Source organism: Dermacentor variabilis, chromosome 3, assembly GCF_050947875.1.
Source record: "Dermacentor variabilis isolate Ectoservices chromosome 3, ASM5094787v1, whole genome shotgun sequence".
NCBI lineage: Eukaryota > Metazoa > Arthropoda > Arachnida > Ixodida > Ixodidae > Dermacentor > Dermacentor variabilis.
The window spans coordinates 20,884,900-20,945,847 of record NC_134570.1 but is presented as its reverse complement, the minus strand read 5'-3'; the positions used below and the strand labels follow the sequence as shown (position 1 = coordinate 20,945,847).

At 46.1% G+C, this 60,948-nt stretch overlaps 2 protein-coding genes across 5 annotated transcripts; one reads left to right on the top strand and one right to left on the bottom strand.

Annotated features, from left to right (window-relative positions):
- Window positions 1-1,144: 1,144 nt before the first annotated feature.
- LOC142575251 (sesquipedalian-1-like) lies at window positions 1,145-5,882 on the bottom strand. 2 transcript variants are annotated; one of them, XM_075684445.1, is made up of 3 exons: window positions 5,374-5,882; window positions 2,767-3,011; window positions 1,145-1,700 (listed from the first exon to the last, which is right to left on the bottom strand). In XM_075684445.1, exons 2-3 carry the CDS (start codon window positions 3,004-3,006, stop codon window positions 1,191-1,193), a joined length of 750 nt encoding a protein of 249 aa, XP_075540560.1. In that variant the 5' UTR covers window positions 3,007-3,011; window positions 5,374-5,882; the 3' UTR covers window positions 1,145-1,190. The 2 variants fall into 2 exon arrangements, with proteins under 2 accessions (XP_075540560.1, XP_075540558.1); XM_075684443.1 differs by having other exon boundaries at window positions 5,386-5,882.
- A 2,705-nt stretch (window positions 5,883-8,587) lies between these two features.
- Window positions 8,588-35,250, top strand: LOC142575247 (uncharacterized). 3 transcript variants are annotated; one of them, XM_075684433.1, is made up of 5 exons: window positions 8,588-8,811; window positions 9,160-9,302; window positions 12,286-12,432; window positions 19,941-20,078; window positions 31,967-35,250. In XM_075684433.1, exons 2-5 carry the CDS (start codon window positions 9,286-9,288, stop codon window positions 33,990-33,992), a joined length of 2,328 nt encoding a protein of 775 aa, XP_075540548.1. In that variant the 5' UTR covers window positions 8,588-8,811; window positions 9,160-9,285; the 3' UTR covers window positions 33,993-35,250. The 3 variants fall into 3 exon arrangements, with proteins under 3 accessions (XP_075540548.1, XP_075540549.1, XP_075540551.1); XM_075684434.1 differs by lacking the exon at window positions 9,160-9,302; XM_075684436.1 differs by lacking the exons at window positions 9,160-9,302; window positions 12,286-12,432.
- Window positions 35,251-60,948: the final 25,698 nt, after the last annotated feature.

Here is a 60,948-nt window from a genome sequence, read left to right as displayed (position 1 = left end):
CAAATTTCCATGCCTGATTGCACATACCTGCTGCCTACAGCACAATAACTTCTTCATGGGTGAGTTGGTGTTTGCAGAACGACATATTGTAGGGCACAAACCTGGAAAAGAAAGATTCCCAGTGACAGACAGAATCTTTCTTTCCCGGCTTTCTGCGCTACAATACGATATCGTTTTGCTACCTACAGGTTTAGAAGGATGCCCACAAAATTTTCCCACTAGTGAAATTCTCCATGCTTTTACTGGCACTGAAAAAAAAATATATATATATATATATATATAACCACTCATACAGCATTGAATGCTAGAAGTAAAGCCTAGCGCCTAAGATGACTAGCTCATGCATGCTAAGAAGGCATGATGACATACATTAACACAAGCAACATAACTGACTGCAAATATTCCAGACGCTTTTCACGACTTTAAGAGCAACTTTAAGTGCGAGGGCTCCTAGCTTTTAATGAACACAACTTTGGGGGGGGGGGGGGGAGAACAGCATGATCGCTACAGCACAGAAAAATCACTCGGGCATCAGCACAGCAGAAGATGCTGCTAGGTCATTGTGCTAGCCCTGCATCACCAACCTATATTATTAAGATATATCATCATCTTGGGGTCATTCTTATATGCCATCACCTTGCGTGAGCAAACCCACATGCGAAAATAGTTGTGTAAAACTCTCAAGTGCAAGAAGGCATGTACGGGCTGCTGCAAAATTTCACTGGAGTTGCTACCGTGACCGTCCCTAGCTTCAGCAATGAATAGTGCCACCATATTTCATTACACATGCAGCCAGGCCCATATGAACTGATAGCATAGAACCTTTCAGCAACACAGAACGCAAGAATTCATGTCAACATCGCAAACCAACTAGCCTAAGTTAAGCTAGTTGCACTCAATGTGAGCTAGGTCTCCTTACACTGTGCTACGTATAGAATGTACAGCCTCGCAGTGACATTAAAAAATTTTCTGCTTTCCAGATGACTTGCATACTCTCCAGAAACTGCAACTTCCTCCAGACAGTGGAACAAGCAGACCATACAAAAAACAATGGGCCTTTGGTCATACGAAGACTAATTAAATCATGCAATAAGCAGCACTAATATCTAGCCCAGATGGTTTGCAAATGTCTCCAGTTGATTAAAAAAAAAAAAAGAAAAATCAGGGTTCTTTATAGGACAAAACAGCTCTCAGAGATCGATGAGCAGATCTAAGCCACGCTCTTTCTCCTCTTTTCGCTTCCGCTCCTCTATGAGTTTCCGAAATCGCATTCCGTGCCGTCGATGAAGCTCGGCAAATGTGTACTTTGTTGATGACCGTGACGACACTGGGGTACTAGTTGGGACACCGCTGCCTCGCTTGGCCGCTTCACTGCTGTCATTGCCGCTACACCCGTCCTCCTTCCAGCGGTCAAAAGGGTTGAAACGTGCTGCACGGCCTGATGGAGTATCTCGCACACACAGGCAGCTGTCAGAGCGGTTTCCAGGCAGCTGTCCTCCGATGAGCAGGGGCACAGTGTTGCCACATTTAGCAAGGCGCTCAGCCTCCGCTACTTGGCTGAGTTGACGCTGCAGTTCAGCAACCATGAGCTTCATGTAATCGTAAGACGCACATGCCAACGCTTTCATCCAAGCCTCCATTGACTCCTGTGTGTCGGCTGACAGCATGTACATCCGGTTTCCGGAGCCATGAAACACAACCTGCCACCCAGGGAAGAAACAACAGCTTTTACTGCAATGAACATATCTGCCACTCTATCTTTCAAACCTGCAGAGAAGGCCACTACAGCTTTACTGTCAGTCCTGAACATAGTGCTGCAAATGAAGATGGAGCTCCAAAGTGGTACTTAAATCAATGAGAACCATTCAAGGATATTTTAAAAGTAATTACCCTCTTCCAAATATTTTATCAATGAAAGGGAAAATAGCACCTAAAGGTAGCATAGACCTACAAAGAGAATCCATTTGAGTTTCTCAAAAAGAATGCCTTAAAGTCGAAGAAAAATTCGCCCTGCTCCGGGAATCAAACCTGACACAACTAGGGCTGCCAACTCTCTAGCGAACAAAGTCAGAACAGGGGGGCTGGCCAGTGCCAGGGACCGCCAGTCTGTATGTGGAAGCAAGCATTTTAATGCGATTAGCATTCTTTGGGAACTTCAACCAGTTTGCAGTATGCCTGTATATTTGTCCTCAGCTAACCCCTTTATGCCAACTCAAATCACTCGGTATTAATGGTCTAATGAATAGAGAATCAGGCTGCTGTGCTGAGAGAACAGGATTTGAAACCAACTGTCAGACTAACTTGAATCAGTGGGGATGTGACAATGGGTGTGTGCCGCCTTTCACTGAACCTCTTTCCCGTCAACTTGTGTCACTGCGCATTTGCCACGGCGTATGTGCCAGTCTTCAATGAGAGAGAGAGAGAGAGAGAGAGAGAGAGAGAGAGAGAGAGAGAGAGAAGGAATCGTTTAAACTTTTTGGGTGTTAAAAAGAATCAAACCCACGACACATGTTTTCAGACAATGGTGTCTTAATAAAGAGGGTGTTTCATGTAACTTGAACCAAGGATTTTCGGGAAGTGGTTAACCACAGCTGAATGAAATCGACATATGGTTTTCTTTCTTCTTTTTTTTTTTCTCTCTTGAAGCGTTGTGTAGACATTATGTTTATACTAACAGCTGCCCGCACCTTTCTTCCCTTTTTGTGCTTTTTTTAGTCTATTCTTTCCGCAACAAGCAGGGTTCAAACAAGTGCAGGGAATGCCTACCTTGAAAGCAAACATCTCCTCATTCTCAGCCAGTTCTACAGTACAGCCTTCAAGAATGACCACACCCAATGGTTCCCGGTCAGTCTTCTTCTCAAAGTAGAACAGTAGGTTTCCCTTGAGAAGGAACCAGCGCCTCTGGTAAGCACGGTTGACTTCCCCACGCTTGAGCAGCCAGCCTTCCCGGTCAATTGGGCTTGAGCTTAGAGCAAAGCTCACCAGATTTTTGTCGTTTATCTTCATGGTCCCTGCACATCAGATACCAAAGAATGTGTTCCCGATCTTAAAAATTATGTTCTGCCCAATGCTGAAAAGATGGCTGGGGCCTCTTCTAGGTAAATATGTTTAAAATGTCAGCCACAGACAGGTCACCACGACAAGTGCAAGCAACATAACTATTAACAATAGAAACAATAATATATTAACAGATACAGATACCTCATTCTACTGATACTGCAGCTTTCGAATTGTAGCTGACTACTCCAACCTCAACTGTGCATACATAAAGCATTTGCATTGCAATGAATTTGACAAGAACTCCCTGGTCAAGAATGGCAATTTGCTGATATCACTAAAACTGAAAGTTCTGATAGTTCACGCCTGATGGGCAGGAATTTCATGGACGACAAAGAAAGTTGAAAGGAAGCTAAAGACTGCACATTGAGCAGTATAGCTTGGTCCACAACACAAATGCGGGCAGCCAGTGCAGGTCATGCAACAAACTGGTAGTCTTATCATAAGAAGCCAACAAACACTGACACCAAGGACAACATAGGGGAAATCACTTGTGCTTAATAAATTAATTAAAGAAACGATAAATTAATGGAAAAAGAAAGTGGATGAAAAGGCTACTTGCCACAAATGGGGTACAATCCCACAACCTTCGCATGCGAAGGTTGTGGGTAAAGTTGTAGTGGATTAGATGGACTCGTGAGATTACAAAATTTGCAAGCATAGTATGGAGTTAACTGAAGCAAGAACATATTTATTGGAGATCGCTTCATCCTGAAGTAGACATTGGTGATGATTATGGTGATATGACAGGGTTGTGGGCAGGTAGCAAGCAAGCTTCAGCTAGCACACAAGCACAATTCAGACTAGTACCTAGTCTGCAACAAAGAGGTGCAAGAGAGTGAACAGCTTGGAATTATAACAGAGATACGAGTGCATTTATAAATGACAAATTATGTTTTAAGTACAAAATGCAATAGACTTTTTCATAAGTGTAAATGGCATCTGCATGAGCAAACCTGCCAATACGTAATGCACATGCTCATGAAGAACCAGATTCACATGGCTGAAACAGTATGGTAACCTTTCCTACCATTTTCTGGCATCAGTGACCGGCAGTAAACATTACTGTTTGCAATATCAAAGAGAAATATGCCTCAATGAAAACTCCGAGCACAAAGGAGGCTCCTGTCCATGCAGCGCAGCTTCAATAAATGCGCATGCCATTGTTTTCCATCAACAATGTAGGGGTGAACACGTGAACTGCTCATTGTTTCGTAACCAAGGAACTCAACAGGACCATTAAAAGATGGTAAAAGAGTATACTAACAAACTTTTCTTTATTCAACTGCCGGCTGCTACCAATAAAATCACAAGTTGGCTCTCGCTTGCCATTACTACATCCATTAAACTACACCTGTTCCACGATGCATTCCTCAAAGGCAGTGCAATGGGATTCAGAAGTACATATTGCTGGGCTAGTCGGTGTCGAGTAGACCATATATATAAATATGATCGCTTGGCGCAAACAAGGACAGAAGGGAACAAGGGGAACGCCAAATTTCGACTGTTTATTCTCTATTATATTAATGTAATGTATTGTTATTAATGTATTGTAATGGGGGCAAGTTAATATGAGAGGGAACACCGAATCAGTGCTCAATGATTGCTAATTCTAGCCTCACTTTTTGATAGCTGGAACTTTCTGCTGAAAAGATTGGGCTATGGTACCTCTTGGTTTTTGCACAAGTATAAACAAAAAGGAAACAAATCTAAGCCATTGCCATGCACTGTGATTTTTTTTTTTTTTTGCCATGTGAATTGTAGCAGTTGGAAGTTTTGCCGCTCAAATGACATAGGAGGTAAAAGAATATAGCTGATTTTAATCAGAAAACGGCCCCACATTCAGACATTAAAAGAAAAGACCATCAAAATTGCAATGTCTCGCAAAATAAAACACTCAAGCAATTTTCCCATAATTTCTTCATTTAGCAGCTATAAGTTGCGCGACAGCTGGTCATTAGAAAAAGTTACGATCGCATATTCACTAAGAGGGATGTACTTTGAAAGCTTAATTTATTCACACCATAATTTGCCTTCCCGTTTGCTCTTACAATTTGTTGCGATGATGTTTCACATAATGCCCTTAGAGGACGTCGTGTTACGCGTTACCGAAGACTACATTTGATAACAGAATACCTACAGACATGCCTGTTTTGTATCAACTACACCTTACCAAATGTTACAGTCATCCCATGAGCAAGATCACTATGCACATGGCACCGCGACCGTTCAGCAGTGAACAGCATCCGGCCACAAGATGCGATTACTCGGCATACTGCAATTTTCCTGAGACAAACGTGTTGTAGAGCGACTAACATTTTCGCTCACCTCAGCAGCCGCCCAGTCCTCCAAAAAGGGCATCAGCAGGGCATGTGTAATGCAACGGTGGTACCGTGACAGTTCTCCCAAAACAACCTGCACGCCGCAGGGGTAATGCTAAATCCACGAATGTAGCACAAGCAGCATAAGTGACAAGGTGCTCCAACATAAGCAGACCACTGAAAATGCAGCCAGCACTAGTACACTCTCGCCAGCACGTAGCGGGTCACCAGGGTCACTACGGACGCTTTAGAGGCGAAACGAGTGATAACAATGGCTCTGAGGCGTTTTTCCCAGTCTGAAATATGTGACCTTGCGAAACACGAATTTGATGTGCAGAAGTGAATAAACAAGCGGTCGCGTGCTTTTGATTCAAGGCTATCCGTATTCTTTGTACTTTGGTTCTTACGACCCTACCACTACTTTCGCGATCAATGTGTCTTTCTCTTGATGGTGGGCGCAATGCCTCCCTTACTAGGAGGCATTGGTGGGCGCGTCAGGCGCGTGGGCGCGTTGGTGGCTGTGGATTCGTATGGATTTCTTTCTCCATGATTGTATTGGTCGTATATATTGGTAGTATGGGGAACATGGGGGAAGGAAAAAACTGAGAGGAGACGTTCATTTGAGGGATCGCCCGACGTTTGCGCGCAAACCACCTTGCGCAAACGAGAAAAAAAAAAAAACGAGGAAGGCCTTTGACGTCACTCTTTGCGAAACTAAAGTGAAACCGGAAGTTGGCGCTGCTCCGCCATCATGTCGGGCCAGTTATCCTCTCTTGTTTACGTTCCTCGCGAAACCACGCCGCCATACAATCTTAAGCAAAATTACACCCTTTTGCGGCACAACGATAATCGTCATCTGTCTTGTCCGCATTTCCTTTCTTTAACGCGGCGAGCCCAGTACTTTCCAGTAACGAACGGCATGTGCGTTATCAGCATGACAAGCATTCCCGACAGGAAAGTAGCGGGGGCGGCGTTTTCAAGAAAGGAAATGCAAGCAAGGCAGATTACACTCTAGGAACAGTTTACACCCTTTGGCTTGCCCCTTCTGCCACACAAAAATAATCGTCATCTGCCTTGATGCGTTTCCTTTCTTTATCGCTGCAAGCCCGGAACTTTCCAGTGACGAACGGCACGCGCGTTATCAGAAGGGGCACTCCAAAGGGTGTAAACTGTTCTATGCTGATAACGCGCCTGCCATTCGTTACTGGAAAGTTTTGGGCTCGCAGCGATAAAGAAAGGAAACGCATCAAGGCAGATGACGATTATTTTTGTGTGGCAGAAGGGGCAAGCCAAAGGGTGTAAACTGTTCTTAGAGTGTACGATTATCGCTGTGTGGCAGAGATACATCCAAAAAGGTGTAACTTTGCCTGCACTCTTACACTCTTAGAAATGTTTACACCCTTTGGGGCGTACCGTGTCCCACAACAATAATCGTCATCTGTTTTTCCCGCGTTTCCTTTCATTAACGCTGCGAGCCCGGTACTTCACAGTCACGAACGGCATGCGCGTTATCAGTGTGACACAGCATTCTCGACAGGAACTCTTGAAACGGTTGCACCCTTTGGGGTGTATATTTATCCCACAACGGTAATCATCATCTGCCTCGCTTGCGTTTCCTTTCTTGAAAACACGGCGCTCGCTACTTTCCTGTCGTGATATGCTGCGTCACACTGATAACGCGCATGCCGTTCGTGACTGGGAAGTACCGGGCTCGCATAGTTAAAGAAAGCAAACGCGGGCAAGATAGATGACTATTGTTGTTGTGGGACAAGCCCCAAAAGGTGTATATTTTTCTAAGAGTGAATGTAGCGAGCGCCGAGTTTTCAAGAAAGGAAACGCAAGCAAGTCAGATGGCGATTATTGTTGTGGTACAAATATACACCCCAAAGGGTGCAACCGTTTTAATAGTGTGAGAGTGTATATAACTCTTACACTCTAAAACAAAATTACACCCTTTGGGTTGTGTCTTGCCACACAACAATAAACGTCATCTGTCTGGTCCGCATTTCCTTTCTTTAACGCTGCGAGCCCGGTACTTCCCAGCAACGAACATGCGCGTTATCAGCATGACAAGCATTCCCGACAGGAAAGTAGCGGGCGCGGCGTTTTCAAGAAAGGAAACGCAAGCAATTGAGACAGATGACGATTATTGTTGTGTGGCAAATATAGACTCAAACGGGAGTAAACGTTTCTTACATTACACTCTTAGAAAAATTTACACTATTTGGGGCGTATCTTGTCCCACAACGATAATCGTCATCTGTCTTTCCCGCGTTTCCTTTCTTTAACGCTGCGAGCCCGGTACTTCCCAGTCACGAATGGTATGCGCGTTATCAGTGTGACGCAGCATTCTCGACAGGAAAGTAGCCAGAGCCGAGTTTTCAAGAAAGGAAACGCCAGCAAGGCAGATGGCGATTATTGTTGTGGGACAAATACGCACCCCAAAGGGTGCAACCGTTGTATGAGTGTATTAGAAGATTTACACCCTTTAGGGCGTATCTTGCCCCACGGCGATAATAGTCACCTCTCTTGTCCACATTTCCTTTCTTTAACGCGGCGAGCCCGGTAGTTTCCAGTAACGAACGGCATGCGCGTTATAAGCATGACAGCATTCCCAACAGGAAAGTAACGAGCGCAGCGTTTTCAAGAAAGGAAATGCGGGCACACTCTACACTCTAAGAACAGTTTACACACTTTGGAGTGCCCCTTCTGCCACACAATGGTAATCGTCATCTGCATTGATGCGATTCCTTTCTTTAACGCCGCGAGCCCGGTACTTTCCAGTAACGAACGGCATATGCGTCTTATCAGCATGATAGCATTTCCTGTCGGCAATGCTATCCTGTCGGCATTTCCTGTTTCCTGTCGGCAATACTATCATGCTGATAACGCGCGTGCCGTTCGTTACTGGAAAGTACCGGGCTCGCAGCGTTAAAGAAAGGAAACGCATCAAGGCAGATGATGATTATCGTTGTGTGGCAGAAGGGGCACTCCAAAGGGTGTAAACTGTTCTTAGAGTGTGTATGCTGCAAAAGCCGAAAATACGTCATGTTCGTGATGTAAAAAAAAGCGAACTGTTTTTTAATTTGCACAAAACAGACTTTCTAGTGCCATAAAACTTGTACAAGTATAGGCATACTTTTTTAATTATAGAGCTTTTTTTTTTAGTTTTGCCATTTCCTAGGGCGTCCTTGGGTACTTTTTCACCAGCCACATTGACAGCGACATTAGCTATGGCTTGTTTAAAAACATGCGTAAAAGAAAATGATGTTTCCTCCATGTATCTCGCCGTGTTTGTTGGTTCTTCATTCTATGCTGTGGCTCTCGTCTTGTTTTTGTGAAATGAACATGTGCTCGCGGGCAGTGCGTGTGACCCACAGCCCGTAGCCCCGGCATTTCGGCATTTGTGGAAACGCAGTGTCGCTGTCATGGGGTAATGATTTCACGCACTTGGTCTTTGCAACAGGCGCGGTACGAAATATGCCCAAAGGCAGCATAAAAATGGTTAACTTTTGGGGTTGGTACAGTGTTTTCGGGTTTTCTTTTTTTTCTCTTGTCAGTGCTGCCCTGACTGATGTATTCTCGGAGCTTGTCTACTAGTGCTGGCAAAATGTGCACTAGCACCCGAGTGATTTTTGAATCGTTCGCTAAAGCGCTGCTTTTCATGAATGGAACACATTTTTCGAGTTCTGTTTAATAGGAGCTTGTTGTGTAGTATTTTGTGTACCTGTAAAAATGAAAAACGCGACTGCACAAATATGCATAACTTTCTTTAAAGCAGTGGCACACATATGTCAAATATTGCGGCTCGTCTGCTACGGCTGTTTTCTGTACATCTGCACGTGCTTGCGAGAAGTGGATAAAGTCTTCAGAAAAGTCGGGATTTGTTGTAGAAGTGCGACGCCGCATGGAGGAAGATGAGGGGTAAGAAATAGTGCTACAAATAATGATAGTACGGTGATGGCAGCTGGTAGGGCTCAGGTATTTGGTGGTAGAAGCCTGAATGGCAGCTACTGAGCTTATCTTCTTACACTGCGGACTGCGCAGGGTGTAAATTGCAGTGACTGTAAGCTGTAGAACACGTAAGCTCTGCACAGGAACTGAATTTTGTGGCCACAGCTGCGCCAGTGGGGAGAAAAACTGTTGCGAAGAGACAGGAACACCTGGCTCATATCAACCGGAAGTGGACAAGTCATGTCTCCGTATGACATATCCAAGATGCGGCCATAGCCTTGGCTGCATGGAATAAATATTGACGGCTAATGCTATGGCTTGATAGGAGGGTATGCACACAGCAAATAACTCGCCTTGGAAAACTCGCATTGATTACATAATGCCAGTTGTACAGTGCCGTCCACTGCGTAGAGCGCGCGACCGACCGTCTTTGCTCTGCAAGACAACACCTGGCAGCAATTGCTGGATCCAAGATAGTGCATGCATGCCCAGGATGCATGCCCAGGAGCATGCATGGCCTAGCAGACATGCAGAACTGCTTTTGATGAGGGGCTACATTGAAAAGTGGCTTTGTTTACCCTAATCTACATTCGGTCAGAGGGCACTTGTGGCGAGGCAAATGCCATAGAATGAAGCGTATGGGTTAATAATGTGCACCAGTTCTTTCACAACAAATGAAGTGCGCTCACAAACTGTTTGAGATAACAGAGTCGCTTACGAACATTACCTCTGGGTAAATGCAACATGTGCATGTTTGCATGTTTATTAGGCTGCGCATGCTCCAGGGCATGTTATCTCGAACCCAACAGCCGTCACCACGTGTCATCCTGCAGAGCAAAGCCGGCCATTCGTGTGCTCTACACAGCAGTGGACAGCACTGTGCGTTAGGTTGCCTTTACAGAAATCTTTCTCAGGCTCATCTCTCAAGATGCATAAAGCATTGGTCTTAATTAAACTTAAATATGCAGCAGCTCATGGGATTCTGGTCTCTAATCACTCGTTGCAGATGTAAAAGTGGTACAACACCGTGCATCACGTTTAATTCATTCCAACTACCATTACACCGCAAGTGTATCTGCGCCACACAGGCAAAAAAAATGGCATTCATTCATTACTGCCTTAAGTTGACAAACTAAATTTTTTTTGTGAAGCTGCCACATGTCCAAATTTAATGACATTTGACACTATGATGTCAATGACACTATTAACGAGAAAGATTAAAGTACTAAATAAAAGATAAATAAGCGTTTACAAGTTCTTTCTGCCGCCATGAATAGTGAAAGGTAAAAACACACATGTTATCGTGCCATTAGCTCGAGTTTTTTTTTCCTGTCTTTTACAACGTTGCAATTCACCGTAGAAACTTCAGTCATTGCATGTCAAATATGAAGACCCAAAGCGAATTTGCACCTGTCCCATTGAAGCTGTTCCAATGCTGACCTGAGGAGTTTGGCGAGTACAACTCCTGACAGGGGTGTTGTAGTGGCTAGTTGTGTAGAAGTTATTTTTTACAAGATAGAAGCTGTTAATAATGCTTCAATTATACTCCAGTGCACTAGCTAAGGCGCTGAGAATACCCATTTCTTAGTCAAATGAGTTATGGCAAATGCATTAGATAACAAATGATATTAAGTTCATCCATATGTCATCACACAAGTGGCATTAAAATTTAAGGCATTAATTAGTTGATGTCATTTTCTGTGACTGTGTGCCACAGGTATTACCCTTTCTTTACCCAGCCTTTCTCATTGTACAATAGTTTTCTACCTTTGTTTATTTCATAAGATTTATTATAACAACTGATTCCTTAAGGATAGGCTACTAACAAAATTATCCTACGCTTGAACATGCATTAATCACGTATGATGATGATCATTGATCACCATCATAAATTAGGTATTCCACTTTCGAACAGTGAATGTTATCATAACTCGTCCATTCACAGTCAATATTTATATTGGAATCAGCCTTCCACACAGTATGAGAACAAAGAAAAACTGCACAAAAAAGGACAGGACAGAGAAAGAACCACACCACACGACTGTCGTGTGGTTCTTTCTCTGTCCTGTCCTTTTTTTGCGCAGTTTTTCTTTGTTCTCATAATGTCATACCAACTAGCCCCTCACCGTACGCTTCTAGACTTCCACACGGTGTTGTCACAATTAGGGACAGTAATGCTTTTAGAAGTGCACCGTAAACCTGGTTTGTAATTAACTACGCAACTGTTGCATCATTCTTGTTATGATTGCCAGTTTCATTGTATTGGTTTTGTTGTTGTGGCTGCTGTATTGTATTTATTAGCATTGTAAATACTCTCTTCTCTAATACCCTAAGGGCTGTGAGGGTGAATGAATAAATAAGAAAATATGTTTACTAATTGAAGCTCATTTTGATATAGTGTGCTGACAAACTTGTGTGAGAAAGCATTGTGTAGAATACAATATACTCTCTGTGCCTAGGTAGTACTCTTAGGTACAGCAAGAATTTCATTTCATTTATTTCTAAAAGTGCTCAAGAACAGCTCCTTGCGTTAGTATTTGAGCACTTGTGCTACATAAAGGACAGAAAACCTGAAAGAAAGTGGTACAAGATGCAACAAGAAATTGAATTAAATCAAAGACAGAAGTCAGATAAAGAGCAAATGCAAGAGCTGAAAATGTCAATATCATAACTCAAGGCATTTTGTGGGGTTACAAGACCTGTTATAATGAGAAGAAAGGCGGTTAACCAACGGGCCCAATTTTTATTGTTCATATCGTAAGAAGCCAACGAACAAGGACACCAAGAACAACATAGGGGAAGTTACTTGTACTTGCTAATTGAATTAATGAAATGATAAATTAATGGCAAGGAAAGTGGATGAGAAAGACTTGCTACAGGCGGGGAACAATCCCATGTCCTTGCATTATGCGTGCGGTGCATCACATGCGTAATGTTTGTCTGTGGTGTGCAGGCGCCTCCGAACTAACGTTCGTAGGCCAGTTCCAGCTGAGCCAAGCACCTGTACAGGTCCACAGCAGGATACAACGGCATCGCCTAAATCACATCTGGCAGCTGCTGCTACCATTTCTGCTGAAAGCACAGTGCCATTCATAACCAAGTATGTTTACTTGACAAAAACTTGTCACTTAATATGGCAATCATGAAATGTGCATTTTATTGGTGCACGGTGGCTATTGCAGCTGTACTACAGCACTCTGAATGTGTGTTCTTGTGCATTTGGACTTGGGTCCATGTTGTGGAACACCTGATTGCTAATATTAATACCAGGACCAATAATAATAATAATAATAATAATAATAATAATAATAATAATAATAATAATAATAATAATAATAATAATAATAATAATACCACAATATTGCTGCTTTTGGTCACATTTAGCTGAGCAGGTAATGTAGTAAGTAGCACATTTGACTGGTAGCTTATTAGTGTAACAATCGCTGCCTAGAGAAGTGACTCATTCATAAGTAGTAGATGCTTATGTGGGGTAACGAAATTAGGAGATTTGGAGGTGTGGGATGTACAAGGGCTGTCACATAAGTCCTCAGCCTTACACAAAAAATGCTTGCGCATAGTCCCTAATTTTTCTAGAGTAGACACGACTTTCAAAAGTCATGACACAATAACTATCACATGCGTGGCGCACAAATTTTTTTTTTGCAAGTGCTGGTAGGTGATGGTGCATGCAGCCCAATAAATATGAAGTTGAAATCATATTCAGTTGTTGAATTTTCATCCCTGTAAAGTGTTACTCCAGCCGGTGTCCATCAAGATATGGTGGAGACGTTAGTAGCGAACATGCTCTTTAGCACACTAAACTGGGCTGTTTAAGCGAGTGGACGAGCATTGAATAGTACCCATGCTTTAGCAGGCCAGCCAAAATCGACTTGCAAGATAAGGTCACCTGTGTGCAAGATCATATAATGGCAGATATGCGGCTCAACAGTGGACAATTGTGTAGCTGACACGAGTAAAGAATATTGCAGTACTGTGCATCCTCACCAATGCACTTGTGTGACCCAGGTTTCTCCTAACTGTCTTGCTCACTCACATGGGTGCACCACTTCTGTCCTGAAAGTGAATTGCAGTTGAAGCATTGAAACAGCCTTTGTTTTCAACACCCCGAAAAGCTTTCTCTTCCATCAGCAGGCAAAATTATGGCTATCGTCTTCTGGGATTTCGAAGGCCCGTTGCCTGTGGGTCTTTTGTAGAAAGTGCAGACCCATGCCAGAGAATACAATGCTGCCCTGATTTATTTTCCTTTGAGACACCATCGAGCCTAATGATTCATGCTTTGGAAAGGGGTCAATCTCTTCCAAGACGTATCTTCGTATCATGCCTCTGTGGCAATTGCTGCCATCCATTCCTGCGGCTTGCCTGTGCATCAACACCTGTCATACTCGCCGGATCTCTCCTTGTCAGGTTTCACATCCCAGAGTTGAAAGAATGCTGTGGGGGTAATTTTTCTCGTTATGTCATTCAAGCCGCTACCTTCTCTTTAGAGGGCCGACGTCCAAAACTTATTCTGCACATATCCAAGCACTGTAAAATTGCTGGTTGAACTGTGTGGACAATTGAAAGGGACTGCATTTGAAAGTAACACATGATTAGCTACATCAGCTGCTTCCCTCTGGCTGGTGTTGAGAACTTTTTTGACAAACTTTTTTGACAATCCTCATGCAAACCAGAAATAATGGGTGATCTGTGAGTGAGGCTTTCGTCCTTGTGATGAGGGCAGTGCATGGACACGAATGCAGTGGGTTGGTGAAAGGACAAAGATGACCAAGAGCCAAGCATAAGGGCCCATGGCTCAAGAAAACAAATAAAAAAGGAACCAATTGCTGGAAACCGTGAAGCTCAGAAGAGACCAATCGCTGTGAGCTACGAAGCTTCATGGAGACCAACCTGGAAGACACAATGCTCTGAAGAAACAAAGGCAAACCGTGTGGATGGAAGGCTGAGTTGCAAAAAGTCTCGTAGGAAGAAGGTTGGGCACTGGCTTGGGTGTTGTTTGGGTGTTGGGTGTCATTGTTTGTGAAGCAGGTTCTTTGTTTTGCAACGGGTCACTGAAGCCTAACTTCAGACTACCCAAATCAGGACAAAGCCATTTGCACAAAGGTCGCACAAAACGTTTAATATACACAACGTTAAAAAACTAGATAACTAAGACTTAATAAAACAGCTAAAGGCAAGACATGTTTGAATGCACATTCACAGGAGACAAACATATTTAACAGTATGCAAGAAAGTTCTAGCAGAACTCGGAACGAGTCAGACGTTCGGGTCTGGGTGTAATCCCCGTCGTTGTTTGCTACATCTTATTGTGGTGCTGGAACCCGGGAACGAACCAGAGCATTCGGCGATGAAGCGTCCATTGCAAAAAGTTTACTTTCTTGAATCCGGCAGCCTTTAGCAATTTTGTCAGCCGCGTGAGTGTGTTGTAAGTAAAGAAGCTGCGCCGAGCACGAGCAGTGGCCACTGATGCAGCTCACACAGTTGTGGCCATGATGACGAACGAGTCAGACGTCCGGGGTCGCGTGTTTCTATTTACGCCCAAGCCCAGCGCTCGATCGCTGCGCCGCCATGCGCCGCCCGCACGTACTACATCTCTAGGTACTTTTTCGCCGAAGCGCCATGGTACGCGCCCTAGATGTATTGGGTTTTGCGTCCCTGGCTGTGCCAGGGCGCGCAGTGTGTTCGGGCCAGCCCGCATGCGCAGAGTTTAGGCGGCGTAGGTAAATTTTAATTCTGAATGCTTAAGCAATTGTATGCTTACCCAAAGAGAAAACCGTCCCTTCGTCCGTCCCGTAATAAGACGACCGCTTTCGATATAGCGGCCGCAGTAGCGAACGAATTTGCCTTTGCGCTGCCTTCCGCTTCAACGGAAATGAAGCGGCGAAAACACAGGGCTGGCGTTGCTCTCAGTTAACGCCTCATTCTGCAACTTTCGCAGATCGCTTTGAAGTTAAGCGGACCCGCGGCTTTTCAAGACTATGTAAGCGGCAAGAACACAGCGCGCGAAGCTATGAGCTGTTGGCACTGTTTTGTGGGTATCGCAGATCGCTTTCAAGCTGCGTCCCACGCGGCATTGACATAAGCCGCCGCCTGAGTACGTTCATGGCTCAATAATAAAGAATTTTAGGGCGTCCAGTATTCCGTCAAGCGCGGGCGGTTTGCCAGGTGAACGGAGGCGTAAACGTCAGCAGGCCAGATTGGTGGCGCCAGCTGTTGGCGCAAAGCTCAACCACACAAACACGGAGCCAATTGCTATATTCTGCTTATCTGCTGGTGTAAATTTTGCACAGCAGCGTAATCGCGTGGACAATTATGCCACTGCCAAAAATTTGCACCGGCACCGAAGCAGAATATAGTAGCTTACTGCAATTTTAGCTCTGTGTTTGTCTGGTTGAGCTCTACGTCACCAAGGCGGCTGCATCGCGCCGGCCGCTCGCGTTGCTCCCGCCCATCCGGCAATCCGCCCAAACCACCCTGGTGTCACCAATCCAATGGTGTCACGCGGATGAATAATCCGCTGAAGAGCGATAACGGCTTATAAAATGATCGGAACGGTCATCAGCGCACCTCGGGCCTCCACCTGCAGTACTTTAATTGCTTGCGTCATCAATGCTCCTTGCGCCGCCGTCGGCACTAGTTCGTGTCGCCACTGAGCTGTCGTTAGTAATGGCCTAATCAAGTTGGTAATGACACCGGGCTGCGCGGTCTGCGAGATTTTTTGTTGTTGTTGTTGCTCCTGGTCGTTTAATATGCGTCATGTATGGCGCCAGCGCACTGCTATTGTTTCTGCTGGAAGAGAGATAGTGATGTCAATAAGGAAGCTTGAGCGCAGCGATGATGTGACTCGTGGTGCGAGAAACCCTCCATGCCCCACGATTATCCCAGCTTTTGTAGATCGAAGCGCCTCGCACACCACAACCAACTTCTTATCACATCCCTTTATCCCCTTATCCAAACTGAAAAATTTCGTCCAGTGTTGCGTCAGCGTCCGCACGCAACTCTTATTTCGAGGCAGCCTATAGGCAGCTTGTTTTGAAACACCTATTTTCTCTTAGCGACAGCTGGGTGAGCAGATTGTGCGCCCAGGCACAACATCTCCCTAGGCCCACCAAGTATCTACAAGGATATAGGGCGCTCACCGTGACGCTTTGGGGAAGAAGTACCTAGAGATGTAGTACGTGCGGGCGGCGCATGGCGGCGCAGCGATCGAGCGCTGGGCTTGGGCGTAAATAGAAACACGCGTCCGGGTCCAGGTCTAATCCTCGTTGTTGTTTGCTACACCCATCTCATGGTGAATGTCAAGGTTAATGCAATTAGCATTGAAGCAATGCAGGGACATGCTGTATTGCCACTGCAGAGATGCGCATGAGGCGTGTATGCAGCTGGGTTCCTCTCTTGCGCTTCCCACTCAGCATGCTGTGCCATCTAGTGGTGCTGTGGTGAAGTCCACGTGTGAGGTGTGTGTGATTATATATTCGGACAAGATTATCTGATTATATATAATGCGGGTTTGATTCTGCCTAATCCTCGATAAATTGATTATTATTTTTTTTTGTCTTGAAAAGTGGCACATACTTGGGAACCCAAGTTAGCGGGAAAGACGTTAATTGAAAAGCGGCGCATACCCAGTGACACACACCCAGTCACCCAAGTTTTTCTGACGGTTGGTTTCGAACCCTGTTCCTTCTGCACAGCAGTCCAATGTTATGCCCATTTGATCATGAACTACCCAATTACCCAAGTTGACGGGAAAAGGGTTAGATGGAAAGTTTGCTGAAAGTGCGTGAAGTTCCCAAATATTGCTAATTTCATTAAATGCCAATGGCAAAATGCAGTTTAGTCAAGACTTAACCGTGGAATGGCCTTGTGGTTAGGTGATAAACAAAGCAAAGCAATCATGGGCTTACCCTAGCAGTGGTGAGGTAGAGCACAGAGTCGGAGATGGCTGAAACACAGTTGTTCCAAGTTGGCCAAAAGAAAACAGGCCCTCGGAAACATCGGGAACCTCGAATCTGAAGTGTCAAGAGAAAGAGGCGTCCTGGCCTGGCAGCTGTTTACATGCTCAGGCCCGCACCCAGACGCCTTGCATTTTTTCCACGGGTGCAGGAGTCCACAGGCCTTGTGGTAGTATGCCGTGGCCTGGCAAAGTCGTGAAGCCTTCTTTCGTAGGAAGGCTTTGGTCAATCCTTCACTGGTTGCCCTAGTGAGGAGTAGTCCTAACGGCGCAGGTCTGAGTCCCGATAGCACATCTTCAGTGCGTGGTTTGATGGCTGACCTTCCTATGTGGCTTCCTGCAATTCCACCTTTAACCAACGTGAATTGCCTTTTTTCTTTTCTTGGCATGTCATGGTCCTCCAGGTTGGCCTTCTCCGAGTTTTGCGGTTTCCAGCGATTGGTTTCCTTTTCATTTGTTTTTTGTACCGTGTGATCTCACACTTAGCTTTTGGCCATCATCTTTATTTTGTACTTTTCACCAACCACTGCACTTGAGTTTGTACACTTCACTCATGTCAGTCCTGCAGTGGATATAAGTCGGCAGATATTAATTATACAGGTTGCACTGAAAGCTATTGTTGCATTGTCAGTGTGGTGAAGTGCAGTGAAATATCAACACAGTGAATATCTGTTCCAAGAGCAAGAACTGTGTGCTCTTCTGCTATTTGTCAGGTTATAACCACACATGCTTATAGCCATTATAACCACTATAGATGCAGCTAGTAGCAGTCAGATTTAATAGAAACAGAAAGGTGACAACGGTGTGTGAAACAACCTGTTAACTTATGGCCTTTCATCAAGTGTACCAGCTCTTTGTAGGATACACTGTTGAATTGTTGAAGCTGTGCATCACTGCACATGTCACAGAAGACATCCTGAGAGAAAATTAAAAAAAAAGATATGTGTATCCTGTGCATGTTTGGAATTGATGTAAGCTAAGCTGTTTGCTTTCATTGACAGTAATTAGCGGTGATATTGACGGTAAATGGTAAACTTCTTCAGTGTTTAGTGCAATGTGAGATTGAGGAGTTGATGTTAAACGTTACCTTGCATGCACCACTGCTGTTTTTCTGCCTAGTAAACAGAACACACAGGGGGACGTGTTTGCTTGAGGCATTGTTGTGCACAATATTTCATAACCTCTGATATGGTTGAGCATTGTCATTGGCTCACATGGCAATGACATTGTGGCACAGTTATTAAATTTGAATTGGATTATGGGGCTGGTACGTGCCAAAACCACAATCGGATTATGAGGCACGCTGCAGTGGCGGACTCCAGATTAATTTTGACACCGTGATGTTCTTTAACGTGTCCCAAAATCTAAGTACACTAGCGTTCTTGTATTTTGCCCCTGTCGAAATTGGCTGCTGCAGTTGGGCTCAAACCCGCAACCTGGAGCAACACCATAGCTGCAAAGCTACCACGGCGAGCACAAAAGTGTTCATTTGACGTGCGGCCGCTTTAGTAGTGTTGCTTATATGCTACGGTGCTTTAATGTAGGTGTGCGTCTGCATTCCGTGCATCAGTTTGTTTGACAAATTTGCACGATCTTTATTTTTCAGAAATACAGAAACGTACCATACCGTACCTTAAACTTAAGTTTATCCAGTTTGTCCACAACCGCTATCATGTAGTGATATTGCTTCCTTGCCTTCCTACATTGCTTTTTTTTGCTCTCCCCCATGTATGGGAGCTGCAAGCAAAGAGTGGCAAGGCTTTTATTCACTCGTTTTGTGAATGCGTCAGTTCTATCCATTCTTCGCCTCCCCTTCCTACCTTCTCATTCTATTTACCTTCCCTCTGGACTTTTGCACATTAGTACAAATGTAAGTGCTGCAGTTTCTGCAATGGTTTTGAGAGGTGTTACGAATAATTACAGCCATCAAGAAGGTATTGTATATGTCATCGCCCCGGGCACTCCAGAGGGCATTGTAGCGATATGATGGAAAGGTACAGAGTTTCACGTGTCACCTTTTCACTCCGCCATGTATATGCATGCTCTGATACACCCCTCGGTGCACCGTGAAAGACAGCAGCAGCAGTTAAAAAGTCGATGAGGCAAAGAAAGCTTCGCTTAAAAAAAAATTGCACTTTGGAGAACATGGTTGGGCACTGCGCACTAACAATATGGGCTTGTGCGAGATGTTGTCTGGTTTGTGGATATAGCTCACCTTTTCACTCGAAACACTTGCCACCTGTACCTCGACTAGGGGTGCTGTATGGGTACAATATGCCAACTAAGGGTACCATATGCTAACATATTGTTCCTAAGAAAGGGAATGGTAAAGAACTGCCAAATTTGCAGGTCATTAACTTGCTATCTGTGTTGATAGCTTTAACAAAAAATGACTTTAGCTAGAGTGCAGCAGCATCCAAATCAACACAGTGAATTGCAATTCTCGTTTTTGGATGCTCAACAGTAGATCGCTGCCAATTACCATTTCATACCTGGTTTACGATACCGATTGCAACAAAGCTTATTCAGCAACATAAATGCAGCTTGCTAGACACATTGCAAAAATGACTTCGAATTACTATAAACAACTATTCCGATAACACAGTGTTTAATACTATTTTGTCTCTACTGCACAGTGATCTCCAAACCAGGACCCGTAAATTGGATCGAGGCACTGCTTCAGGTCTACAATTGAATACACCAGCCTCTCCTGGCCCATTTCCTGCAGGCCTGGAGACCACAAGAACCACACACACAGCCCATTTGGCACTCTCGTATGTTTTCTCATTTAAAGATCTTTATTCATTACAGCGATCACAAGATGTGCATTTTGGCAGTGCATTTTTGTCGCTGGAATCATGTTCACAGCTTCTTCTAGCCCTTCACCTTGTATATGCTGTTAAAAGTGCTTAATTGAGAACATCAGGTATGATGCTTCTTATGTGGGACAGCTCGCTGGAGCACCAGACGTGACCGAAGAAAATTGTTGGCAGGCAGGTGTTGTTCCAGTCTGTTGACTCACTAGAGCAGAAACATTGGAGAATGCTTGTGGCACACTCGGGTACCATGATGGATGATGTGTTGTGGCAAAGTACTGCCAGAAGCGACTAATTGCTGATGTGTTTTCACGAGGTTGTATTTAAGCCTCCCAGTTATGGCAGCTTCACTTTGACAGATTGACTACAAAATTGCTTACCTGCAGAGATTTTAATCGGACTCTTCACTGCAGCTTTCTTTTTAGCCTACTGTGCAGCTTTGGCATATTTGAAAGGATACATAAGGGAAATAGTTGGCCTTGACTGATAAACTGCACTTCTCAGACAGACAAATGTTGGCAGGAGTTAATCTTTTATAAGCAAAAAAAGCAAAAAATTTCAGGCAGATGGCCACCTTCAAGTTCCTGTAGCAGTCACATGTGCCATCATGACTTTTGGCAGTGTCTGCGCAGGACTAGTTGGCTGCTTAACAAGATTTGATTACATTCTAAAGGAACAAAAGACAACCAAGTTGGTCAACTTGGTGACCCACAGCAACCGATAAACGCAGCAGGGAAAATGGGGCATGAGGAAAGGATACACAAACATGTTTCTGACTTCAAACAATGTCTATTGGCATAATACAGGCAGTGTAACATATACAAGCATTCACTAAAGAAAATAGAAGGCAACTCGAAGGCATTGTCATATATTTGGTGGGTAGTCAAGCCACTGTCTGAAGGACAGATGCTATGTGGTGTGGCACACAGAATTCAAAATGGATAAACATGCAGTCTTGAGTGATAAGAGCACAATTGAAAAAGCACTAATGCACAAACTACCTAGCTTTCAAAAATTATCTATTTCTTTCACCAACTGCATATTGTGTGTAGCTAACACTGCTATGGACCTTTTCCCAATTCAGCTATGTTCATGTGCGTACCCATGCTTTCAGCTGCAGCCAAGCTATGCTGCTATTACCACAGGGTGTGTGTGCAAAGTGAGTGTGTGATTCCTTGCACAATCTGTGACAAATTTTCTGAACTTGAGCGACTGAACAATATATTTGCATGTGTTTTGGGCAATAATATTGGTTAATGAACCACTTGAGCAGTTCGTGGGAAAGATTACATGCAGTTTTGTCAATGGAAACGACTCCGTGAGCTAATGCTCAAGCGATAGGGTCAGTGTTTGCGATAGGCCTCATGCGGGACATTTGCTGTGCTGTCGATTGCATAAACTGGCATGGAATGTTGGACGTGTTGTACTGGTGTGGCATGCACGGTCAAGTTCCAAAAAATATGCCATGTTACTAGTGAGCCATCAAGCGATTCTTGCTGAGCGAGGCAAACTTGTGTTCTGGTAGCAGCATGGCAACAGTGTTGTAAACATTCGAGTTGCAGTTGCTGCCCTACAACTGATTTGGCAGTCTCGGCACTGTTTGAATCTACCGGTATGTATACAACAGGGTTTTTACTATTGGCTGACGAAGGCTTTTCCACATGCGTTGCGAAAGTAGATGTGTGTGATTACAAGGGGACAAAAAAAAAGGAGGCATATCACCACACAGTCCATTTGAATGCATTGCACAAGACCAAAGCGACACACTTGCTGTGTCATATTATACACAACTTAAAGTCCCCTCCCCCCATTTTCTTTCTGCAGGCGAACGAAGCTTTACACGCCTGAGAAAATGTGTTTCGTCCCCTTCTCTTTTGCCACACCGTACACGTGCAGAACTTTTCACGTTGCTTGTTCATCTTGACTGAGGTGGGTTAACACGTGTATGTTAACTGCCTCCTTTGCGTTGAGCTACTCCAAACGACGAGCGAGTTTATTCTGAAGAAAGTTTCTTCTGTGACACATTTGATGGTCACTGTTAGATTTGGAGTCGGGCCTCTAGGACGAACGGATGAACTTGGGGTGACAGGACTTAGGCGAGCAGGATTTATTTACATTATTTGCGGTTGAACATGGGATACATTTACACAGTCTATGCGTGGCTCCCAAATGGACAATGCAAGACGAAGCATACAGCAAACGAGCTCACAGCTCACGAGTACATTGACAAGCACAGAGCACGACGACGAGCACACTCTAGCAGCTGACAATCGCTGCTTATAAGCACTCTATTCGACATCCTCATTCGACGTCATCGCAGACTACACGCCTTTTTGGAGGAGGAGGGCTCACACACACGTGCTGCACAGGTTTCAGTGCCGCACAGGTTTCAGTGCTCTCTCTGAGGGCCGACGACCTTTGCAGCGCAGTCGTCGTGGTATCCATTGTCCTGCGTCCCCGTAGTCAGGTGGTCACGCCCAAACCCAGCCAGCGCCTCTAAATTCCAGAGCTGCCGTAGTCCGCCATTCTCCAAAGGAAGTTCACGATTGGTTAGCGCTGTCCTCGCTGGTTCTCTGAAGGGCGCCCCCACCCGGGATCGATCGGCACACCTGCAGCGGGCAGAAATAATGTGCACTTTGCCAGCTTGGCAGGCCATTCCTAACAGCTCCTCCGTGGCTCGGAAAATCTCGACTGGCCAGTGCTGTCAACCGCTGGGCAGGAAGAGAATGGCTGGCGAGCAAGAAGATGGGTTTGCTCTCTGCAATCCCTGCGCACTTGGAATGCCTGCAACCATCTCACAACGACCGGCACAGAAGAGTTGATCCCGGCAACACAATGCCGCTCAGCGTGCAAATGCCCGGAATCAGCTGTTAACCCACCAGGCTCCCTATCAAAATTTCAGTGCAAGCCACTCAACTGGGAACTCCAAATTCCCCACCCCAACGCCCCCACCCCGGATCAATCGACGCACCGCAGCGGGCTGAAATAACTTGCACGTTGCCAGCTTGGCAGGCCATTCCTAACATCACGCACATCTTCAGTACTTGGATCAAAGTATTAGCCAGGCTGTCCAAGAATAAATGCCGATGCGTCTATATTGCTAGTTTGCGTAACAATATAATCTCTGTTTGTCATCTCATATAATCTCTGTAAATCCCATAGCTAAAGAAGGCAACATGTGCTGGTACAACTAAGAAACCTCCATCTTCCTTAACGTCACCACTGTCATTGTCTTACACGAACATTCGCAGCCTACTAAAGAAGCGTGCCTCATTGAGTGCCTATTTGGAATATGGCGATCCCGATATTGTAGCTTGAATTGAAACTTGGTTGCACACTGACATCACTAATGAAGAACTTCCTCACACTAAGAAATATAACATTTACAGGCATAACCATAGTGGGAAGAGGGGGGGAGGTGTTCTGATTGCTATAAAAAGCTGCATTTAATTGTTGCTTGTTGACACAAATTTCACTGCTGAAGTAGTCTGGGTCACATGCGCAACCGCTTCTGCCCGTGCTCTAGTGGGTACTTGTTATTGGCTGCCCAACGCTGACCACTCGCTTCTTAATGCACTGCGTGAAAGCATATCCTTTGCTACTCAACAATGTTCGGCGGCTATTGTTTATCTCTTGGGCAACCTTAATTTTACACTAATTGATTGGCCAAATGTGTCATCATCCTGCCGCTTCTCTGCTGAATTCATTAGCTTAACACTAGATTACAACCTAAACCAGATAGTTGATCGACACAGCCACGCTCCCGACATCTTAGATTTAGTATTCACTACCGAAACTGATACCGCCTGGCTTATTGCTTACGTTGATGACTTGAGTGATCAGAAATCTCTTCAATTAAACATCAATATTCCAGTAACTTCCTATGGGGCTAACACTAAAAGCATTAGAGATTACAATGGGGCTGACTACAACAAAACTAATGCTAAATTAGCAATTTTTTTCACTGAAGAATTTCGGCTATACCTTAACTGAAGATTGGTAAATGACAGCTGGGAACTTTTTAAGCAAAAATTAACAGCACTGGTAGAAAATTATGTGCCGAAAATCTAAATAGCAAGTGACAAGTCTAATCCTTGGTTTACAAAACACCTTCGAACATTAAGAAACAGGAAGAAGCGTCTGTTTAGGGCAGCCAGAAGGGACAATCAAGCCTCATCTTGGGTGGCATACAGTGATTTTCTAAAATCTTGCTGCACAGAGCTGTGCACAGCCAAAGACAAATATTTTTCATGTGGCCTGCTGCCTCTCCTAATCAACAACCCCAGAAAATTCTGGCAAGTTATATCAGCAGATACCACTGTCCGCAATGTTGTGCTACATGATGATAATCAGCGTCTGACGCTGATTGTCTAGTAGCGTTTAACAATTTATTCACATCAGTTTTTACACAGGAAGACTGTTCCACTGTTCCCATAGTCCCTGACTTTGAATATCCTTTTATAGAACCAATAGAAGTTACAGCAGCTGGCTTTTCGTGTTTAATAAATAATCTCAAATTATTCACATCTTCCAGTATTGATAATATTAACTCAAAAATACTTTAAAAAATACCGTTAAAATTTTAAGCCAGATTTTGTGCCATATCCTTAAGCAATCCTTGTCATCTGGCGAACTACCCTTGGACTGGAAAATCACTAAGGTTATCCTTGCATTCAAGCGGAATAACAAGTACTCTTCACAAAATTACCATCCCATCTCCTTAACATGCATCTGCTGTAAACTACTGGAACATATGATAGCATCGCATATCTGTTGCCATATAGAATCAAACGACTTCTTTTATTTTAACCAGCATGAATTCAGAAAAGGCATATCTTGTGACACTCAGTTGCTCGAATTTACAACAGAATTACACTCCAGCATGAATAACAAACAGCAAACTGACTATGTCATAATATTTTTTAAAAGAATTTGATCGTGTCGCTCATTGTCACCTCATCGCAAAATTACCCACCTTCCGACTGGATTCATTAACTTTATCTTGGCTCTGAAACTTTCTGTCATTCTGGTAGCAGTTCACAATCGTTAATAATCACGCATCACTTCCTTCTGACATTATCTCTGATATACCGAAGGGCAGTGTCCTTGATCCACTAATTTTCATTAATAACCTTCTACAAAACGTATCACCCCAGATAAGGCTTTTTGCAGATGATTGCATTCTATACCATACGATAACATCTGGCGACCATTTATTATCACAGAATGACCTTAACCTTGTCAGTTTCTGGTGCACTACATGGCAGATGACCCTTAACTCGGACAAATGTGAATTTATGTCTTTCTTGCAAAAGTGTTCTAACTCCCACTTTTCTTGCATCATAAATAACACCATTGCCCCTCTGACATCGTCCTGTATATACATTGGCGTTGAACTTACAAATCTTTCCTGGAATACACACATAACAGCTACCTGCGCAAAAGCTTCAAAAACTCTGGGTTATCTCCGACGGAACTTGTGTAAATCTCCTGCTACAGTTTGTAAATTGGCATACCAAACTTTTGCTCACCCACAATTAGAACTTGCTTCATCAGTACGGTCTCCACATCAAAATTATTTTGTTTTTATGCTAGAATTCGTTCAGAATAGAGCAGCACGCTTCATCAGAAATAACTATGACAGAACTTCAGGGGAAAACAGGGGAAAGGCGGGAGATGGAAATTCAAGACGATGAGCAAAACGAGAACAAGGTGAAAGCAAGAGCCAACGTTTCAACAAGTGGACTTGTCACCTTGTTCTTGTTTTACGACAGAGCTTGCAGCGTAACAAAGAGTGAAGCAGATATTTTGCTCCAGCTACTTGAAACTTGTCGCACGATAAGTCTTCTTTGCCTTTGCCATATATACGTTGGTGGAAATTGTTCTCATGTGTTGCCTCTAAAAGCACCAGCCTGCATGTCATGTCGCTTTATCAATAGCCACAGTTTCACGCACATCTTTGGCAATACAATGTCAATTAACGCATCAGCACTGCAACATGTCATAACAGTATGGCACAGTCTTCCTGATAACATTGAATGCTTAATAAATTGTGGCGCCTTTCATGAAAAATTGCAAAGCTTCTTGTAGTAACATTGTATAAGGATATTTTTTGACCTGCTTTCCTTCCCTGTTATTTGTACTTGTATTATCTTAATGTTAATGTGTCTTAATGTATTATTGTGATTACGCTGCCTCAAGCTTACCCTGGACAAACATATTTGAACTTTGTTTTTTTTTATCCTGTGACTACCTGTAATATTTATATTGATTACTCCTGTAGAAACACTTACATTGTATCCCCCATACTCATTGCCCTTAAATGGGCCTTTAAGGTATCTTAAATAAATAAATAAATAAATAAATAAATAAATAAATAAATAAATAAATAAATAAATGATGCTTTCCTGCATGTCAAATTCAGCACGTTACCTTCTTGTTCGTAAATGGAAAAGGTGTTATTGCTACACACGAGCAAACGTGCGCATGCTAAAACAGGGAGGAGGAGGAGGAGCTACTTCAACAAAACAAGCGAGAAAAAAAGTGCAGGATGTCACAAAAGACTTGGTCACTGCATAATGTTAGATACAGGACCTTTTCCTGAGCCTACTTCGCGTTCACCCGACCACATCGAATCGCAACACAGCTAATTAAGGAGCGCAGAAGCACGGATACCACATTCCCGAGGCGCGGCACGTGCAAACAAGTTGCCGTACCCAACCTCGTATGCCGCAGGTGGAGCTATTCACTGCTTGATTCTTCGCGAAAGTGAAGCGAGAGCCTGGCACTGTTGCAGGCAAAGTGGGTCCCAAAGCAAGACGGCTGTAATGCACCGTGAAAACCTGGCAGCGTCGCCCCCCATCCGCCTATTGTGACGGCGCATTGCAAGTCAGCAAGGCAAGACCACAGGGAGAAGTAAGCCCTCGGACAATTGGGGACCACGCAGCGACCCTCTCCGCCGAGTGTGACACCATCGCACGGGCGCCTGCCATTGGCCGAAAATGGCGTCACCTGAGCGGGCTCTCCCATTGGCCGAACGTGACGTGTCTTTGAGACACCGAAGGGCTTAAAAGACGCAGACCGGGAGCAGCAGAGAGCATTCCTAGAGCATTCCTTGATTCATCTCTTTCGAGCTTCATGCCATGGGCCGCAGCGTCCAAGTTGCTGCCGGCCCGTAATGACTTTAAGACTGTTAATTGACTCTCACTGTAAATAATGTAAATCAACCTTCCAAGTTTTCATTCTAAAGTCCTCCTCAACTCTTACAACTGGTTGCCAGCGGTGGGATCACCTCCAAATGCAACAACTGGTGGCAGCGCTACGGATCAACCTTCGTCGAGAGAAATCCTGAGGAAACCGGAACAGCGAAAAAGAGCCTTCGTCCAAAGGAGTCCCGAGGAACTTGGAACAGGGAAGAAGAGAGAGCCTTCGTACAAAGTAGTCCTGAGGAACTGGGAGTAGTGAAGAAGAGCGAGCCTTCGACCCAGGGAGTCCTGAGGAACCGGGAACAGCGGACCAATGAACCGGATGGCAGGGTGCTGCAACCGTAAGTGAGCGCGTGGTTTTTTTCCTTTTGATTCGCCAGACTTCAAATGTTGTGTGTTCATTTTAATAGTTCTAGGAATCGGGAATTTGTTGCAATGTGTGTTTGCACAAATTAATTAGGAAAACAGTTCTAACCACCAGTCGGGGCAGCTGCCATGGATCTCAGAAGGTTGACGAGGTTGGACTTGTTGTTGGTGTGCGACGATTTGGGAGTTGAGGCAGATGAACAGATGAAAACGCCATCTATCATAAAGGCGATTAAAGATAGTGGCAATGATGATAAAAGCATTGAGCTTGCTTGGGAGGTGATACAAGAACCACGGGAGCGTGAGCGTCGTGAACGTGAGCGTGAGTGTCGTGAACGTGAGCGTGAGCGTCGTGAACATAAGAATGAGCGTAAGCCTCAAGAACGCGAGAATGAACGTGAACGTGAGTATCAAGAATGTGAGCATGAGCAAAAGCATGAGAATTAGATAGCCGCATTGGAAAAACAGATACAATATTTTCAGCAGTTAAAGGAACAAAGACAACATTTGTCTGAAAATTCTGTAGGCGGTACAGGGCACAAGAATGAGCAAGTATCTAGCGGATTTTCGCCCAAAGCCGACGAAAGAGGTATTGCCTGTGAGCTTAGTGGCACCTTCATAGGTGAATGGAAAAGGCTAGCTGCTAACGATGCCTTAGTGGCAACAGAGGCCAATAAAGGCCAGAGTGAGAGCGACGAGGTGCTGTGCCAACAGAGGACTGTAGAGACAGCTAGGCCAACTGCGAACAAATTGGCACAGTTACCACGCGTGTGCGTCGCATCTCATGGTATCGAGGTCGTTAGCGAAGTACAGGGTACTGCTGACCCGAAAGACGCGAGCACCCATGTCAAGTCAGATCTGCGTGCCGAACTGAAGTGCCAGCTGGACGGTGCAGTTGAGGGTAGTTCTCAGGATTGCGAGCTACGTAGCTCAAGAGAAGACAACTGCATTGTTCAGGGACCGGTGCAGCTCTCCGCCAGTCTAGACAGCCTAGATAGGGATGATTCAGTTATTAATCATTCGGACTGTGCGCGTGAGACAGCGATCGATACTGACGGGCTGTGTGCCGATGCACAGCATGAGCTGGGCAATGCAGTAGAGGGCAGTTCGCAAGAGTGCGAGTTGCATAACTTGAGTAAAGCCTACTGCATTGTTCAAGAGTCGGTTGAGCTGTCCGCCAGTTGAGGCAGAGAGAGTGTTGATTTAAATGAAAATCAATCGGACTGTGCGGGTAAGAAACCGATCCGGGCCGATGAGAGGTGTAACGGCCAGCACGAGGCACGAGAAGCTGGCATGAAAGAGAATTCCAAGAGAAAGCGCCGCAGAAAGAAGCGCCGTAATGATCGGAATGTGGTGGCTAATGTAGCGAAGCCAAAAACGGCGACGGGCGCGAAGAAGGGTGCGGTCGTCGTTGATGATATTGACCCTTCCAAAATATTCGAGCCACCGGTCAAATAGAGACCGAGAAGCATGTTCTGCACGGACGCGGAAAAAGGGCACGGGGCAGTTAAATTCCTCGTCGTTCCGTCGTTCTTTTCGAAGCTCAGCGTGTAGTACAAAGAAGCACAAGGTGGCAAGACGAGACCAGGTGGGGAGTAGCGACGCGGTCAGTTGAGGTCGTGATGAAAGCGGAGCGCCAGGACACAAATTGGCAGGGGACTGTAATGTCTTGGGGGTGCTGATAGTGAGTCAGCCCTTTTGTTGTTCCTCGGTAGCCAGAGTAGCTTTCGGACCGCGACCACCTCGAGTACGGCTCAAAAGTATGAGTCAGACGTAAACGTTTGGAAAGGGAGGCCAAGAGCGCTTCCGTAGAAATGAAGTGTTTTGCTTTTTATTTTGAGCACTCTGATAACTTTCGCGATTTAAGTTTCTTTCAATATGTAAGGTATGAGTTCTGTTTATGTTTTGTTTGAGAAGCTCGAGATTTGAAAGACGCGTTTTTTTGTAAACATGTATCGCGAGGTGTTCATTAATAAGTAGATAGGCTTTCTTTTTTTTGTGTGTGATTAACCTGAGTGTCAAGGTTATCGGTGAGAAGCCTATCGTAGCGCGCGTGTTTTAGTTAACCTTCTTTCTTTTATAAGCGTTTTTTAAAAAAATTTTCTGAGGTTAACCGCGTAGGTTTTCAGTAAGTGCATCATTCGCACCGTGAAGTGTTCTCAGTTCCATTAGCGCGTGTCCTGTGTGGACGGAAGGAAGCAGATTTATGACTGGGTTGCTCGTTTGTGTTGAGGGCAGCCGTTTTCTGACTTATCTAATAAGCATGCGTGGAACGAGTTATTAGGAGACACATTTTTTTAAGGTTTCTGCGGAGTGCTTAAGCCCCGCAAGTTTAATTGCTCGCGTAAGTTACGTGCCCTGTAGGGACTAAAGGAAGAAACGTGAGTAAGCGTAATAAAAAGTTTGCCTACGACGCAGATAGGTTTTCTGATTAGTGACCACAAGGCTAGCGCGCTTGTGATTACGTACTTGTGAAGTTGACCAGACTGTTCAGTGGCACCAATACGTGCGATAAGTACGCCACTGCGTTAGGGTTGGAAACATGCTGTTCGTGTAGTTAGGCCACTTAAGTTATGTTCGACTGTTTTCATTGTTTGTTTGCAACGGCAACGACCCATTGTTTTGCTACAACAATGACACTCTGGTCTTGTCAGCATTCGGGGAGAAATGGATAGCGATTTGGAAAGGTGGTTGGAACTGCTTTGTCAAAATTGGGGAAATAAAAGATCAGGGTTCATTTTGACTGAGTAATAACCTGGCGAGTCAGGGGTGAAGAGCCTGCGCACACGTGTTGCAGCGCTGTGTTGTTTTGTTTGTTTGACGTACATTCTCCAGGGCCCAGAATCCCGAAGTTCGTCAAACGAGGCTCGACACCAGTACTCTGCAGGTTCTTTCAGCGTTCCTCATGGCCAGCGAATTGATTTCACCGGCCATTCCGAACTTCCGGGGCGAGGACGAGCTGTTAGATGCGGTACCTTTTCCTGAGCCTACTTCAAGTTCACCAGACCACATCGAATCGCAACACAGCTAATTAAGGAGCGCAGTTGCACGGATACCACATTCCCGAGGCGCGGCACGTGCAAACAAGTTGGCGTCCCCCACCTCGTATGCCGCAGGTGGAGCTTTTCACTGCTTGACTCTTCCCAAAAGTGAAGCGAGAGCCTGGCACTGTTGCAGGCAAAGTGGGTCCCAAAGCAAGACGGCTGTAATGCACCGTGAAAACCTGGCAGCGTCGCCCCCATCCGCCTATTGTGATGGCGCATTGCAAGTCAGCAAGGCAAGACCGCAGGGAGAAGTAAGCCCTCGGACAATTGGGGGACCAAGCAGCAACCCTCTCCGCCGGGTGTGACACCATTGCACGGGTGCCGACCATTGGCCGAAAATGACGACACACGAGCGGGCTCGCCGATTGGCCGAAAATAGCGTCACCTGAGCGGGCTCTCCCATTGGCCGAACGTGACGTGTATTCGAGACACCGAAGGGCTTAAAAGACACAGATCGGGAGCAGCAGAGAGCATTCCTAGAGCATTCCTTGATTCATTTCTTTTGAGCTTCTTGCCACGGCCCGCAGCATCCGAGTTGCTGCCGGCCTGTAATGACTTTAAGACTGTTAATTGACTCTCACTGTAAATAATGTAAATCAACCTTCCAAGTTTTTCATCCCGACATCCTCCTCAACTCTTACAAATGAGGTGAGAAGGGATGGGGGTGTTCGCTTCTTGCCTGCCAAATTTTGTTTAAGGGGAGACAGCCATTAGGGTTGTTTACTGGAAAAAGGTCCACTGTCAGGTCTGGCGGGGGCAGAATGCAAAAATGCTTGTGTAGTGCACTTTGTGTGCATGTTAAAGATCCTCTGGTGGTCACAATAAATTGGAGTCCCAGGGCCACTACGGCATTCCTCATGCCCACTGTGCAGTTTTGGGACATTAATACCCTCCCATTTTTATTTATTAAATTGTCATCCCTTGTTTCAGGCACCTGCCATGGTCAGACTGGCAGCTGCCAGACCGTGAAGCAATGAGAAAGTTTTAACTGCTTTTATTGACTCCAAAACCATGTGCAGTTGGGCATTTGTGGCATTAGCACTGCATGTTCCACTTTTTTCTAGTTACACGTAATTGTGAAGTACACAGAAGCGATTTTAAATACACATTCTGAAAATGCTTTGGCAGCAAGGTCATTCTTATATTTTGCTTACTTGTTCTAGATACTGAGTACCCATGTGATAAACCTCTGTTCTTTTTTACTTATGTTTTCTCTTGTGTGCCATTGTAGGGTGAACAAGCAGCATGGTACTCCCGACGTGGGCCCTGTTCCAATGTGCATCATGCAACAACGCAAGAGTATCACAAACGAACAGTTGGTTTCAAAGTTAAGAAGCAAGCACAGGCACCGTGGCTGTGATGCGGTTATGGCCATTAATGAAGCAGGTTCCCAGTTTCGTCTGCCAGGGTTTCCCAGAAGCGACGCACTCGATATCTTAAATCTTGGGCTTCCATTCCTTCTGGCGCCGCAGCAAGCCAATGAAAAATTGTCATTAAAGAAAGGAGATGAAGTCTTGTCCTTTGGAAAGACAAATGTAAAGCAACAGGACATCATTTCATCGGAGGTGCATGCATCGGCTGCTGAAAATAAAGGTTCCACCACTTCTGTGGACCCTCACCTCTACACAGGGCATAAAAAAAATGGAAAGCCACATAGTTACAGTCCTCAATTTTCAAGGGTTCAGGAAGCCTTAACAACAAAGGTTTGTGCAGCTTTGCCTTGTGACACTGTGATCGTTGCTCCTGTGTGCAATCTTGTTGTTGAACTGGACAAGCTAACCGCAGAGGAAATCTCTGCCTTCACTTCTCATCGGCGTCCATCACCTGTCCACAACAGAATGGCACAGAGATCCAAAGATGTTGGATGCTGCTCGCAAGTGACAGAACGGCCAGCGCCAGTGCACGCTGCCCGTACCTCTGGCCCTGGGCAATCCCAGAAACAGCCCTTGGTCCATTCACGTCGATTGCAAGATACTGCTGACTTCAAAAGCGATGCAACGGACATAGAAGAACCTGCACTTCACCAGCAGCCCCGGCAAAATGATTCCCAGCTGTCTGACCAAGATGAGCATTCGCCATCGCTGCTTGAATCGATGCTAAGTGGATGTCAGAAAACACTGCCAAGCACATTGCAAAAATCCTCTGATGTCACGTTTAAGAAGTGCATAAGTGTCAGATTTTCAAATATTGTGCAAAAGAAAACTGCTGACTTGCCTACAGACAAACATTTGCTACCAGCTCCTACCGAGTCTGAAAAGACTTCGCAAGTGCCATGCCGTGAGCCATCACTCCTAGGTGTCGGAAATTTGGTAGAGCCTCGATTGTCCGAGGCCAGAGGCTCGGGCTCGCAGGATTCACCGGGTGGTGCTGAAAGGCACATCATTCGGTCAGTCAGTCCCGACACTCTGCCGCCGCTGAAGAAGCGCAGGGTGCGGTTCACAGCTCTGCAAGAAGAGGCACTCGTATACGGTGTTATGAAGTATGGCCAAGGAAGCTGGAAGGAAATCAGGGACGATGGCTGGTTCGACGGGCGCCACACAACCGATCTCCACGACAAGTATAGGAATTTGGAAAAGTATGGCCATCTTCCAAATGTCAAGAGACGAGTGAAGGACATGCTGAATGCTGGAGTGAATCCCCTGAAGAAACTGCGTGCCCTGTACAAGCAGCAGCAAGCAACGTCACCAATAGCAGTGGAGCCGCTACATGGCGAGCGAAGCTCTGTGAGCCAGCGGCAGGAGCCACGAAGAGCTTTTCTGTCAGTCAGGGGTCCCGAAAGGGCCAGTGCAGCTCCATCTTCGGACGATAACTCTCTGGAGCCATTCCAGCATCAAACAGAGGCTCGAGAGGCTACCAGCTCGCTGAAGACAGCTTGCAGCAGCGCCGACAGACCATCTGCATCAGGAGCGCGTCGCTCTGCACTGGGAAGATGGAGTTCAGATACTGAGTCAGATGAAACACAAGAAAGTGTTCCAAACACGTTCAAGCAGAAGCGGCGGAGAGTGCCCTTCACGCCGCTTGAAGAGGAGGCGCTTGTGGCTGGCGTTCTGAAGTTCGGCAAAGGGAATTGGGTGCGTATACTGAACGAAGGTGGCTTCCTTGGGAGGACAGGCACACAGTTGAGCGACAAGTATCGGAACTTGAAGCTGTATCGCCAGCTGGAGGCAGTCGAGAAGGCTGTGAAGACTAGGTGCGCTAGGGGCGAGGACCCTTTGGAAGAACTTCGCAAACTATCTGCCACTCACTGGAAGCGCTGACAGTAGGTTTTGCAGGCAAATTTATATCTTTAAAATTTTATTTGTTTTTTTTTTTAAATTGAGCTTTCATTACCTGAATAAAGGTTTTGAGACCTCACTGACGTGCGACAAGCAGCAGCCCATTGGTGTTGATTGCAGTCCGGCTGTTTATTGATTTAAATTGTATGGCAGTAATATTTGTGAACAGGGTGGTTGTTTCCTTTGAGCAGCATCATGCAGGTTCACTTTAAAGAAGTTTTCTTTTGATAACAAGAAAATCTTGGCAAGTTTATGCATCCAACATTCGATAGCCACCACCAAGTGAACATGCTTAAAGACAGTTAATTTTATCATCTGTGACGTTTCACTAGCATAATGGCTGCGCAGCTTCCATTGTTGGTGATCTGCTAAGTCTGGCTGCATATGATTTGTTCCTTGGAAAAACTGTGCTAGCTAGCGGGAAAATTCATTGCTGGACGAGAGCACAGTGTGCTCCGAGACGACGAACGAATGCGGATTAACCTTGCAGCCTCTGGGCATGTGCACTGGTAAGTAAAAAAAAGCAGTGCTTCGCATTTTCAACTTTCAATTTCTTTGTGCGAGAGGTGGGTAAAACCAATTCCTGTAGTCATTTCTTATAAGTGGAAAATAATAATTATATACTTATTGCTCTTCAAGGGTATTTCAAACGTGACTCTTGTTATTCTGTCACGTTGCTAAATTTCCTAACACAATGCAGAGCATAAAGTAAATTGACTCACCATCCCGGCCCTGTGAAAGTGGATGTCCAGCGAAGCTGTTGCAAAACCACCATTACTGAGGGGGTATGCAATGCTTAATTTGTGGTTCAAATGCTTCTTTTGAGCTTGTTTATTGAAACGTATGCTGTTCTGTGTGTTGTATGAATGATTTCAATGAATGTATGCACTGTTTGCTTCAGTTTTCTGAGCGCTTGTAGCCTCTGCCTTATGGGGGCATGAGCCATTACATTTCTGCTTGCTTATGGGGTATGAGCCATTGCTGATGGTAATAGACGCTTGTTTTGAGCATGCTCTTTATTGAAACATATGCTGTTCTGTACATTGTATGCGCAATTCCTATCAATATGTGCACTGTCCACTTCACTTTGTGAGCCATTACATTTTTGCTTGCTTAGGGGGTGTATGAGCCATTGCTGATGATGATATATGCTTGTTTTGAGCATGCTCTCTATTGAAACGTATGCTGTTCTGTACGTTGTATGCGAGATTCCTATCAATATATGCACTATTTGCTTCACTTTGTTGAGTGCTTCTAGCCTCTGCAACATGAGGGTTATGAGCCATTGCATTTTTGCTTGCTTAGGGGGGTATAAGCCATGGCTCATGATGATAATTTCTGCTTGGGGACAGACACAAAAAATGCCTACCACCAAGATGCTAATATTTTGTTGTAACAATGATAAATAATTTTGGTGGTTTCTGCATAAATGATTAACTGCAACAAAACCACTGCACATTAGTGGTGAATGTACTTCCAATGATAAAATAATTTCATTTGAGACATGATAGAATGACTATGTTTATTACTAGTATCTGGCACAGACAACTGTGATTTAATCGAGGCTTGACTTGGTACAGCCCATGCAAGGATGCCATTGAAAGAAATGCACATGCAAAACAGTGTTGTGCGTGCGTGATTTTCTGTTATGGAGCATTTTGTGCACTGTTCTTAAACATGAATTACAAACTCACCCACATTTCCACCATAGGAATTGAGGCTCTTTTTTTCTTTTGATTCCAGTCTCTAAGATGCTGCTCATATTTATTCACCCCTTTGGACTCTATTGTCTCTGGACGTAAAATGCAATATGCTACTAAGCCCAAGGACTTGTTGTTGGGCGAGTTGGTAGATACTAGCGAGCATTGTTTAACTGCGCGAACAAACGAACCACAAAGACAGCGAGGGACAAGGACTGCGCCCGTCCTTGTCCCTCGCTGTCTTTGTGGTTCGTTTGTTCGCGCAGTTAAACAATGCTCGCTAAGCCCAAGGGTCTGATATAAGATCCTGGCTGCGGCGACTGCTTTTCGATGAGGGTGAAATGGAAATGCCCCTGTACCGTGCATTGGGTCTACGTTAGATAACTCCAGGCAGTCAATATTTATTTGGAGTCCTTCACTATTGCATGCCTCATAATAAAATGGTGGTTTTGGCTTGTACCCCCCTCCCCCCACCCCGCCCTTGATGTACAAGTCCACAGTGATTGTGTCACCACTAAAATCGGTGGAACCTAAGTAACCACTGGAAGGCAGTACCCTCACACAACTTTCCCACATGCGGCACCACAGTGAGAGAGCACAGTCCGGCCCATTCAACCTTATTCAAGTACACTCTAGGCTCCTCCCTTTTTGCGCCCAAATAACCCTGCTTTTAGGTTACATACAGTTCAGTGGTAGTATCAGCGTAACTCTTGTGTCGCGCAATGACACAGGCATTAGGCATAGGCAGAATAAAAGGTAACGTAAGAACAAAAGCTTGGTGGCGCAACCCATTACCCCGTTTCAAAGGGGACCTTCATTGCTTCCATCCATTCATTACGCCATCTTGTACCGACCAGTGTACGCAAGTACCGACCAGCAGCGGCACATAGCTGCGCATAGAAGCCGGATTATAGGAGATGCGAAAGCCATGCAGGGAGAACGACATGAGGGGCGCGTGAGTGTCGAGTGTCCCAACAACCTCTACATGACAAATACATTGGCAGCTCTTAAATATGAGGCTTAAATTCTTATTGTAATGCTTGTTGGGTTTATCATCCTAAGCAACAATGGGGATGATAAACCCAACAAGCATTATAAACAGAATCTGATCAGGATGCAACAACGGGAATGAATTGCAACAAATGATTAACGACTTTAACCAAGGAAATGGAAGAGTGCTGTTGTAGATTAATATGCAGAAGACAGAGGTAATGTTCAATAGCCTGGAAAGGGATTGAACAAGAATTCATGATCACCAGTCAGCCTCTATAATATGCACAGGAGTACGTTTAGGTCAGATACTCACAGGGGAGCCTGATCACGAGAAGGAAATTTGCAGAATAAAAATGGGTTGGAGTGCATTTGGCAGGCATTAGAAAATCCTGACTGGGAGCTTACCACTGTCATTGAAAAAAAAATACAATCATTGCATTCCACCGGTGCTAACATATGGGGCAGGAACTTGGAGGTTAACAAGGATGCTCAAGAACAAGTTAAAGACAGTACAAAGAGTGATGGAACGAAAAATGTTAGGTGTAAGGTTAAGAGAAAGGAAGAGAGCGGTATGTATCAGAAAGCAAATAGGGATAGCCAAGATTCTAGTTCACATTAAGAAGAAAAAAAGAATTGAGCTGGGCAGGCCATGTAATGCGCGTGGTAGATATCTGGGTGACCATCTAGAGTTTCAGAATGGGCGCCAAGGGACGTGCAGTCGAGGATGGCAGAAAATTAAGTGAGAGGATGAAATTAGTCACGTTGCGGCATGCTCCCTCCTATTATTTCCTTCCTCCATGTTTCCAAATGTCCTGCTTAGTGACCACGTTGTTTGGACAGGAAAGTAGCCTGCATCGTTATTGACTTCGATGCTGTTTTCGTGAAGCTGTCCACGTTGATGTGTTCGTGAGGATTGGAACGAAATTTAAGATGGCCGCTGTCCACTTAGCCGTCTACGGCAAGTATTGGAACACAACCCTATTAACAGCGAGAACTTGGAGTGGCACCCTCTCACGAGTGACTTCACGACCACGACGCCGCTCGCTCCAGCTTGCTGGGCTGCCACGCGGGCTCATTCCCTTTGTGTATGCTTGGGGTATGGGTGGCTCGAGCCATACTTATTGAAGGATATGTCGGATTCTTTCTGCTGCCATGCCTGAACGTCAGTTCCTTCTTCAAAAGCGCGTGAGTTGAGAAATTTTGCAGCTTGGATATTGCAAGCTCTATATGGGAGACACTCACTATGCACTAAACGTGTCCTGCAGGACCATAATAAAGTTTTCCAGTCCAGTATCATAAGCTATGTAGCGTTGAAAGGGTCTACTAGGTTTGCAATGCATATATGTGCCGTTTCTGTCCATAAATTTTGCATAAAAAGAATGTCTGCAAATTCAACTCGCGAAGTTGTGTATGATGCTTGCCTAAACACTTAACATTCCCCTAGTACTTAGCTATGAGAGACATTGCATTTTACATGGAAGAAAAATCTTGGTATTTGGTGCCAATAAGTTATCCATGTTCAAGTGATACTGCCCAGCGCAGCTGTCATCATGATTATTATTACTCTTGTGAGTTGTTCTAGTCAAATATGGCCACTTCATTAATGCATAAACAAAAGAGTGTGGTACACATTTCATATGAAAAAGTTTGCTGTTACTTTCACCACTCTCTGAAACAGGCCCCCGTAAAATGAATTGCTCATGGCTGCTAACACAATGGCGCATCATGTAGAGTATAGTAGCAGTCACCTGAAAAAAAAGTTTCGTGGTTAAGATCGAGAGCCAATCAATTGCAAGTGATGAAATGTTTCATGGTGGCCCTCAGTAGCCTTTTTCGACAATATGGCACACCCATCAGGCAACGGTAGCAACTGACTGTCGTTATGGCAAGGCACACATTGTTTGCGAAACCTATTAATTCACTACAACGTCAAGAAACCATGAAGCAGTTTTTTACAGTGCTATTTGTAATGCCTAAAGTATAGTCGTGGTGTTACAGTGCAGCTTAGGGTGCCTAGAAAAGGAAAATTCAATCACCTTCTGCCTTACCATGGCTCGATCCAGCGTTGTTTAATTATACAAACGGAGAACTATTTCAGGGTGTCTACCAACCGGGAAAACCGGGAAAACCAGGAATTCTCAGGGATTTTTAGTAGTCTGGAAAAAGTAAGGGAAAACTCAGGGAATTTGGGCCTCTATCAGGGAAAATTAGCGGCAATTTTATTGAAAGGTTCGAAAGTCGCAGTAATGCTGGATCGAGTAACAGACAGGAATCGTAATGAATCGTCTTTGATGCCCTTTCGTAGGCAGGAGGAGTTGCCTGTGTACAGCCAACGAGCGACTTTCCGCATTCCTGATAATTTGGACGGCTTCGCGGCCCCGCCACGTACCCCATAGAGTCAACGTATAAAAACGTGTGAAATTTCCGACGCAAGAACGCTTCGCCGTCCGAATTTCCGGACGTTTTGCCGTGACCGCAGGTCCGAAGCGGCAATAATCAAAGGCACCACCACTGCCGTTTTGATTACTTCGCCACCTCGAACCGGCACTCTAGCACGCAGATCCGCTGGCAGCCGTTGCCACCACTGCGGCAACGCTAGGCCTAGCTGCTTCGACGTTCGCTATGAAGCTTCTTGCCGTTGGGTGCCGAGTTTTTTATTGAAAGAATGAGCTGCTGTCAGCAATGGCACGGACTCCGCCTTTGTGGTCCTCGCGATTGGCTTAGAAACTTGGAAAACACGGTGCGTTGCATAATGCTGGTTCCTGAAAGTCAGCTTTGCCTCCCTACAGAAACGTTACTTGGTGAAGCTTACGCAAAAGTATTGCAGTGAAGCATAACAAGCACGGGAAGGGGCCACGGAACACAGTATGTATTCCTTAATTATACACGCAGGCACCCGGTATTTCCTGTCACAGTACGAGCGCCGATATGCCTAATATGTGTACCGACAGGCCTTCAGAGCGTTTTCGAACGTGCCTGTGGCGGTTTGAGCCCCTAAGGGCAGTAAATGACACGGATTTATTTTTTTCCAAGTGGCCGATTTTTCGGACGTTTCCGCGGCCCCTAGGGAGTTCGGAAAATCGGTCGTGGACTGTGCAGCTGACCAAGATGCTTCAAATGGTCCTTGGGGTGAACGAGTGGCGGAAGGTGGACAAGAGAAATGACCTATGCATTGAGGAATAAACGGGAATGGAAGCTTGCTGCCGCCGTTTTGAAGGAGCTTGAGCTCAAAAAATAGAGTCTTGGCTGATGCCGAGATGCAGGTGTCCCTCATCTAAACCAATATAAACTCTTTAAAGCAGTGAAACACAACACTCGGGCGTCGTGCGCGGGTTGAGAGTATGTCAGGACAGTTGAGGTTTACGAGCTGTTGAGAGAGAATCTCAATTGTGACAGAGTTCGGGCCTCAACCCACTGAGGTTGCTATCAGTTGATAGAAATAGCTCATATTCGAAAATATTTGCTTCTATATGCATCTCCTTTTTATTCGTATTGGATAATGTCCAACCACATTTGCAATTTTTTTCGAACACACTTTATTTGTTGTGCATTTACTAACCCATGTCTTCTATTCTCCTTTAGAATAACATAAACACTGCACCTTAGTATTCAAATTGGTTTAAGTCACGTTTTTGTTTTCATGTGCTTACTAGAGAGTGACAGCATCAGGCGATATGGTTTCAGTCCGTCTTGACATAAAACATAGTTCTGCATCACTCCAGGAAATCTGCAATGGCACTCAGGGAAAACCTGGAAAACTCAGGGAATTTGGAAATGTCAAGTTGGTAGACACCCTGTATTTTCTTCGTCAGTACATAAAAGAGAACCTCGCAAACCTTCATAAGGAGGATACCACAATGCCTTATATATTTCATTTGATTTTTGACCCTCCACCGGGGAATTATGATATATTCAATATGTCCCTACTAGTACTATATCTACTATACTACCCTATATACTACTAACGAATGATGCTTTGGCTTCTTTCTGGCTGCAGCCATGCAGTCCAAAAGGCATATTTCACTAAAAACGTTGGGCCAAGCAGCCTGTGTCAGTTGGCAAAACAGATCCATCGTGTATATTCCTTAAGCAACAAACACCTGTAAATTGCTCAAGTGAGTTGAATGTGTAGCATAGAAAAGGGAATATATATTGGTACATTCCTTTTCGTATTCTGCAAACAGCTGTAAGCCTCAATTAGCTTTGCTTCAAATTACTGCCACTTAAAATGAACACGTAAAGAACTGCCTAATATTGAGGAGCAGTTAAAGAAGCAAGTGGTGCTGGTAGAATCTAAACTGCAGTGTTAAGTCCTTGTGTTACTGCCAAGTTTTTCTGTGAAGAAATGAAAAAATTCGATATTATACCATGAACTCGCTGCGAGGAGACCTGTTTTAGAGTATTAAAATCAAGGTAACTGTTGTAGAAGTCATATATAGCGAACGTTTGTGACATACTTGTTGCACCGTGGCATGTATGGTATCATAACTGGATTCTTATATGCTATATTTTTGCGTTTGTTGATCTGCGCATGAAAAACCTGCAGTGGGCTGGTCTGTGCTCCTTCGGATGGCACTGTAACGTTGCCTTTGAGAACTGTATTGTCGTCTAAGAAATAAGCTCTTTGAATAAATTTTTGCGAACGAAGACTCCGCAAAATTATATTTGAGGCGACCGCCATAAGTATACAAGCAGAGGGAATGAGAGTGAACTAACGAAAATGCTGCACAAGGCGCCCGGACACCGCCCGAACTGCAGGAGATGACAGGCACGAGTCTGTGCCCTGACATCACGAGAGCGACGCTCACAGCACCCCTGTAGTTCGTTCTCGGGGCTTATAGGGATGCATATGGATCCATAGAAAATGCATGCAGAAGCTTATAGTAGGGGTGCGCCAACTTGAAATTTGTAGATGGGCTAACTTAAATTTGGAGGTGGGCCAATTTGAAATTTGGTGGTAGGCCAACTTGAAATTTGCAAGAGGGCTAACTTAAATTTGCAAGTGGGCCAACATGAAATTTGGTGGTAGGCTAACTTAAATTTAGAGCTGGGCCGAATTGAAATTTGGGGCTGGCCCAACTTAAATTTTGGGGTGGGCCTAGCGAGACAGAAAAAAGGGCTATCGCAGAATCCGCATTTTTCATGGCATGACGGCACATGCACCCTGTCCTAGCAGATTAGTCGCAAAACATTTTGAAAGAGTCGTGCGCGGCCCGATCTTGAGGGAAAACACTAAAAAAAATAATAAAGCACTCGGACGCGTGCTGCTGCAAGCACTCGTGCCATGTACCGTGTTGAAACTTCACTGGTAGCTCGAAGTCAGCGTAGTGCCGAAAATGTGCATAGTGCAAGGCTACGTAAACTCAACCTTTAAACAGAAAGTGGCCAGGACTTCGTGCGGACTAGCAAATTTAACAATGACAAGAAATCCCTGCATTACACTTGGACATTTAAAAACATCACGTTGCTGACGAAGTCTTCTTGCAGCATAGGTCCTCACTAGCTGGTGGTGGCAGTGTGTGCCCGACTTCACTTACTCGTTTAAAGCGTGGTAACAGTAGGTCGATACGAGACCGACAAGACGCTCGCGTCAACGATTGGCCAACTATTCAGCACTGAGACAGTCGCTGAGACCATTTTATCATACCAGGTTGACAATGACGCAACCGATGAGGCGAGTTGTACTGTGACGGACTTTCTTGTCGACGGCACCAACAAAATCAGCATGCCGACCATCGTTCGACCAGAGCCGGCGTGATTGGCCGTCGAACCGACAACGCGACAGTCGCAGCGCCTTTGCTTGTACATATAGTTAATCGCTCTCAAAAGGAGTCAAACATGCCTACGAAGTTGGAATGCACACGCTTCAACCCTCTCAAGCAGTGCACATGAATCTTAAAGGGCCCCTCACCAGGTCTGGCCATCTTGAGCTGACAAGCGCAGAGCATACAATTATGCGCGCTAACGATTGTGTTTGCAAAGAATTACGTCGCTATGCGCCGCGGAAAGGTTGAAAGTTAAATCTGAATGCCGTTTTTCCTTTCCCTCGCGGCGACTGCGCTCCAAGCCGGATGGTGGCGTCCTTGGCGTCCTCGTGTCCCTGCAATGGGCTCGTGTCCGCAGTGTGATGTCGCTCGTAGTGACACGTGACTTCAATAATTATTCAAGGCAACATCTGTTATTTGTGTGATCTGTTACTTGAATTGATAAGCTTAAGTTTAGAGAAATAATGAAACACACAAATATAATGTCTGCGTGTTTTTTGTTTTGCTTCGCACCAAAGCAAGAGAGATGTACTTCCGCTTCATCTGCTTGTTGCCACGGTCGTGCGGTCATGTGCGCAGGTACCGAAACTATGCCATTTTCTACCGTGTTCCAGCGCGTGATCATGCTCTGCGATCCGCTTATTCTGCCTCAGTATTCGTGTAGCACTAAATTATACCGCTAGTTATGTTTCCTTGTGCACAGCGCGCAAAATCGTGCGCTGCGCGAACTAGACAACAGCTCGCGCGCGACGCCGTCGGCGGAAGTGCGTAGCGCCCCCCCAAAAAAGCGAGAAAAAAAATGAAGGCGGGGCTTGTGACATATGCGTCACGTGATCCTCGAGGTCCGGTATGGGAGAGCGCAAGGAAGGAATTTCGCTTGTGGAGGCTGTGGAGGCTAGTCGGGGCGAGTGGATAGAGCGCCTTGCTTGGCAGTGGAGCCTGCCTGCTGAAATCATGGGTTCGCGGCACTGAAATATTTCTATCTGGGCTATTAGTGAGCCGATTTGAAAAAAATGTATGGGGCAGAACGCTCCCTAGAGGACTTGTAACAACTTTCAGCGTGTCCCCAAAATTTGCTATGGGAACTAGTGAGGGGCCCTTTAAGCCAATGTTGATCCTGTTCAGCGAACGTTAGGCCAGGCGTCGTCACCAGCACTAACTCGACATCTAATCAATCCCTAATCAGTTAGGACGAAGGGAACTGTTTCTATAGTTCAGTTCTGGCCTTAGCGACCTGAAATCAACTACTCTTCACTTCGCACGGCAAGCGGCGACACAGCGCTGTGCCAACATGTAGGCTGCCGGTCGCATTCGCTACATAGACTGACGAGTTTATATACCTTGTTATGCTGACACATTTCTCAATTACACAGATGTACTGTTTTCCTCTGCGTTAAACGAGAAACTGTCTCCGCCGTCTAGCTCAGTTGTACCAACGGTGTTAGCGATGGCATCCGCGTTTTCACGAGAAAACAACACGGCCTACAAATGAGCGCTTATGCGAGCACAGTTTTCTCTAATGCTTTCTGGCACATACACACACACACAAAAAAAAAAAAAAGCGAGAGCGAGTGAGTGAGTGAGTGAAGTAACTTTATTTTGGTCCAGAGAAGACGCAGGGGAGATCCCGCGCCACCCGGCTAGTCCCACGTAGGGACCGCCAAGCCGAGCTTGACGGCCCGATCGCGGGCACTCTGGACGGCCAGGGTTTGGTCGTTGAGTTCGGGGCTGCCCAAGAGCGCAGCCCACCTACCCTCGCTGAAGGAGGAGCCGATGGCTTCACACTCCCACAACACATGGTCCAATGTTGCCCTTAGTCCACAGGCAGGGCAGTCCGCACTGGGATATCTTTCGGGGTATATGGCATGAAAAACCGCGAGGTTAGGGTACGCACGGGCTTGTAAAAGTCGAAGGGTAACCGCCCGCGCCATACATAAGGCGGGGTGCGGGAGGGGGAAGACCCGTCTTGACAGATAGTAGTGCGTAGTGATCTCATTAAACGTAAGCAAGGGTTCCCCGCGGGGCTGAGGGACTGCTGAGGCGGCGCGGTCAGTGAGTCCTCGCGCGGCCTCGTGTGCGCCGTCGTTAGGGTTAGAGGGAGAACCCTCAATCGACCCCAAGTGAGCGGGAAACCAAAATAAAGAATGCGGAGAGATACTTTTGGCGCTTTGGAGAATGCGGAGGGCCTGGGGGGAGACCATGCCGGTTTGGTAGGCCTTAATGGCTGCCTTGGAATCACTATATATTACCTCTCTGCGACCATCGAGCACAGCCAGCGCGATTGCAACCTGTTCGGCTACCACGGGCCTTGAAGTGCGTACCGTAGCGCTGCAAGTGAGCCTTGAATTGGAGTCTACGATGGAGACGGCGAATGCCTCTTGTTGGACATATGCCGCGGCATCCACGAAGCTTGCCTCAATGTGGTTATTGCGGACATGCTCGAGTAGAGCTCTACCCCTGGCCCGACGTCTGCCGACGTTGTTTGCGGGGTGCATATTGCGGGGCAGGGGCGCGATGTGCAGTTGAGACCTGATGTCGCTGGGAATCCGCATGGCGTCAGGGCACTGGTCGACAGGATTGAGGCCCATCTCGTCGAGTATCTTGCGGCCCGTCGGGGTGCCGGATAGCCTGAGCAGCTGTGAGTGCTCTTGTGCCTCGATAATCTCTTCGAGCGTGTTGTGGACTCCGAGCTTCAACAGGTTTTCGGTTTGGGTGCTTGCAGGCAAGCCGAGGGCAAGCTTAAAAACCTTTCTGATGAGTGAATTGAGCTTGTTCCTCTAAGCCACATGCCAATTATGCATGGCCGCCGAGTATGAAAGGTGGCAGAGAACAAAAGCATGTATAATGCGGATGAGATTTTCTTCCTTGATTCCCCGGTGCCTGCTGGCGATCCTCCGAATGAGGCCGAGAGCACTCTCCGTCTTGGCGGTGATCTTTCTGAGTGCGGTTCCATTGGAACCGTTAGACTCGATATACATCCCCAATATTCGGAGTGAGTCCACTCTAGGCACCGGAGACCCGTCACCAGTGAAAAGCCGTATTTCGCTTTCGGACGCCGGTTTCCAATCACGATGGCCGCCACCTCTGGGTCTTTTCTTGTAGAGAAGTAGCTCAGATTTTGATGGAGAACATCTGAGCCCAGTGGGGCGGAGGAAGCGCTCGGTCGCATCGATGGCGCTCTGCATGGCGGCTTCAACTTGGCCGTCGCTCCCGCCGACGCACAAGATGGTGATGTCATCTGCGTAGATAGTATGGTTGATTCCTTGAATCTTCGCGAGCTCCTTAGAAAGCCCGACCATTGCGATGATAAATAATGTTGGCGAGATGACTGAGCCCTGAGGCGTGCCGCGTGAACCGAGGGTGATCTCTTGCGAAAGGTATCCTTCGATCTTGAGCTTGGCAGTTCTCTGGCTAAGGAAGGATCGGGCGAAGTCGTAGACCCTCTTCCCGAGCCCGAGGCCGGCAATAGACTGGAAAATGAACTCGTGTGAAATATTGTCGAATGCCTTCTGCAGGTCTAGTCCAAGGATGGCTCTGGTATCTCCCGTGCTCCGGTCGATGATCTGATGCTTTATCAGCTTCATGGCGTCCTGTGTCGAGAGGCCGGCTCTGAAACCAATCATATTGTGGGTGTACATGTCATTGGCCTCGATGTGCACCTTGAGCCGGTTGAGCAGGGCATGCTCTGCAACCTTACCAACGCAGGACGTCAGGGAAATTGGTCTTAGATTCTCTATTTCTGGTGCTTTACCGGGTTTGGGGATGAGTACCGTGCAGGCCGCCTTCCACTGTGTGGGGACCTGTCCACTGCGCCAGACTTCATTAATTCTTTCAGTGAGGAAGTCGATCGACTCATCATCGAGATTCCTCAGCATCCTGTTAGTGACGCCATCTGGACCATCTGGAGCGAGAGTTAGTAATAAATTAACAGCCAGTAATATTGGGGGCGAGCTTCACCACTGGAAAAGCTGGCGCTGCCGTCAGCGCGACGTGGTATGAGAGATCACGTGGACACAGCGGCCGCGTCGGCTGCCTCGGAAGCGCCGAAGTGCGCGTAAAACGAAAGTTTAAAGTCCCAGCTGCGCTGCGGTTCTGATGAAGTGGTGAGGCTTTACCGCCTTGGGTGTCTGCTTGACAACATTTGAAAGTACTATAATAAGTAGTGGCTGCCTTTAGAGGCGTGCAGCACGGCAGGCTACTGCTCGGTGCCGCAGTGCCGGACGTACGCAACGGAGCCCGGTGTCAGCGTTATTCACACGTAGCCGCCGACAAGGAGGTGCGTGAAGCTTGGCTCGCGAAACTTAGAACCGGCAGACAGCCATCGGCTGCAACTCGGGTGTGCAGCAAGCACTTCAGCGAGGAAGATTTCTGTGTGGGAGCTGCGATGTTCGGTAAGTAGCAGAAAGCGCGCATTGAGACGCTCGCCCGCGCGTGCTGCCCGGCTAATGTCATGAAGCTTTGGCCCATGAACTTGTTGATGCTAGATACTGGCAAGTTCACTGTAATGGAAAGGGAACGGTAAGAAGCACACTGAAGAAAGGCAAGGCATATGCTCATATGTTTGTGTTAGCACCAAACAATGAATGTACTTGATTAAGGAAAAAAAAGAAACAGCAGGAAATTCCTCGCTGAGAAGACCGATGAACATAGAGTGCGATGCAACTTGAGTATTTAATGATATTGAAACGTCCAAGCATTTAGAAAAAGTAAAGATTGAATTGTCGCGACGGCATATCAAAAGTTGCCGTAGGCGTCGAAGTCCTGAGCTATAACGATATTTTTTGTAGCTTTGACAGCGTCATTTGACACCGCCATTGAGAGCGCGCTGGAGCCGCCTGCACGGGCGGAGCACCCGGGCGCTGCATTTTTTTTTTTTCGCTGCGGCTTCTACCAGGTGTTCTGTGCTTCTACGACGTGCCGCATGGCGCCGCCACTGTATACGGCCCCGTCGGCGCATACCGTGCTCGCTCGCGCTGACGGGAGTTTCACCTCCGAACCCTCACCAGTGTAGCAGCTCGTAGGGCAATATCAATGCCTCCTTTACTAGATGCCTGCCGCGTGAGCCGAGAATCTGGTTCCTGCCCCTTTCCTCTTTACTCTTCCCCACCCGGGTTAACCCGGGTTAAAGTCCCTTGATAATTTGAAAGTACCGCCACTCTTTGAACTCTGCCGCCGCCGAGCGACCTCCTCGCCTCCTCCTCGCCCCTTGCGTGTCCCCCCCACGGGAACCAGTCTTGCCCCCGTTTTTCTGCACGACGATTGGTCTCCCTGCCGTTGCCCTTGGAAACGCGCGGTTCTTGCGTTTTGCTTGTGTTTTTCTTTTTCGTTCGCGCCATTTTCCTCCTGAGCACGGCTGGCTCGGTGCTTTAGCTCGGCGTAGCGAACGTTGTGCGCAGTGTTTCTGGTCTATGTGCTAGCGCTATGCCGGCTGTTGCGCATATAACTGCAGCAAGAAGCCTGAAGATGGTTATGCCGTTTTTATAATACCACAACGAAAGCGTAACGGCTTGCGTAGGAAGCAGTGGCTGCATGACATTGGCCGAAGCAACTTTGTTCTGACAAAGAACAGCGTTGTTTGCGAGCTGAGGAGTCTTTCTTATAGCTCGTAGCAAAGCATCCCGTAATGCTGCATTTTTTTATCATTCTTCCGGCCTGCTCACCAGCGTTTTTGTTGCGGTTGTCCTCAGTATGCTTAATATTCTGGGGTGGCTCCATCACTTCGCACGTCGCTAACTGTTGTTATTCAGTCGGAAGCGCAGTATTATTGATTCTGCTTTGCGCCCTGAAAAAATTAGTGGCAAGTATCCCCGTAGTCTTGTAGGTGATGAGCGTTCACTAGTCAAAATTGAGCTTTTTTTTAAGTTTTAAGGCGAAAGCCTTTAGATCTTTATGTTTCAAGGTCGCGTTCTAAACTGGACGTATCACGTGACCCAAGGAAGGCCAGAGGGGACCCAAAGCATGTCCACCCCTGTATGAGAGAATGATTACCCAAGTTAATTAATTAATCATTAGTGGTTGACATAAGGTGGATTAGGGAGGATTAGGTTGATTAGAGTGTATTAAAGAAGATTAAGGTGGATTAGAGTGCATTACGAAGGATTAAGATGCATGAATAAAGATTTAGGTGCGTGGAGGAAAATTAAGGCGGATTAAGGTGAAGTGTTGATGAAAGGGTATTAAGACCGATTGGGGTGGATTAGGGTGCATGAACAACAATCCAATCAGTAATCAATCATTACTTTGGTAATCACTAATCATCTCTTATACGCGGCTGCACATGCTTTCGTTCGCTTCCCGCCTTCCTTCGGTCACGTGATATTTTCTGTAGCTCACAATGGGACCTTCAAACAGAGGTCTAAGGCTTTCGCTTAATAAGCGACACACAAAGGGATGTGTCACAAGCAATACTAGACCAGACGCACGAAGTAAAGCATCTGATCATGTGGCAGAAAAATAGTCTGGAGTATAGAACTCGCCTCAAAGCTCCCTTTAAATCAGTATACCCCGTTCATACGGCTTTAAGAAAAAACCACCCTCCTCATAAACGTTGCCTCCAGCATTATCGATGCTGTTATTAGCATTTCTCAAAATTTTCAACCCAACTGGGGCGCGCAACCAGCTGGCCCAACATAACACGCCTCCATAGAATCCTGCGGCCCGTACGCGGGAGCCCAGGAGGAATAGCGTGCCGTGCGCAGCCGGCGGGCGAGGAGAATCGAGGAGGAAAGCGCCGTGAGGAGGAGAGTGTCGCTACTTTCAAATTATCAAGGGGCTTTAACCCGGGTCGGCTGCGAGCGCTAGCTGCGGTGGCCGCTGCAAACCTAAACCACGTAGCCATGCCTCCGAGATTTTAGCGGCGTCTGATGCGATCCCGGAGGCACAGGACCCACAGTCTCTGGTCAAGCCATTGGTCGAGCGCGTGCCAGCCTAGTAATCGTCACTTCCTCCGCAACAGGAAGTGGGTCGGCTGCGAGCACCGTCTCTCCGCGACTACCCTGAACTACGGGAACCTCCGCTCCAATAGGAAGACTAGCGACGCGGCAGGCATCTAGTAAAGGAGGCATTGGCAATATACGCTGGGTAGTCAGCAGTGGCATAGCTAGGTCGTCTCGCGCCCGGGGCTCTTAGCTCTTCTGTCACCCCCCCCCCCCGGTTGTAGTCGAGCAAGGCGAGGATATCGACAATTTTCAGGTGTCTTCAGACGTATATGACACCCCCCCCCCCCTTACTGGCCCCGTGCACCCGGGGCCCACGGCCCCCCGGCCCCCCCTGTTACTACGCCACTGGTAGTCAGACGATGCTTGGCGACGACGGCTCAAAGCCTCCTCCGCGCAACGCTCAAGACGGCCTGGCCTCGCTCTCATCCGTGAACTGAGGCGAGTGCGGCCGCGCGCCGAGTCACGTGGTCAGGCTGCGACCCAGCTGCAGAGAGCGTATGCGTCAAGCCGGCGGCGGCAGAGTGTGAGAAACTCTATGGGCCATAGAGTTTCCTACAAGAATTACTAGAGGGAACTCTGGCGCTAGTGTCTACGGGAGCAGCAATGGGAGCGGTTGTCCCAGCATGGGAATTATGGGAAGTACATGGATTTGCTTAAACTTTATGCTTTTGGCTTCAAATGGCTTCGTGACTTTGTAAACTCGTCATTTTCAACACTTTATTGGGCAATAAATAATTAAACATCATTAAAATTGCCCGACGGCAGGATTCGAACACTGAGACTCTAGCACAGAAGCCTGATAGTGAAACCATTAAGCCACGGACGCATGATCGACAAGCGAATGAAACGCCCTTATGAATTTATCGCGGGCATGCCAGTGCCTTGAGACGCTTGGCCCGTTTCGATTTGGCCACCTGGACAAGCTCAATCGTTGCAATTAATAGCAATTGTACGCGTGCCCGGCGTCTTCTGCACTTCGAAAAATATAGATTGTGCCGAAATATACGACAATAAGATTTATATAGCGTAATATACAAAGCCACAAGAACGTCTGAATCCACAAGCGCGAAGATCAGACAAATCCATGTACTTCCCGTCATTCCCATGGTAGGACAACGACTGCAGCGGCAGAGTTCCCTCTAGTAATTTTTGTAGGAAACTCTATGCTGTGGGCATAAAGTCCCTCAAAATTATAGAGGGACCTTATATGGAAAGAGTTCGGGGCGGCAAGTCACGTGATGCGTTGCCAAGGCTACAGAGCAGCTGCGGTCAAATGAAGGTCAAACCGCTGGCGACAGCGAAACTCGGCTCGACGCAGTTAGTGAAGCATTCGCTTTAAAACTGCCCTCGTTTCGAGAGCACTTAGAGAAATGACCAGGAAGGCTGCCGCGGGGTGTTTTTATTGAGCGCCAACAGCCAAACCTATGAGAAGCGTGCCGCGTTATCCCTCATAGTACGCAAACGAGACGCTTCCGACAGATGACGACTCCGGAAGTCCTCGCCGCCAATATTGTCTGGATCGCAGTTGCCGTTGTTTAAGTGGCTCGGCTGCTCATAATTGACTCATCTCAGGATGTAACAACACGGCTTATATGCGCATATATCTATGCATTTTGCTACGTTTCGACATTAGAGAGATTTAGAATAGGGGCCTCAAACGTTGCGCGAGACGCAAACTGCGTTTGGGTTTTGCATGGGGTGCGCTATTTCACTGATTTAGCGAGAGCCCCAAAAGTTGCCCCAAAAGATATGCGTAAACAAACGTGGCGGCACCCATCGAAGCGACGGCTCTAAACTATAGCATCAAACTGAGTTCGATTCGTGGTGACGCGTGAAGCTCGTAAGCTAGGTGAAGTGACTGCTGTTATCGCTTTCTCTCAACTAGCGTGCGTTATGAAGATTGATTCATTAGACGCCGCTGATTCCGAATTCGAGTGTGGATTTTATGGCTCATAGGCCTAACATGGATTAGCTTGGCTGGTGAAGGCACGTGAGGACTCAGAACTAAGCCAAGGAGGCATTGACTGAGCGCAACTAATTTGCTGCTTACAGAATAACCTCTAAATTGTAATTAAACGCGAATACACGAAAGTCAAAATTACTATTCTTGTCATAAAATGGTACATTTCTCATTTTTATTTAAATAATTTTCAGTTAAATGGTATAAATTAAATTAGTTAAATTAAATAATAAATAAATTGCTGAATTAATAGATGAACTGTTTTAGTTAAGTATGTAACCCACCGGCTGTAACGCCGTTTGGCAAAGCTGGGCACTCATTGAATAAAAAAAGAATAAAGAATTTCTAATAGCTATTCTTTGACGCCGTAGTGGCGCTGTCAGCGCAAGACGTTATCCGCAAAGGCAAAGCCCTACTCCAAAACTCTTCACTCCTGCATTCTAAAAACAATTGCACCCTATGGAATGTATATTTGTTAATCGTCATCTGTCTTGCCCGCATTTCCTTTCTTTAACGCTGCGAACCCGGTACTTCGAAGTCACGAACAGCACGCGCGTTATCAGCATGACAGAGCATTCTCGACAGGAAAGTAACGAGTGCAGCATTTTTAAGAAAGGAAATGCGGGCAAGACAGATGACGATTATTGTTGTGTGGCAAATATACACCCCAAAGAGTGTAAACGTTTTTAGAGTGCACTCTACACTCCTAGAAACATTTACACCCTTTGGGGCGTATCCTGTCCCACAGCGATATCGTCATCTGTCTTGCCCGCGTTTCCTTTCTTTAACGCTGCGAGCTCGGTACTTCCCAGTCACGAACGGCATGCGCGTTATCAGTGTGACGCAGCATTCTCGACAGGAAAGTAGCCAGAGCCGAGTTTTCAAGAAAGGAAACGCCAGCAAGGCAGATGACGATTATTGTTGTGGGACAAATACACACCCCAAAGGGTGCAACCGTTTTAAGAGTGTAAGACAAGTTTACACCCTTTGGGCTGTACAGTCTACACTCTAGAAAAATTTAGACCCTTTGGGGCGTATCTTGTCCCACAGCGATAATCGTCATCTGTCTTGTCCGCGTTTCCTTTCTTTAACGCTGCGAGCCCGGTACCTCCCAGTCACGAACGGCATGCGCGTTATCAGTGTGACGCAGCATTCTCGACAGGAAAGTAGCGAGCGCCGAATTTTCAAGAAAGGAAACGCAAGCAGGGCAGATGAAGATTATCGTTGTGGGATAAATATACACCCCAAAGGGTGCAATCGCTTTAAGAGTAAGAAAGGTTTACACCCTTTGGAGTGTATATTTGCCACAGAATGATAATCGTCATCTGTCTTACCCGCATTTCCTTTCTTGAAAACGCTGCGCTCGTTACTTTCCTGTCTGGAATGTTTTGTCATGCTGATAACGCGCATGCCGTTCGTTACTGGAAAGTACCGGGCTCGCCACGTTAAAGAAAGGAAATGCGGACCAGACAGATGACGATTATCGTTGTGTGGAAAACATACACTCCAAAGGGTGCAACTGTCTTTAGCGCTTCCGTGAACTTTCCTTCAATCCATTGTGAACAAGGCTTCCGTAGGGAAGCCGAAATGTCTTTTAGATTTATTCCTTTTTAGTACTGTCACCGGCAAAAGATGCCGAGAGCGAGTGGGGCTATACTAATCCAGGAAAAGCCAAATTAGGAAGGCCTACTAAGCATCAACAAGACAACTCCCTCACCAGAACAGGAACTGGCCTCCCTGGTGCAGTATTCGGCCACCCCTTCCCACATGGCTCACTCAGTTACCCAATGGCCCTCAGTCCCTAGCAGCTGCGGAGCACCTGACCAAGGTGGCGTTCAGACCTGTACCGCAGCAGAGGGTGCTAAGAATCTCTGGGTCCGGACAGGCCGCCGATGGAAACTGACCCTTGCAACGTTCAACACCCGAATCATCACGAGTGAAGCTAGCTTAGCAGGACTCTTTGAGGAATTATCAGACATTGTTTGGGATATCATCGGCCTAAGTGAGATTAGAAGAAATGGTGAGGTTTATACATTGCTGAATAACAGACATGTCCTCTGCTATAGAGGTCTCCTAGATAAGAAGCAATATGGTGTAGGATTTCTAATCCAAAAGGACATAGCGGGCAGCATTGACGAATTCTACAGCATTAATGAGAGGGTAGCTGTAGTCGTAATCAAGCTTAATAAGATGTGTAGATTAAAGGTAGTAGAAGCGTACGCTCCAACATCCAGTCACGATGATGAGGAAGTAGACCAGTGTTTTGAAGATGTTGAATTAGCGATGAGAAAAGTGCAAACTCAGTATACTATAGTAATGGACGCCTTCAATGCAAAAGTGGGGGATAAGCAGGCTGGGGAACAAGCAATTGGCAACTATGGCGTCGATTGTAGGAACGCTAGAGGGGAGATGCTGGTAGAATTCGCAGAAAGGAATAAGCTTCGAATAAAGAACACCTTTTTCAAGAAGCGTAGCAACAGAAAGTGGACCTGGAAAAGCCCTAATGGTGAAACAAGAAACGAAATTGACTTCATACTTTCTGCTGATCCCAGCATAGTGCAGGATGTAGAAGTGATAGGTAGGGCGAAGTGCAGTGATCATAGGTTAGTGAGGGCTAGGATTCACCTCAATTTGAAGAAAGAGCAAAATTGGTCAAGAAGAAACAGGTCCACCTTGAGACAGTAAGGGTAGAAGCAGACAAGTTCAGGCTGGTACTTGCAAACAAATATGCAGCCTTAGAACAGAGAGATGATGGTTATATAGAGCTAATGAACGAAACCGTAAGTAGGTTGGTTTCATAGGCAGCAATTGAAGTGGGAGGCAAGGCACCAAGGCAACCAGTAGGCAAGCTCTCCCAAGTAACAAAGGACCTAATAAAGAAACGACAAAAAATGAAATTGTCTAACTAAAGAAATAAGATAGAATTAGCAGAACTGACAAAACAGATCAACAAGGTGAAAATAAGTGATATCCGAAACTATAACGTGAGAAAGATTGAAGATGCCGTAAAAAATGGACGCAGCCTGAAATCAGTGAGAAAGATAGGACAAAGCAAGATGTATGCACTAAAAGATAGGCAGGGTAGTATCATCTGCCATCTCGAAGATATAGGAAAAGGAGCAGAAGAATTCCATGCTGACTTGTACAGTAGTACCCAGAGGAGTCAGGATACCTCAATTAGAAACAGTAATGAACAGGATACAGAAACTACTATAACTAACGATGAGGTCAGAAGGGCCTTGCAAAACACGAAACGAGGAAGAGGGGCAGGAGAAGATGGAATAACAGTCGATTTAATCAAAGATGGATGAGACATAATGCTTGGAAAACTGGCGGCTCTTCATAAGAAGTGTCTATCGACTGCAAGGGTCCCAGAAAACTGGAAGAATGCAAATATTATACTTATCCACAAAAAGGGAGACGTTAAAGTACTGAAAAATTATAGGCCAATTAGCGCACTCCCATTATTATGTAAAATATTTACACAAATAATCTCCAATAGAATAAGGGCAACACTGGACTTTAGTCAACCATGGGATCAGGCTGGCTTCAGGAAGGGATACTCTGCAATGGATCGCATCCATGTCATTAATCAGGCAATCGAGAAATCCGTAGATTATAATAAGCCTCTCTATATGGCTTTCATGGATTACGAGAATGCATTTGATTCAGTAGAGATACCAACAGTCATAGCGGCATTACGTAATCAAGGAGTACAGAACGCTTACGTAAATACCTTGGAAAATATCTACAGAGGATCTACAGCGCTACCCTAATTTTACACGAGAAAAGCAGGAAGATATCTATAAAAAAGGAGTCAGACAGGGAGACACAATCCCTCCACTGCTATTCACTGCGTGCTTAGAAATATTCAAGCTATTAAACTGGGAAGGCTTAGGAGTAAAGATCGACTGCGAATATCTCAACCTTCGGTTTGCCGATGACAGTATTCTATTCAGCAACAATGCAGACTAGTATAACAAAGTATTGAGGACCTTAACAGAGAGAGCGTAAAAGTTGGGCTAAATATTAATATGCAGAAGACGATGATGTATGACCGGGCTAGGAAACAAGAATTCGGGATCGCCAGTCAGCCTCTAGAGTCTGTGAGGGAGTACGTTTACCCAGGTCAACTATACAGGGAACCCTGATCACGTGAAGGAAATTCATAGATGAATAAAAATGGGTTGGATCGCGTACGGCAGACATTGTCAGCTCCTGACTGGAAGCTTACCGTTATCATTTAAAAGGAAGGTATACAATCAGTGCATCTTACCGTTGTTGACATATGGAGCAGAGACTTGGAGACTGACAAGGAATCTTCAGAAGAAGTTAAGGACTGCGCAAAAAGCGATGGAACGAAGAATGCGAAGCATAACCTTAGGTAACAGAGAGAGAGAGCGGGTGGGATCAGAAAGCAAACGAGTATAGACGACATTCTAATTTACATAAAGAGAAAAAAATGGCGCTGGGCAGGTCATGTAATGCGTAGAGTAGATAACCGCTGGACCATTAGGGGGACAGAATGGGTACCAAGAGAAGGGAAGCGCAGTAGCGGACGAGAGAAGATATGCGGTGCGACGAAATTAGAAAATTTGCAGGGGCTGGTTGGAGTCGGTTGGCGCGGGGGAAGGGGTAATAGAGATCGCACTGAGAGGCCTTCGTCCGGTAGTGGACATAAAATCGGATGATGATGATGCAAGCTAGCGCATGTGGCGCGACATATATAGGGAGGCGTAGTCGTTACGAAAGGGGCATTTGTACAGGTTCATGCATGGGAACACCGTGCTGCTATCGATTCTGCGTTGTTGGATGTTGCGTGTTGGATTCTGCGATAACACTGCGCAGCACGCTTCTGCCAGACTGCCTTGCCAACACCTTTCTTGACCTCATGTGACTCGGGTAGAAGATTACTTATGCCGAGTAATTTCGCATTTGGAAGACAAATGATTACACGCTGTGGTAGATGGACACTTTATTTAGGCTAAATATGTCGCTTGACAGGCAACGCTAAAGTAAAACATTTTAAAAGTGCATTGGTGAAACCCAATGCAGTTACAAGATCTTGAATACGCGTCGTCAGTCGAAGGTTCCGACGGATAGAACACTAACATCTGCTAGTAGAATTTGTTGCTTGAGAAGTCTCAGAAGTATCGCTGCCAAACCAAACTTCAGCGATACTCGTCGGCACTGTGTGACGATCCATCGGAATCCTGTTCGGTTTCAGGAGACGGGTTTTCGGTATGTGCAGCCTGGCCGACGGCTCCCGAGGCGTAGGCCGTCGGCGGCGCTCGAAAGGCGGCGCCGGTAGGTCTGCGATTGTGCAAGTCATCTCTGGCGGTAGGATGCTGTAGCAAAGAAGAACGGGCTCTTTCCGCTTCTTCCTGGCTCGTGAACTGGCCGCGTGCCGAAGTGGAAGGCGTGCCACTTGCTGCAGCGGTGTGCAAACTCGTAGAAGGCGCTGTCGGCTGGTCACTGGTGGGACCAGCGGCCCGCGAACTGTCAGGGCGAGTTGGAAAAGGCGTAAAGAGCGGCGCTTTGCTCTCCGGGTAGCGGGCGACTGGTTTGCAAACTGAGGAGAGCTCGCTGATGCCTTGCCCGAAAGAGACTGGCGACGGAAGTGGAGCATGCGGTCCCGCAGATACCGCGGAAGAAGCAGATCCTCTAGCAGCTGCTGGGTCCGCTTCGAGCCACTCGCTGGGCGTTGGCAATCCCGATGACTGGCTCTGGTCCGTGTTAAGTGGTGGCCTGAACCTACTAGAGTCCCACGGTATAGCCGTGCTCTGCAACGAAAGGGAGCTGGAGCAAGACGTGTCACACGACGTAGTGTCCGACGACGAGGAGGTAAGGTTGCCCATAGATTCATTCGAGGTGGACATCTCTGAAGGGGTCTGATCCATTTCGACACTTGATGTGGTGCTGCTTTCACGAGAAAGTGGCGTGGACGCCGAACGCCTGGGTTGTTTAGCGGCCGGGGGAAGGGATGGCGATGTATTGCGCGCGGTGTCGTCGTCCGGTGACAGTACGCGCACAGAGCCTCTCGCCGACGACGAAGCTGGCGGCGGCATTGCTGTTTTGCACTCGGGTTCGGTGTAATGAAAAGCTGCTTGTGAACCTGAAAGCTGTTTGCTCTGCTGAGTACCTGCTGTGGGCGTGAATTGCGAAGACTGTCGAGTGGCTGTCACTCCGAATCCTGTCGTAGTCGCTCCGACAGGAGGTTGCACTTCGGTCTCGCCGGATGCCTGAGTAGATGTTGCGTCTTCATCCATGGGGACGTCATCCTCTTCAGCGCTGCTTCCATTATCCTCGGTCGATACCGAGGCGTCAACCTTGGCGCCTGGCGGCAGCGATCTCTCCATTTACGATAACTTTTGCGTCGGACGTCAAGGACAGAGGAAGTATGGCAGTGCTCGATGTTTCGCGCTTGTTGCTCGAATGGGCATTAGTGAAACCGAACGCCTCTGGTCACGATGTTTTAAAGGCTGTCAGAGCGGGGACTTGGCAACTGCCTAGTTAGTACCTGACACAGCTAGGTTTGGAGCGCGTGTAGATAACCTGTACGCACCATACACGCAGAAAAAAAGAGAGAAAAGAAAAGCAAGCGAGATACAGATTACACGTGTAAAAATTCGACGCATAAAAAATGCTGTATAATAGAGTCTCGTCATTGCACGTGTTGTGTGCGTTCGAAAGTGTGGTGATAGTCAGCTGAACTTGCGTGTCACCTGAACAAAATTTTTGCTTCTGTCATGCAGAAATGAATAAATGCGCGTTAGGGAAAAAATTGAAAGCCGTTTAATGCACAACCTTCTGAGACCAAGAACGCTACCGTTTAATGTCATGCGTGCAATGTGTACCTGACAACGTTTTGCGTCTTCCTGATATTTAGTTACAGCGTATTTGATAGCAATGCCACTGCAAGGGTGACCGTCGCTAACTGAGAGGTAAGCCACCGGCGAGTGCATTGCAAGAACCGGCGGTGACTTGCGTCTGCAACGTGTATGTACAACATACGTACGGGTCTATTGAGTGGCTGCAGGTTGCCGTTTGTGACGAATCAATAAATATCGATATTTGGCGATGATATTGTGGTGTGGCTGCTTAAGTTAATTGATGTGGGCGTGCTGTAGTGATTGCTGCGATTAGTAAATAGTAATTTCTTAAGCTATTTAATGATTTTATATAGCGAGCAGACATTACCGCTTCTTGGCGTGTTTGGGATGCTCGTGAAACCATTACTGTAAATTGAAGAAAATTGACTAAATTTTGATGAATCCAATATCGTATAGTTATGCACGTGTACGCAAACAGGGCGTTCAGTGCATATTCTCAGTGGCGTGGAAAGTAACAAGACAGCGACCAAAGGGACCTGGATGCTCAGATCTGTGACCTCACCGAAATATGCCAATAATCCGCGGAACTAAATGTGGTGCCTGAAAGGGAGCTGCGTTGGCTACATTGCTTATCACTCTCATCCTGCTGCGCTTCGCGATGAAGTCTTGCGCCGCAGCAGTATCACGCCACTGCTCGGAGCAGCCAGTACTTCTGCTCTGCGCTTTGGGTGCATGCGGCCGCACTGAGGCCTCACTCCCGCCCGAAATCGCCCGACGCTGTGTAAAAAAACAAAAAAAAAACCCCGCTAGAGTGTAATTTCTAAAGTTTTCCACAAAGCAGCGCTTGTATCGTCTAGATGCGACGGCCTCCTTTTTGAGTGTCGACCGCTTACGACGTGATGAGGATAATCGGTGGGGAGGGGGAGTGAGTACACTTATTACTATCTTGATACCGTGCTCCTTCCGCGTATTGAGTCCCACATGAAAGTTCATTTTAACTAACTTCATCTGAAGAACATTATTGTGGAAATCTCAGTGAACTGAAATACCAATAAATTAATATCGGTAAGCGCAGTTTCAAGACGGTACAAGATAAATACACCGACGCACAGGATAAGTGCTAACCCGCAACTAAATTTGATTGGGAATATTTCGCCTACCTAAATACACAGCAGACCGGAATCGCGCCAGCGCCCTGTCCATCAAGCCAACCAATGTGCCATATCAAAGAGCGTACAGCTTACAGCATCATTTCTAAAAACTGCTTTTCTTTGCTACGCAAAACAACCGACGTGTCACTAATACAGACGCTCTCTTTCTTTCTAATATGAAATGTCTCCATGACTTCTCTGGCTAAAGCATTGCTACTCCTGCCTATAGAATTCGAATACCGGAAAGAATTGGCTTACAGAGACAGGACCTACAATGCATAGGCAAATGAAATGAAGCCTTGTTAACTAGAGATCGCTCATGTTCCCGCGCCCGACCGCTGACGCATCGGCCGATTTGTCCGTATAATCTTTCCGCACGTGAGCGGAATCTCGTAGACAACGCCAACGGCGCATGCTACGTATGGCGTGGTATGCTTCTTTCCACTGCAGGCGGGTTTCCTCGGAGGTCCCGGAACGCGTGGGCACAATCTAAGCTTCGTCCGTATGGCTTCAACCGGCTTGGTGACTTTGCCGATTGATGATCTTCAACGAAATGTTGCGTTGTAAATGCAACAATTCGCGATGTTTACGCATGTGCGCAGCGACTAATCGCCTTGCCGTGTTTAGAAAACTTTGAGTGCCTGTAAATTTATAAAGATAACGCGTACACTCATTTATTCACGGGGATCCATCTTGACCCTTCCTTATTATCTTTTTCCTTTTCCTGTTTTTCTTGCCTCTTCAGTCCTGTTCTTCGCCGGAAGATCACAATAAATAACGTCACAAGAAGTTTCAAGCCCCGAACACTAAATCAACGTACTAATCATTATTCCCACGGTAGCTGACCGAGGCTGTGCCAGAGTTTCCGCTGGTATATTTTTTGTAGGATCCTCTGTCTTGCTTTATCTTGCTTTATCTGCAATTATTATGGGCACAATGGCACGATAGCCTATAACCTGCTGGCTAGCTGGCATGCAGTCATGGTGTACCGTACAGGGCGCTTTCTTTCTTTCTTTCTTCCTTTCTTTCTTTCTTTCTTTCTTTCTTTCTTTCTTTCTTTCTTTCTTTCTTTCTTTCTTTCTTTCTTTCTTTCTTTCTCCCAGCAGCCACAATTGAGTGAGCTGCTTAGAACTACATAGAAGGCCTGGTTGCAGAAACGTGTGCTTGAAGAAATGTGGGGTAGGCGCGACGACTAGACTGAGTCGAACACTGACATGTGGAGAAAGGATTCATCCGCGTTTTGCCCGCTTTGTAATGTTTAGTGGAGCCACATTTGACAAATGTTGGAACTGACGTGAAACAGCTTTATATTTTTTGCACAGATGGCGTCTCCAGCAAGAGACGCCTGTGAGATTTATTATTTATTGGAAATGTTTTGTCTTGAGCACTCATTAGTAAAACTCGTGAGTGCTAGTAATTAGAAGACATTTTATGATCCTACTAATGTGCAGAACTTGTGAATCAGCGTGTACATGAAAAAGAATGTCGATTTGCACGGAGCTGGCCAGCAGAAAAATGAGCTAAATTCACTGCTTCCTTGTAGATTCCTTAATCAAAGACGATTTTCTCTTCATAGAATCGCAGAAAAGGGCTTGCTT

Bases quoted from the DNA above. Each gene is read 5' to 3' on its own strand.
- LOC142575247 (XM_075684433.1), top strand. The intron at 12,433-19,940 runs GTATGTTTACTT...TCTACTGCACAG, and splicing joins ACAGTGCCATTCATAACCAA to TGATCTCCAAACCAGGACCC. The intron at 20,079-31,966 runs GTATGTTTTCTC...GTGCCATTGTAG, and splicing joins ACAGCCCATTTGGCACTCTC to GGTGAACAAGCAGCATGGTA.
- LOC142575251 (XM_075684445.1), bottom strand. From the start codon at position 3,006: ATGAAGATAAACGACAAAAATCTGGTGAGCTTTGCTCTAAGCTCAAGC. The intron at 1,701-2,766 runs GTAGGCATTCCC...CCTGGGTGGCAG, and splicing joins AGGAGATGTTTGCTTTCAAG to GTTGTGTTTCATGGCTCCGG.